Here is a 67,636-nt window from a genome sequence, read left to right as displayed (position 1 = left end):
CCACCCTGCAGAGGCCGAGGTGCTCAAAGGTCTGGCAGTTTTTCACTGAGAGTGCAGACGACCGACGAACAGTGGTGTGCAACCTTTGTCGCGCCAAGATCAGCCGGGGAGCCACCACCACCAGCATGCGCAGACATATGATGGCCAAGCACCCCACAAGGTGCGACGAAGGCCGTTCACCGCCTCCGGTTTGCACCGCTGCCTCTCCCCCTGTGCCCCAACCTGCCACTGAGATCCAACCCCCCTCTCAGGACACAGGCACTACCGTCTCCTGGCCTGCACCCCACACCCTCACCTCCGCTGTGCTCGGCCCCATCCACCAATGTCTCTCAGCGCACCGTCCAGCCGTCGCTAGCGCAAGTGTTGGAGCGCAAGCGCAAGTACGCCGCCACGCACCCGCACGCTCAAGCGTTAAACGTGCACATAGCCAAATTTATCAGCCTGGAGATGCTGCCATATAGGCTTGTGGAAACGGAGGCTTTCAAAAGTATGATGGCGGCGGCGGCCCTGCGCTACTCAGTTCCCAGTCGCCACTACTTTTCCCGATGTGCCGTCCCAGCCCTGCACGACCACGTCTCCCGCAACATTGTACGCGCCCTCACCAACGCGGTTACTGCCAAGGTCCACTTAACAACGGACACGTGGACAAGCACAGGCAGGCAGGGCCACTATATCTCCCTGACGGCACATTGGGTGAATTTAGTGGAGGCTGGGACAGAGTCAGAGCCTGGGACCGCTCACGTCCTACCCACCCCCAGAATTGCGGGCCCCAGCTCGGTGGTGGTATCTGCAGCGGTGTATGCTTCCTCCACTAAACCACCCTCCTCCTACGCAACCTTTGTCTCGCAATCAAGATGTGTCAGCAGCAGCACGTCGCCAGCAGTCGGTGTCGCGCGTCGTGGCAGCACAGCGGTGGGCAAGCGTCAGCAGGCCATGCTGAAACTACTCAGCTTAGGAGATAAGAGGCACATGGCCCACGAACTGCTGCAGGGTCTGACAGAACAGACCAACTGCTGGCTTGCGCCGCTGAGCCTCCAACCGGGCATGGTCGTGTGTGACAACGGCCGTAACCTGGTGGCGGCTATGCAGCTCGGCAGCCTCACGCACGTGCCATGCCTGGCCCACGTCTTTAATTTGGTGGTTCAGCGCTTTCTGAAAAGCTACCCACGCTTGTCAGACCTGCTCGGAAAGGTGCGCCGGCTCTGCGCACATTTCCGCAAGTCCCACATGGACGCTGCCACCCTGCGCACCCTGCAACATCGGTTTCATCTGCCAGTGCACCGACTGCTGTGCGACGTGCCCACACGGTGGAACTCTACGCTCCACATGTTGGCCAGGCTCTATGAGCAGCGTAGAGCTATTGTGGAATACCAACTCCAACATGGGCGGCGCAGTGGGAGTCAGCCTCCACAATTCTTTACAGAAGAGTGGGCCTGGTTGGCAGCCATCTGCCAGGTCCTTGGAAACTTTGAGGAGTCTACCCAGATGGTGAGCGGCGATGCTGCAATCATTAGCGTCACCATTCCTCTGCTATGCCTCTTGAGAAGTTCCCTGCAAAGCATAAAGGCAGACGCTTTGCGCTCGGAAACAGAGCCGGGGGAAGACAGTATGTCGCTGGATAGTCAGAGCACCCTCCTGTCTATATCTCAGCGCGTTGAGGAGGAGGAGGAGGAGGAGCATGAGGAGGATGAGGAGGAGGGGGAAGAGACAGCTTGGCCCACTGCTGAGGGTACACATGCTGCTTGCCTGTCATCCTTTCAGTGTGTATGGCCTGAGGAGGAGGAGGAGGATCCTGAAAGTGATCTTCCTAGTGAGGACACCCATGTGTTGCGTACAGGTACCCTGGCACACATGGCTGACTTCATGTTAGGATGCTTTTCTCGTGACCCTCGCGTTACACGCATTCTGGCCACTACGGATTACTGGGTGTACACACTGCTCGACCCACGGTATAAGGAGAACCTTTCCACTCTCATACCCGAAGAGGAAAGGGGTTCGAGAGTGATGCTATACCACAGGACCCTGGCGGACAAACTGATGGTAAAATTCCCATCCAACAGCGCTAGTGGCCGAAGGCGCAGTTCCGAGGGCCAGGTAGCAGGGGAGGCGCGGAGATCAGGCAGCATGTACAGCACAGGCAGGGGAACACTCTCTAAGGCCCTTGACAGCTTTATGGCTCCCCAGCAAGACTGTGTCACCGCTCCCCAGTCAAGGCTGAGTCGGCGGGAGCACTGTAAAAGGATGGTGAGGGAGTACGTAGCCAATCGCACGACCGTCCTCGGTGACGCCTCTGCCCCCTACAACTACTGGGTGTCAAAGCTGGACACGTGGCCTGAACTCGGGCTGTATGCCCTGGAGGTGCTTGCTTGTCCTGCGGCTAGCGTCTTGTCAGAGAGGGTGTTTAGTGCGGCTGGGGGAATCATCACAGATAAGCGTACCCGCCTGTCAACCGACAGTGCCGACAGGCTTACACTCATCAAGATGAAGAAAGCCTGGATTTCCCCAGACTTCTCTTCTCCACCAGTGGACAGCAGCGATACCTAAACAATACGTAGGCTGCACCCGTGGATGGAAGCATCGTTCTCTATCACCATCAAAAATGTGGACCTTTTAGCTTCATCAATCTGTGTATAATATTCCTCCTCCTCCTCCTGCTCCTCCTCCTGAAACCTCACATAATCACGCCGAACGGGCAATTTTTCTTAGGCCCACAAGGCTCAGTCATATAATTTTTGTAAACAATTTTTATACATTTCAATGCTCATTAAAGCGTTGAAACTTTCACCTCAACCAATTTTTATTTTAACTGGGCTGCCTCCAGGCCTAGTTACCAATTAAGCCACATTAACCAAAGCGATTAATGGGTTTCACCTGCCTTCTTGGTTGGGCATGGCCAATTTTTCTGAGGTACATTAGTACTGTTGGTAGACCAATTTTTGGGGGCCCTCGCCTACAGTGTAATCAAATTAATTTTTAGCCCACCTGCATTACAGCTGACGTTACATCAGCTGTGTTGGGCACTGCAATGGGATATATTTATGTACCGCCGGTGGCTTCCTGGCACCCACCCATGATGTGGGTCCACAGGGAGTTGTAACTGCATGTGTCCACTTCTAAAGAACCCCAGTCTGACTGGGGCATGCAGTGTGGGCCGAAGCCCACCTGCATTAAGCACGACATTACCTCAGCTGTGTTGGGCACTGCAATGGGATATATTAATGTACCGCCGGTGGGTTCCAGGGAGCCACCCATGCCGTGGGTCCACAGGGAGTTGTAACTGCATGTGTCCACTTCTAAAGAACCCCAGTCTGACTGGGGCATGCAGTGTGGGCTGAAGCCCACCTGCATTAAGCACGACATTACCTCAGCTGTGTTGGACACTGCAATGGGATATATTTATGTACCGCCGGTGGCTTCCTGGCACCCACCCATGCTGTGGGTCCACAGGGAGTTGTAACTGCATGTGTCCACTTCTAAAGAACCCCAGTCTGACTGGGGCATGCAGTATGGGCCGAAGCCCACCTGCATTAAGCACGACATTACCTCAGCTGTGATGGGCAATGCAATGGGATACATTTATGTACTGCCGGTGGGTTCCAGGGAGCCACCCATGCTGTGGGTGCACACGGAATTCCCATTGCGGAGTTGTACCTGCCTGTGACTATTTATAAAAAAACGCGGTCTGACTGGGGCATGCAGACACCTTGACAGAATGAATAGTGTGTGGCACATAGGTTCCCCATTGCTATGCCCACGTGTGCAGCTCCAGATGGAGGTGGCACAGGATTGGATTTCTCATTGCTTCTGTACAGCATTGTGGGCTATCGCCCCGCCCCTTTTAAAGAGGGTCGCTGCCTAGCCGTGCCAACCCTCTGCAGTGTGTGCCTGCGGTTCCTCCTCATGGCAGACGCACTTATAAATAGACATGAGTGTGGCGTGGCATGAGGGCAGCTGAAGGCTGGGCAGGGACAGTTTGGTGTGCGCTGTGGACACTGGGTCGTGCAGGGGGGGGGGGTCTTGGTCAGCATGTATCCCAGGAGAAGTGGCAGCGGAGTGTCATGCAGGCAGTGATTGTGCTTTGTTGGAGGTAGTGTGGTGCTTAGCTAAGGTATGCATTGCTAATGAGGGCTTTTCAGAAGTAAAAATTGTTGGGAGGGGGGGGGGGCCCACTCTTGCCGCTATTGTGGCTTAATAGTGGGACCTGGGAACTTGAGATGTAGCCCAACATGTAGCCCCTCGCCTGCCCTATCCGTTGCTGTGTCGTTCCCATCACTTTCTTGAATTGCCCCGATTTTCACAAATGAAAACCTTAGCGAGCATCGGCGATATACAAAAATGCTCGGGTCGCCCATTGACTTCAATGGGGTTCGTTACTCGAAACGAACCCTCGAGCATCGCGATAATTTCGTCCCGAGTAACGAGCACCCGAGCATTTTGGTGCTCGCTCATCTCTAATGTTAATGAGTAGATGCAGAGCATCAAAACTCTATCTGCGGGTATTCGTGCTTCTAGATAGTTCTAGAGCTTGTCAGATATGTTACTCGCATAGATCGGGCTACCGACCAATTAGATTGCATCAACTGCTTAAGATAGTGAGCAGTGTATGTCCCTTTATTGTGAGGGGCTTCACTAGACACACAATCTATAATCAGTTGCAGGGGCGTAACTAAAGGCTCAGGGGCCCAGATGCAAAAGGTGAGCTGGGGCCCCCCTCTATCTGTATCTCTACCCGTACCCATACCTAAACCATGCTGGACAGAGGCATAACCTGAAGCTTCTGGGCCCCAAGGCAAAACCTATAACAGGGCCCCCAACTATAATGCTTTATTCATAGTACTGGGCTCCCTATATGGAGAAGAGAGGCCTTATGGGCCCCCTAAGGCTCCTGGGCCCGGGTGCAACTGCATCCCCTGCATCCTCTATAGTTACGCCCCTGATCAGTTGTCTAGTTTCAAAAGGATGTTCCGTTTAGTTATAAAGGAACCCGGCAGATATATAGCCCGCCGTGCATATTCCCTCTTACTAAGAGGTATCACCAGACTATGTATCACCAGTTAAATGTCTGATAGCTGATAGAGAAAGAGCTTTTCTGATACTAATTCTAGTGCTCCTAAATGAGTCACTCTACAGCGTAGGCAGAGTGACCCCTTACTATCTTACTAAGTCTAGAGATAAGGGAGCCAAACCATAGAGGATGCCTAGCAAAAATAACAAAGGGTAGCGCCTGTGGCTCTGATGGTGAGCAACAGGTATATCATACCGCAGAGCCACAGGCGCTACCCTGCCTCCGCTGTAGAGTGACTCATTTAGGAGCACTAGAATTAGTATCAGTAAAGCTCTTTCTCTCTATATATTGCAATTTACCAAAAAGCATCCTGTATGTGAAACTCTGGGTGACAACTGTGAACTATAGAATACGGGGATACTAAGACAGCAGTTCCAGACAGTAACTATCGAAGAAGACACCGTCATCTGACTCTCATATATTTTTCATAGGATTGTCAGCTTTGTCGGTGCCATGATACCATCGAGCGGCGATAGCCCTTGATCTATCCCCTGTAGTATACACAAAAAAATCCATAATTTTGCACAGTTCCAGAATCTTTGTCTTGTCGATGTTAATACGTCTTTTTTGTGTTAGCCCAGGCTTTTCATAATTAAGTCTATATCTGTGAAGGGCCTGATTAGTAACATATAGATTATACATACCACTGTGAATTCTCCCTACGACGGGCTATCTTGTTAAGATCACTCCAAGAGGATAACTGGCAATCCTGAAAAAGGTGAGAAAGGAGCCGATGGCAGCAGTCCATGACATTAAACTGAACAGACGCTGCGCGGTCTGACAAGTAGATGAAGCACGTAAGTAAATCTATGTTTGTAAAAGAAGATTTGTGTGTTGTCATGGCCAAGTCAGTGTCCTGACCTTAGAAGGGTTGTCTGGTTGTGGAACAACATCCTTTGATTTTACCCCACTAACCAATATGAGTAATTTTGCAGTTCAATTTCTGTTAATAATTTGCAGGCTTTTCAGATTTGAGGGCTGGTCACATGACCTGCATCAAAATTAACTAGTTTCAGTGACGCACCATTCTTTCCAGAGTACATGGCTTCTGGCCATGTATCGGAATAGCATGTCACTGATGGAGGTGGACTGGATACTCTCTGCACTTGTTCCTTGAGAGGTGAATGTGCAGAGCATTCTTGCTACTGCACATGGGCCTGCGGAACTGGGGCAGGACCACCAACGCAAAAAAAGGCTGAGGACATTGCAGACAGTGCATGGCTAGAACTGGGGAAGTCTGCCCAGATGATTAGAGAAGGGGTGTCTGTATTGGAGAGTGAAGAAAGAGGAGTGCTTGTATAAGAAGGAGGGAGAGTGTCTGTATAAGAGAAGGAAGGGTGCCTGTATGGAGGAGGGTGAATGCCTGTATGGGGGTTAAAGAGGAGGGGGGGTGCAGTACCCCACGGGAGTACTCCGGACACCTGACTTATGTCGGGAGCTGGGAGGGATAAGTGTTGGCTTGTCATGGCAGCACTTACCAGGGTCCTTTCCCAGAGGGATGACATGCAGCCAAGGCCAGAGTGTATCTGTAGATCAACAAAGACACCCCTAGGATAGGGAATGCCAATAAACAGGAGGATGGGGGTTGTAGTTGTCACAGGTGATGCCACTGTTTCTACACACTGGTATTCTACACGGCGGAGAATAATCACAGACACAGATTTTGAGTACCTCAGGTCCCCAGGAACTGTTAGGGCCCGGTATAAACTTTACTTAAAGGGGTTGTCCCGCGAAACAAAGTGGGGTTATACACTTCTGTATGGCCATATTAATGCACTTTGTAATGTACATTGTGCATTAATTATGAGCCATACAGAAGTTATTCACTTACCTGTTCCGTTGCTGGCGTCCCCGTCTCCATGGTGCCGTCTAATTTCAGCGTCTAATCGCCCGATTAGACGCGCTTGCGCAGTCCGGTCTTCTCCCTTCTGAATGGGGCCGCTCGTGCCGGAGAGCGGCTCCTCGTAGCTCCGCCCCGTAACGTGTGCCGATTCCAGCCAATCAGGAGGCTGGAATCGGCAATGGACCGCACAGAAGACCTGCGGTCCACCGAGGGTGAAGATCCCGGCGGCCATCTTCACAAGGTAAGTAAGAAGTCACCGGAGCGCGAGGATTCGGGTAAGTACTACCCGTTTTTTTTTTTTTATCCCTGCATCGGGTTTGTCTCGCGCCGAACGGGGGGGCTATTGAAAAAAAAAAAAACCTGTTTCGGCGCGGGACAACCCCTTTAAATAAAATTGTTGATAACAATTTTACAGGACACGTAACTCAAAAGATCAGAGGTCAGGGAGGAAACACAGGATGAAACCATTCCTGCAGTCCACATTATCTGTATGGCACCGCTCCTGGACAGGGAGCACTCCGGAGGAGGAAGGAGGTAGGGGTCACTCTACTGACACTCTGGCAGTATTTAATTGACTTTTAGGATTGGCACCCTGGACTGGAGATGCGTGGGTGACACTTAGTAGCATACGTCTACGCGGGGATCCTAGACTTGGACAGCCGCGTAGGAAACTTGGAAACTTAAATTAGTACCTCTGCACTGGGCCTCTCACAGAATTACTTACGAGTGCTCTCTCTCTTAGGCTTAGGACTCACTCCACTCACATCCAGATTTCATCTGCTATGGGATATCTCTCCTCTTCCTCCATCTTCACCACAAGGAAGCTGAAGGTGCTTCCATGTGGCTCTGTGTTTGGTGGCACTCAGGTAGCAGACAAGATGGAACTCCCTTTTCCCGCTCTCATGCACTCCTATTTATACCCTCACTCATACCACATGACATGACTGATAGATATATTTACATCGAGGCAATGATTTTATTAGTGTTAACCTCTCAAAAGCCGCAGCAGTACAACACACACAGTGGAAATAACAAGACAGGCTTGCACACTGCATCTACATGAGACAAACATGTATGGCATTTATGGAGGTGATCAGGATGATGTACTGGGCCACTACATGTGCCTGTATGGGGGGGGGGGGCTGTACGGGACAATGGAGCAGTGCCTTCATTGGGGAGTAGGAGAGGGGGTGCCTATAGGGGAGAGTAGAGGAGGAGGGGCACCTATATGGGAGGACAGGAGTGATCAGATGGGTGTGCACTGATGGATGTGAAAGGGGGGGATTTGATTAGGTGTTCACTAACATAGCAGTCAATCATAGTCTATAGGGCGTATAGGATATGTGGTCTATAGGGGTTTCTCCTATAGCTACTGGTTCACTGCACCTGCGCTTATTTCCCCCAGCCAATTGTAAAACTGCATTTTAATTAGGGGGAAGGCCTTTTTTATTCTAAGGAATCTTGTAACCCATATATTCCTGTAGAATAAAGTTTCCTGTGGATTCACTGAATGCCTTGTCTGTATCTAGTCATAACTCACCAATATCAATTTCATCGCAAGTTTCTTTACAATTCATCCAGGGTTACTTACCAAATCCTAAAGTGAATATTTTTATTTTCCACATTACATACCATATTATTATTGCCTCATGCAGTCTGAAAACTCCAAGGTTATAGCTACATGGAGTTGCAGGGCGAGTCACTGGCTACTGCTACATTATGACGACTCGCACTACAAGTCCATTGAGGTCAATAGAAGTGTGATGTAGCTGCGCTACACAGTGGTTTTGGTTAGGGAATACATGTCACATTCAAAAATCACTGTGTAGCCCTAGCCTTAGAAATGACATATTTTATGACGTAGTTTAGCAGAAATTTATTTTTGTATTACAATATACATATGTATAATCTGTTAGTGTTATATATGTTAAGGCAATGTGTAAAAACAGTCAATGTATAGAATGTCTAAGCAATCCATAGAATGCCAAAAATGGGACGTTAAAATAGGAAATGTTGAGTATTTCACACATTTCCTAGACATTCTATGTAATGATGAACCAGCAAAGTCTAAAATACCCTCCTCCCCGGACACTTCCTTTTCCCTACACCAAAAGATTTTATTCCAGCCTTCACACCATCAACCCCCCTCCTCCAGGAAGTGCTGGCTGTGATTGGTTCTCAAGCGCCGCAGCTCAGCCAATCACTGTAGTACTTGATGAACCAATCATAGCCATTGCATTGAATAGTTCCACCAACGTAAAAAGGGGGTTCTTTACTGTAAGAGCAGTGAGACTTTGTAACTCTCTGCTTAAGGATGTGGTGATGGCAAAATTGATAGAGTTTAAGAGAGGTGACCAGCAGGGTTATTAATCCAGGTCTTGGAGTCAGGTAGGAACTTTCAAAATGTTGATCCGGGGATTATTCTGACTGCCACTATCGAGTCGTTAAATAATTATTTCCCCCAATGGGCTAAATTGGCTTCTGCCTCATTGTTTTTTTTGCCTTCCTCTGGATCAACAAGGGGGAAGGGATGGGGGGGGGGGACAAGCTGAACTAGATGGACATCATCTCCCTTCAGCCTAACATACTATGGTACCTTCCCATCGTTTGAGGTACATGCCCTACGACTTTTCCGTCTGCTGTCCATGCGAGTAGCAGTTATGTACCATCCCCCAGGTCTTCCCCACCTGCTTATGGATCACTTTGCGGCCTGGCTCCCCCACTTCCTATCCTGCATAATTCCAACCCTCATCTTGGGCAACTGTAACATCCCCACCAACGAACCCATCTGCCTCTCAGCTTCTAACGCTCACTTCCTCCCTTGGTCTCTCACAACTCACAGCCTCTGTCTCACAGACATGGCAAAACTCTTGATCTAGTCTTCCTCTGTCACTGCTCTGTTTCCCACTTCACAAGCTCCCTAGCATCTCTCCAGACCCACCTACCATACAGGAACCTTCAGGCCGTTCACACCCAAAACTTTACTGAGTCCCTACAGTCTTCTCTGTCCCCTATCTCTCTTCTCTCCTGCCCCAGCCTGGCTGCCAAACATTACAACACTACTCTCAAATATGCCCTGGATGAAGCAGCCCCCCCTGTGACCCAAGCCATCGGATGCAGACCTCGGCAACCCTGGCTCACGCATCTGGTGCGCTTCATCTGGCGGTGCTTTAAGTGTGCTGAATGGCTGTGGAGAAGGTCACAAATGTCCGCAGACTTTCTCCACTAGTCTAGCCCTTTACCATGCCAAATAAGTCTACTTCACCTTTCTGTCTCCTCACTATCTCACAACCCTAAACGACTCTTTGAGACTTTTCACTCCTATCTCAGCCCTAAACTGCAGCCCCCTGTAACGGATCTAAGTGCTGAAGAACTGGCTGCTTACGACGACATCTGGCAAGAAACAACCTCCCAATCCCAGACTAGCCCCGACCCTAGTCTCTTCAGCACTGCATCTAGCTCCTGCTCACTCTCTGTACTCAGACCAACAACAGAGGAAGAAGTCTCCAGATTGCTTTCCTCTGCTCGCCCCCCCCACCTGCGTTAGCGACCCTTTCCCCTCACACCTCCTCCGGTCCCTCTCCTCGGTGGTTATCTCCCATCTCACCACTATATTCAACCTCTCTGACCTCTGGCATCTTCCCCTGCTCATTCAAACATGCTATCATATCCCCACTGCTAAAGGAACCCACCTCATCCTCACATTTCCATCTCAGTGTGTGGCACCACCATAACATCCTAGCACGCCTGCTGCCTTGGGGTTATATCGACTCCTTCACGCCCTATATCCAATCTCTAGCCTGAACGTGTCACCTGCACCTCGAGAACATTGTAAGAATCCACCCCTTTCTCACCGTGGACACGCTAAAAATGCTCACTGTTGCCCTCATCCACTCTTAGCTACTGATCGGCCTCTCCTGCACTAGACTCACACCCCGCCAATCCATCCTGAATGCGGCAGCCAGGCTCATCTTCCTGTCCAGACGCTACTTGGATGCCTCTGCCCTGTGCCAGCCACTGCACTGACTGCCCATCAAATATAGAATTAAATTTAAGCTTGCCACCCTCATCCACAAAGCTCTCCATAGCACTGCACCACCCTACATTGCTTCCCTCATCTCAATTCACCACCCAGCACGCGCCTCCACTCCGCTATTGAAATCAGATTAAGTGCCCTTTTAATTCGAACTGGTCATTCCCTCCTTTAAGACTTCTCCAGAACAGAACCAGTCCTCTGGAACGTGCTACCCAAAACTATCCGAGCAATCCCGACCCACAAAAGTTCAAGCGTGTGCTAAAAATGCACCTCTTCAGGGAGGCAATGCCATATCCCCTAAACCAAACTCCTCTGTACTCCTGCTGATAACATGCTCCCTGTCCTACTGACTGCAATTCCTGCTAGCCGCAATCAACCACCCCCTGTAGTCGTACCAATTCAGCCACTATGCGGCTCAACCTGACCATTGTCTATGAGTATAGCATCCCTCACTCTACACCTCACCATACGGTGCACATCTCCAGCCCCTTTACCTTCTGTATCACCCCACTATTCATAGTATGTAAGCTCGTTGGAGCAGGACCCGCACCCCTACTGTTTACATCAATCAATTACTACATGTAACACTGGTTCTGTATCTGTTCCCCACCTGTGTTAGTAAGTGCTGCAGAATATGTTAGTGCTATATAAAGATTAGTATTAGTAATAATAAATTCAAGGGTTCACTTACTTTTTCTCCCCGCTCTCTGGACGTTTGTGCAATGTACTCAATACAAACATGAATGGTACAACTGTTTGTTATTATTAGTTTAGTTATACTGTGTTTGTCTACAATTAAGACTATCACTGAAAAATAATAGATTGGCCACAGTCCAACAAAACAATCTCACTGAAAATAACCTTAATGTAATACTTTATTTGATTTATTAAAATCACAACTAACACACAAAAATAAACAGGCTTAAAACATTACCCGCCTAAGAAAATAATAGTGTTACTATAATCCATGAGTAAGATATGCCCTGAAAGGAACGGCCCCGTGCTAGAACCTGTCCATAATGGGCCATGTTACACCCTAGGGAAAAGGGCAGTAGTAACGCATTGGAAATTCAGATATTTACAACACAAATACTGTATATACTGATAGTGTCGCAACAATGCATAAATGCAACAGAACTATTCAAGTCTGACTAATATATTATTTATCAGAATCCATATATAATCCCCATAAACACCTATCCAGCACAACAGGAGACATAGACTATACTCATAACATCTCTACACAAACTACACGTGTATGAAATAAAGTGTATGTCTAGATAACATCCAACTAAAAAAGTGCATGTCCAAAAGATAAAATGCTAATATTGGAATGAGATATCAAAATATGTCATAAACTGTATCCTAACAACATGTTTAGTTGACATCTCATGTAAATTGGTCACTTACAAAGTCAAAGTCCAGATGATAATGGACCCATTACCTAAACAATATAAACAGTAATATACATCCAAAACTCCAAAATAAATCTTAACCGTTTTCAATCCAATTTGTATCCTGGTTTTCCTAGGGTGGCTTACTCTTTTTTGCCGTTATACAACAGCGCTATCAGCTGGCTAAAGCCAGTACTGCATGAGGTGACACGTTGCATAGGCTCCAACAGCAGAGAGGCTGGCAATATATAGTAAGAGAACCCCCGACAGATGTCTTCCAACATCGGAGCTGTACAGCCTTAAATCATAATGTCTTCAGGCATCAGACAGGGGATTGGAAAGGGTTAAGTACATATCAGATGCAATTCATAAATAAATATTTAACTAAATAAGGTTGCTCATCTGCATTGGAACCTCCGGCTGGAAGTATTGCAACAGATCCGGCTGGAGGTTCCATCACAGATTCGGCAGAAAATACCGGAAGAAAAGGCGCTGCATGTAGCGCTATTTCTTCTATCCAGAAGTGGAGCAGCTGAGTGGAAAGCGAGAAGATTCTACTATAGTCAATGGGGTCCGCCCGATCCTGTTTGGTGCCGTCCAAAGACGAAGCTGTTCGGTTGCGGGGATTCCCCTTTCCTGCTTCTCGAATGGAGCAGGAATGCGGAATCCCCAATGCACATGTGAAACCACCCTAATCAGATGGAAGTCAGAGCACCACAACTATATTTTCTCAATAAGAAAAAAGAGAAGCTTTAGGGCTGTCCTACCAGCGCAGTCACCTCAAATACACTGCTGGATATAATAGATACAGGGATCTGAGAAAACAGATACAACTACAGCGGTCCTAAGGCCGCCTGCAGATGGCCGGTTCAGATCCACTGTGAGGATTCTCGCAGCAGGATCCGACCCACGTCTCTGCAGGGACCAGTGCAGCCCTCACCTGCTCGCGCGGCTCCGGCTCTCTGATGTGCCAGCGCATGCACAGAGTGGAGCCTGTGGCCTGGGAGTGACATTTCTGTGTGGGCCTCTGCGAGACCCGCACAGAAGTAGAACATGCCGCGATTTGTTTTCACGTGTGTCTTCACGCAGACAAATCATGGCTGTGTGCATAGGATTGCGTTTTTCAATGCGATCCTATGCAGGCGGGCACAGGAGGAAATTCTGTGGGAAATCTTGCCATGGAATTTCCGCCCATGTGCAGGTGGCCTAAGAATCTCATAGCGACCTACAAATACACGTCACCTATCCTGTCCTAACATGTTTCCATGCTGCAGTTCATCATGGACCCATAAAGCACTTATGTGACCAATATGTGAAGTGCTTACCCGTCCCCTGAACTGTAGCACGGGGAAATGTTTCGGGTCAAGATGGATGATGTGTATTTGTAGTTCGTCTAAATATGTATTTATGACTTGCATCTGATATGTACTGTATTGATATTTACTAATAAGTATATTACTGTTTATATTGTTTAGTTAATGAGTCCATTATCATCTGGACCATGAGATGTCAAGCATGTTGTTAGGAAGCAGTTTATGACATATTTTGATATCTAGTTTCAATATTTGCACTTTATCTTTTGGACATGTGCTTTTTTGGTCGAATGTTATCTAGACATACACTTTATTTAATACGTGCAGTATGTGTAGAGATGCTATGAGTATAGTGTATGTCTCTGGTTGTGATGGCTAGGTATGGGGATTATAAATGGATGATAGAACAATCTTGGTCAGGCTTAAATACTTCTATTAGGTATAGAAGAGCGCCCCAAGAGGGGGAAAGATACAGGACCAATAAAGAAAAAAATAATAATGATGGACTCACCTGGTGTGAACAGTCTTATCACCTGGGCAAGCCGTCACACCTCCTCAGATGCCAAATAGCAGAGTCCCCAGCATACACCTCGTCACGAAGAACATCCACGTGGAGAGCATCAGGGGAGGAATCTAACAGTACAAAATACCTCGGTCATGGAGACATGTAACCAGAAATAAGAAAATTGATCCCTGTACTCGAGGTGTAGGTAAAACTCAAAATGAAAATATAAATTGTGTGAAGCAGTTACTTCATTGCTGGGTCCGAATCACCATGGAGCCTCTAATCATCTAGGATCACTTGTAAACAGTCTGGTTTATCTCAGAGGAGGTATGTACTATACAACTGTACCTGCTTTAACCCCTTAATGACATGGCCTATTTTGGCATTGAGGACCAAGCGATTTTTGGCATTTTTCCATCTCCATTTTTCAAAAGCCATAACTTTTTTATTTTTCCGTCGACGCGGCCGTATAAGGGCTTGTTTTTTGTGTGGCGAGCTGTAGTTTTTATCGGTGCCACTTTTGGGTACATAGGCTATATCGTAAAACTTTTATTATTTTTTTATGATAACAGGGAGAGAAAACGCATCAATTCTGACATATATATTTTTTTTTTTACAGCGTTAATTATGCAGCATACATGACACACTAAATTTTTTCTGCGGGTCGGTACGGTTACAACGATACCAAGATTGTTATATTTTTTTTAGGTTTTTACACTTTTTTGCAATAAAACCCCTTTTTTTTGGAAATCTTTTTTTTTCTCTATAGCTGCATTCAAAGTCCTGTAACTTTTTTATTTTTCTATGTACGGAGCTCTATAAGGGCTTATTTTTTGCGAGACGAGCTGTAGTTTTTACTGGTACCATTTTGGGGAATGTACGGCTTTTTTGATCACTTTTATTGTATTTTTTGTGAGGCAAAATGTTAAAAATTAGCATTTTGCCTCTGTTTTTTAGCGCTTTTTTACGCTTTTTGTTGTACAAAATAAAAAGCATGTTCACCTTTTTGTACACGTCGTTACGGATGCGTCAATACCCAATATGTGGGGTTTTAATTTTTTTTACCTTTTTTTATGCTAATATTAGAAAAAGCATAAAAAAGGGGTTTTTTTACATTTTTTTTTACATTTTTCTTTTTTTTACATTTTTCTTTTCTTTTACACAATTTGAGTCCCTCTGAGGGACTTTCAGCACTGTGCCTATGATCGCTGTCATAAGGCATGGCAGAGCTACTGCTCTGCCATGCCTTATCGCTTATACAGCGATCATAGGCATAGGCAATACAGGACGCCAGTGTCTGGCGTCCTGTAGCCATGGTGACAGGCCGGGCTCTCGCGATAACATCGCGAGAGCCGGCCGGAGACACAGAGGGAGCGTGATCCCTCTGTGAACTCTTTCCCTGCCGCGATCTACTTAGATCGCGTCAGGGAAGGGGTTAACAGCGGGGGGCGCATCTCCGATGCCCCCCGCTGTTGCAGCGGGACGCCGCCTGTGACTGACAGCCGGCTCCCACTGCGGGATAGCGCGAGATCAGTCATGATCTCGCGCTATCCCGATGACGTACCGGTACGTCATTTTGCGCGTAGTACCAGGCTCCCATGACGTACCGATACGTCATGGAGCGGGAAGGGGTTAATAATCTGACCCTGTGTGTAAGTGTGTTCATTGTGTGTAAATGTGCGCCCATCAGCACTTACCATGCACTTTTCGTTCATCGCTGACTTCAGGTCCGCATTAAATCTTCGTCCCTAAGGACGATAAGATAAGACAGACCGCACGCTGAGTTCTCCGTGGGCAGCGCTGATAACAGCTGCTAACAGCCGCTGCCCCGCTAGAGAACAATAGCAATGTATTTAGAGAACAGACCATCCGCTGTTCTCTAAATATATGCAATGACGTACTAAAGGGCTGATTTATCCCATTAGTACCTATTAGAGATGAGCGAGCATACTCGTCCGAGCTTGATGCTCGTTCGAGCATTAGGGTACTCGAAATGCTTGTTACTCAGACGACCACCACGTGGTACTCGAGTCAATTGCATTTCCTTCTCCGCATGTTTAGCGCCATTTTCTAGCCAATAGACATGCGGGGAAGGCATTACCACTTCCTGCTGTGACGTGCCAGCCCTATCCCACCCCACAGTAGTGAGTGGCTGGGCCAATCAGGTGATTGCCGAGTACTTAAACTGGTCCCGCCCGCGGCTCGCCTCAGACGCAGGCTGGCAGAGGTTAGGGAAAGTGCTGCTGATATAGGGAAAGTGGTAGTGTAGGATCCTGTCTTCAAGAATCCCAACGGTCCTTTTTAGGGCTACATCTGACCGTGTGCATTATAGTTGTGGCCTGCTGGGAGTAACAGTGCATCAATTTTTGTATTACGCATCTAGGCCTGTTCCCAGCCTTTCAGTAATAGCGTTCTCAGCCTGCAGTGCCGTACAACCAGCTCTCACCATGAAATTGCTCTCTAATATTTCCTAGCCTACTGCGAACGACTTCATTTATACTGTTCTGTGTCTGCAGTGCATTAGACACAGAGTGTTGGAGCACAGCCACTTCTATAGAGAAAGTTATACACTACTATACAGTCCTGATCCTCTGTGCAAAAACTCCAAAGCTCCTTCTTAGGGCTACATCTGACCGTGTGTATTATAGTTGTGGCTTGCTGGGAATTGTAGTGCATCAATTTTTGTATTACGCATCTAGGGCCTAGGCCAGTTCCCAGCCTTTCAGTAATAGCGTTCTCAGGCTGCAGCGCCGTACAACCAGCTCTCACCGTGAAACTGCTCTCTAACATCTCCTAGCCTACTGCAAGCGACTTCATTTATACCGTTCTGGTCTGCAGTGCATTAGACAGAGTGCTCACCGCTAAACAGTACTGTAATATTTCCTGGGCCACAGCAAAGTATTTCAGCTCTGTCGCTGTGCAGAGCGTCTCACAATACCCTTTCCGGCGTGGGGTTGAGATAGTCGCAGTTACCAGTACTATCCACTGGCTTTAGAGTCTTCTCCCACTCCACACAGCCTATATAATCTACAAGTCTCTGCGAGCGGTAAATAACCCCTAGGTATCAGCGCAAGACAGCGGGTTAATTTTTTCAAGTCACAGCATAGAGCCTCCGCTATCTACAAGTCTCTGTGAGCGGTAAATTACCCCTAGGTATCAGCGCAAGACAGCGGGTTAATTTTTTCAAGTCACAGCATAGAGCCTCCGCTATCTACAAGTCTCTGTGTGCGGTGAATTAAGCCACAGTTGTCAGTGCTGTACAGTGCGGTAATTTATTTGGGCCCTGCTCTATTCTTATTCCGCCATGATGAGCAGTCGGGGTAAGGGTCGTGGACGTAGACGCGGACGTCCAAGTGAGGATGTGGGCACAGGCCGAGTTCCTGGGCGTGGTGAATCACAGCCGGCTGCTGCGGGATTAGGAGAGAGGCAAGTTTCTGGGGTCCCCAGCTTCATATCACAATTTACGGGTCCGCGTGGTAGACCTTTATTGCAAACAGAGCAGTGTGAGCAGGTCCTCTCATGGATGGCAGAAAATGCGTCCAGCAATGTATCGACCACCCAGTCTTCTACGCAGTCCACTACTCCTGGCCTAGGGACTGCAACTCTGAATCCTCTGGCTGCTCCTCCTTCCTCCCAGCCTCCTCACTCCATGAAAATGACATATTCTGATGAACAGGCAGACTCTCAGGAACTGTTCTCGGGTCCCTGCCATGAGTGGGAAAAAATGGTTCCTCTCTCACCTGAGGAGTTTGTTGTGACCGATGCCCAACCTTTGGAAAGTTCCCGGAGTCTGGGTGATGAGGCTGGGGACTTCCGGCAACTGTTTCAAGAGCTTTTTGTGGATGAGGATGATGAGACACCGTTGTCTGTCAGTGAGGTAGTAGTATGAGCAGTAAGCCCGAGGGAGGAGTGCACAGAGCATTCGGAGGAAGAGCAGCTGGATGATGAGCTGACTGACCCCACCTGGTTTGCTAAGCCTACTGAGGACAGGGCTTTAGAGGGGGAGGCAAGTGCAGCAGCAGGACAGGTTGGAAGAGGCAGTGGAGTGGCCAGGGGTAGAGGCAGGGCCAGAGCGAATAATCCCCCAACTGTTTCCCAAAGCACCCCCTCGCGGCAAGCCTCCGTGCAGAGGGCTAGGTGTTCAAAGGTGTGGATGTTTTTTAGTGAGAGCGCGGACGACCGACGAACAGTGGTGTGCAACCTGTGTCGCACCAATATCAGCCGGAGAGCCACCACTACCAGCCTCACCACCACCAGCATGCGCAGGCATATGATGGCCAAGCACCCCACAAGGTGGGACAAAGGACATTCACCGTCTCCAGGTCACAGCACTGCCTCTTCCCCTGTGCCCCAGCCTGCTACACAGATCCAATCCCCCTCCCAGGACACGGGCACGAGCGCCTCCCAGCCTGCACCCACACCCTCACCTCCACCGTGCTCCACTCCATCCAGCAACGTCTCTCAACGCAGCATTCAGCTGTCACTAACACAAGCGTTGGAGCAAAAGCGCAAATACGCCGCCACCCACCCGCACGCAAAAGCTTTAAACGTGCACAGTGCCAAATTAATCAGCCTGGAGATACTGCCGTACAGGCTTGTGGAAATAGAGGCTTTCAAAAACATGATGGCGGCAGCCGTCCCGCGCTACTCGGTCCCCAGTCGCCACTATTTTTCCCGGTGTGCCATCCCAGCCTTATACCAGCATGTCTCCCGCAACATAAATCGTGCCCTCACCAATGCAGTTACTGGGAAGGTCCACTTAAACACGGATATGTGGACAAGTACTGGCGGGCAGGGCCATTATATCTCCCTGACGGCACATTGAGTGAACTTGGTGGAGGCTGGGACCGAGTCAGAGCCTGGGACCGCTCACGTCCTACCCACACCCAGAATAACGGGTCCTACCTCGCTGCTGGTATCTGCGGCGTTTTATGCCACCTCCTCCAAACCCTCCCCCCCTCCTCCTCCGCCACCTCTACCTCTCAATTAAGAAGTGTGAGCACGTCGCCAGCAGTCGGTAGAGCGCGGCGCGGCAGTACAGCGGTGAGCAAGCGTTGGCAAGCCGTGCTGAAACTAATCAGCTTAGGTGACAAGAGGCACACGGCCCCCGAGCGGTTACAGGGTCTGACTGAGCAGACCGACCTCGGGCTTTCGCCGCTGAGCCTCCAACCGGGCATGGTCGTGTGTGACAACGGCCGTAACCTGGTGGCGGCTCTGCAGCTCGTCAGCCTCACACACGTGCCATGCCTGGCCCACGTCTTCAATCTGGTGGTTCAGTGATTTCTGAAAAACTACCCCCACTTGTCTGACCTGCTCGGCAAGGTGCGCCGCGTCTGCGCACATTTCCCCAAGTCCACCATGGACGCTGCCACCCTGAGGACCCTGCAACATCGGTTTCAGCTGCCAGAGCACTGACTGCTGTGCGACGTGTCCACACGCTGGAATTCTATGCTGCACATGTTGGCCAGGCTGTACGAGCAGCGTAGAGCAATAGTGGAATACCAGCGGCAACATAGGCGGCGTAGTGGTAGTCAGCCTTCGCAATTCTTTACTGACGAGTGGGCATGGATGGCAGATATCTGCCAGGTCCTCGGAAACTTTGAGGAGTCTACCCAGATGGTGAGCGGCGATGCAGCAATCATTAGCGTTACCATCCCGCTGCTTTGCCTGCTGAGAACAGGAGACGGGGGATGACAGTATGTCGCTTGATAGCCAGACCACCCTCATGTCTATATCTAAGCACGTTTTGGAGGAGGAGGAGGAGGAGGAGGGGGAGGAGCGGGAGGAGGAGGGGGAAGAGACAGCTGGGCACACTGCAGAGGGTGCACATGCTGCTTGCCTCTCATCTGTTCAGCGTGTATGGGCTGTAGAGGAGGAGAAGGAGGAGGATCCTGAAAGTCATCTTCCTAGTGAGGACAGCGATGTGCTGCATACTGGTACCCTGGCACACATGGCTGACTTCATGTTAGGCTGCCTTTCCCGTAACCCTCTCGTTAGACGCATTCTGGCCAACACAGATTACTGGGTGCACACCCTTTTCGCCCCACGGTATAAGGAGAACCTTTCTACTCTCTTTCCCAAAGAGGAAAGGCGTACGAGAGTGATGCAATACCACAGGGCCATGGTGGAAAAAGTGATGCTAAAGTTCCCATCTGACAGCACTAGTGGCAGAAGACGCAGTTCCAAAAGCCAAGTAGCAGGGGAGGCGCGGGGATCAGGCAGCATGTCCAGCACAGGCAGGGGAACACTCTCCAAGGCCTTTGCCAGCTTTATGGCTCCCCAGCAAGACTGCATCACCACTCCCCAGTCAAGGCTGAGTCGGAGGGAGCACTGTAAAAAGATGGTGAGGGAGTACATAGCCGATCGTACCACTGTCCTCCGTGATGCCTCTGCTCCATACAACTATTGGGTGTCAAAGCTGAACATGTGGCATGAACTTTTGCTGTACGCCCTGGAAGGTCTGGCCTGCCCTGCCGCTAGCATCTTGTCAGAAAGGGTGTTAAGTGCAGCTGGGGTAATCATCACAGATAAGCGTACCCGCCTGTCAACTGCCAGTGCCGACATGCTTACACTCATAAAGATGAACAACGGCTGGATTTCCCCAGACTTCTCTTCTCCACTGGTGGAAAGCAGCTCAACCTAATGATTATTTTCGGTGCAACAGGAGAAATAAGCATTCTCTATCACCGGAAAAAAGGGGGAATTAGCTTTGTCAATCACTCTCGGATATTATTACTCCTCCTACTCCTACTCCTCCTCCTCCTCCTAACACAGCATGTCATCACACTGAACTGCCAATTTTTCTGTGGCCCAAAAGGCTCTGTTTATAATTTTTTTTAACAATTTTTAAAGTATCAATTCTTTTGAAACTTTTAACAGAAACAATTTTTTTTCACAGAGCTGCCTCCAGGCTCTGTTACAAATTAAGCAACAGCGAGCTGTATCTTTAAAAAATGTTTATGGGTTTCACCTGCCCTCGCAGTTGAGCAATTTTTCAGGGGTGCACTTGTACTCTTGGTACACCAATTTTTCTGGCCCTCGCCTATACTGTTATCTAACTAATTTTTCCAGCCTTCGCCTATACTGTTAGCTAACTAATTTTTCCGGCCTTCGCCTACACTCATGGTACACCAATGTTTCAGGGGTTCGCCTATACTCTTGCTACAGAAATGTTACAGGGGTCTGCCTATACTTTTACTACAGGAATGTTACTGGGGTTCTCCTATACTTCAGCTACAGAAATGTTACAGGGGTCCGCCTATACTTTTACTACAGAAATGTTACTGGGGTCCGCCTATACTCTTAGTACACCAATGTTTCAGGGGTTCGCCTATACTCTTGCTACAGAAATGTTACAGGGGTCTGCCTATACCTTTGCTACAGAAATGTCACTGGGGTCTGCCTATACTTCTGCTACAGGAATGTTATTGGGGTCCGCCTATACTTCTGCTACAGGAATGTTACAGGGGTCTGCCTATACTTCAGCTACAGGAATGTTACTGGGGTCTGCCTATACTTTTGGTACATCAATGTTTCAGGGGTTTGCCTATACTTTTGCTACAGAAATGTTTCAGGGGTCCGCCTATACTTTTGGTACACCAATGTTTCAGGGGTTCGCCTACACTCTTGCTACAGAAATGTTTCAGGGGTTCGACTATACTTCTGCTACAGAAATGTTACTGAGGTCCGCCTATACTCTTGGTACACCAATGTTTCAGGGGTTCACCTATACTTTTGCTACAGAAATGTTACTGGGGTCCGCTTATACTTTTGGTACACCAATGTTTCAGGGGTTCGCCTACACTCTAGCTACAGAAATGTTACAGGGTCTGCCTATACTTCTGCTACAGGAATGTTACTGGGGTCCGCCTATACTCTTGGTACACCAATGTTTCAGAGGTTCACCTATACTTTTGCTACAGAAATGTTACTGGGGTTTGCCTATATTTTTGGTACACCAATGTTTCAGGGGTTCACCTATACTTCTGCTACAGGAATGTTACTGGGTCCGCCTATACTTCTACTACAGAAATGTTTCTGGGGTCCGTCTATACTCTTTCTACAGAAATGTTACAGGGGTCTGCCTATACTGTGGGTGCACAAAGACTTCCCATTGCGTTGTTTTACCTGTCTGGCACAGACACACTGACTGACTAGGGGAGAAATGTGGGCCGAGGCTGAGGCCCTAAGCATGTTTGGGCACTCTGATTTCTTCATGTGTAATACTATGCTTGAGTTGCTTGGGCTCGCCTATGCTGTGGGTGCACAAAGAGTTCCCATAGCGGTGTTTTACCTGTCTGACACAAATACACTGACTGACTAGGGCAGAAAAGTAGGCGGAGGCCCTTAGCAGGGTGAAACTCTGCCATGTTTGGGCACTGTGATTTCTTTAGGCGTAATACCATCTTTAAGTTCCTTGGGCTCGCCTATGCTGTGGGTGCACAAAGACTTTCCATTGCGGTGTTTTACCGGTCTGGCACAAATACACTGACCGACTAGGGTAGAAATGTGGGCCGAGGTCCTTGGCGGGGTGAAACTCTGCCATAGGCGAGCCCAAAGAACTCAAAGACTTTCCATTGCGGTGTTGAGCGATCTGACAGCTACACAGAATGAATTGTGTGGGGACACATGGATTTCCCATTGCTATGTAACTCGCAACACCTTAGGTCACACAAGGTGGAGGCTGGGACCGAGCCTGACCCTGGGCCCGCTCACGTACTTCCCACACAGAGTATTGCTGCATTGTGGAGATGTGTAGAAGTGCTGGCACCTGAGTCCCCTTTATGCCCACGTTTGCGGCTCCTGATAATTTTGTGACAGAGGTGGCACGGCATTGGAATGATGATCGTACGTCAATTTATCATCTATTCTCAACAGCATTGTGGGCTATCGCCCACACTTTCAAACAGGGTCGCTGCCTGGCCCTGCCAACCCTCTGCAGTGTGTGCCTCCGGTTCCTCCTCATCCAGTACGCACCTATAAATTGACATGAGGGTGGTGTGGCTATGAAGCGAGCGTGTGGTGCTTAGCTAAGATATGCCAGTGCGTGTGCCTTGCTACTGAGGGTTTGTCCGAGGTAAATTGTTAGGGGGGTGACACCAGACTCTTGCCCCCATTTTGGCTTAATAGTGGGACCTGGGAGCCTCAGATGCAGCCATGCATGCTGCCCCTGCCCTTCTCTATCCGTTTCTGTGGCGTTTCCATGACTTTTTGATGTTTTCTGGTGTTTCACAAGTCATCAGCTATGCGGAGCATCGGTCCCATAGAAAAATGCTCGAGTCGCCCATTGACTTAAATGGGGTTCGTTACTCGAAACGAGCTCTCGAGCAATACGAAAAGTTCGACTCGAGCAAGGAGCACCCGAGCATTTTGGTGCTCGCTCATCTCTAGTACCTATGCAAAATGGTCGCTCAGAACTGTCAGTTTCTGACAAATTTTGAGCGATTATCTGTGTGCGTAAATGCACCTTTAATCGTGGCACATTAATTAATGCAAGATGCCAATAACCCAGTGATTTCTATCGGGTTACTCACAGTTGTGTTTTTTGTTTTAATGCGTATTGTGAGTGTGAAAAATATCAAGGCATGTCATATCTTGGCGCATATTAGTATATGTATACCCACTAAGATAGTGCATGGGGACGGGTGGCATGCAGCAAGTACGTATGTCATGTCATTGCGTACTTGCTGCGTGCCTGCGAGTTTGAGCCTGGCCTAAGTTGATTTGATATATCTTTCATGTTACATGGTGTTTTTCATAATGATTGGTACATTTTAAATATTGTTTAGTTTTTTTTCTTCTACCATCGGATGAGCTGGATTTTTTTCTTTATTGCTATAATGGGTTCATCATTCCGCTCTCACATACTTTATACTAAGGAGCTTTATGCTGATGGCCCTGAAGTTTAGCAGGTCTAAAAACATATTCACCTGAGCAAAATTCTCGCACAAGTTTTGTACAATGCGATGCACACAAAATCATTTTGAATGGATTCATACACAAGAGTGATCCTGCGAGGAAAAAAGAAAATCTCAGCATGTTCTATCTCTGGGCCTCACCCATTGTATTCAATGGGACTTTAAAACCCAGCGCATGGCACTCAGATGCTGTGCGATGTGAATGCGATGCGAGGTTTCCCATTGAAGTCAACTGGAAACACTTGTGATCTTAACGAACGCATGAGGATCGCAATTTCACAGAAGCTGCAATCAGGAAGTGCAGCCGGGGTGACATCAGTCCCAGCCCATGTTACCATAAGCTATCAATGGACTGTATTTCTGTTTCCCTGTGTGGAAAACTTGTATTTAGTTACAAATGACAGACATTTTTGCTGCCTTCTTCCTGTCACTGCAGAAGATCCCTGAGGTGTTTTCTGTCAGAAATCCCTCAGTGGGCTCAGTGTATAATGTGCCCTTTTTCACTACCCTGCTACAACATCTCCTGTGGTGTGTCGCCCGATTGGCCAACAGGGAGGTGCTCCCCCTAGGTGGCCAATCAGCTATAGTAGAAGTGCACTACTCCAGGTCCGCCTCTACATGGGCGCCGGTTATTGTCCTGTCTCAGGTGTTTGGTGAGTCAGCGGACTCCTGCCAGCTAAGTACCTGACTATTTATTCTGTGTGGGGCTTATTCACTTCTACCAAATACTATGTTGTATACATTGCTCTTTCCACCTGCATTTAATATCTTCCCTATCCTCCATCTAAGGACAGACTAAGCCCCCTATGCCCCTGAAATGGTGCCACACCTATTGGAGGGATTGCCCAATTTCTAGATACGGTCTGACACCCAAAAATTGATTAGGGATATCATTTTCATCCCCGTATTTCTATTACTGTTGTTTGTCCTATTTTGTGTTTCCCATGCTTTGGTGATTTAACATGTCTATAATGGTTCATTAATCACGTCTTGGTCTGATGTGTCGGTGACATCCGTGAGAGGCGCTGTACTTGCGTCATGCACAAACGTAACATTACCATTTCGGTCTGGTATCCTCTCCCCCTTTGGCTGCTATTATGCAGTTTCTCCCCTTCAAAACACAGGTAAAGAAACGCTGATTGCAGCTGACACCCAGACCGCTCATTGCCACTGAACTGAGACCTCCAGCTGCAGCTTGCAGGAGAGAAGCACAGATGTGTAATAACAGCCTTTGACTAGAACCTGTTCAGCACTCACTCTTCCCCTCCTCTTTGTCACCTGGTTGCATTTTCTATGTAACCAATGTAGTATAACTGTAAGAATATAGGTCTTCTGACGATGACCTTCTGTGCTGCTCCATTAAATGCAGAAGAAATATACCAGAATTGAACCAGAAGTGACCACAAGGTAATAAATAAATCTTAAACACATCTATACCTCTGCCTGAAAACTTCAACCACATGGCGATAACACAATGTTAAACCTAGCAGTCATTAATGCTAACCTAGCACTGAGACCCCTTCCCTACTCCCAAACCCTTCCTCTCTGTCCAGCTACCGCCACCATCTTGCTGCTCCGTTTTGTCTCAAAACTCCTGGAACAGCACATCCACCTTGAACCGTCCTCCAAAGGGCTCCAACACATTTGTGTCTTTTTAACTCAAAAGTCAATGGGACTTTCTAATGTTAAAAACGTATTGCAGGTTTGTGATTTGTGATTTTTGAGCAATATGTTTTTAACATTAGAATGTTCCATTGACATTTGAGTTTAAAAAAAAAACCACAGCATTACAAAAAAACCCGCAAGGGTGCAGGAGATGTAACTCTTCTCCAACTCACTTCTTGACCAACTCCAATCTGGCTTACGACCTGACCACTCTACCAAAACCGCCCTAACCAAAAGTAGGTAACAATCTGCTAACTGTAAAAGCCTCAAATAATTACTCTGTGCTCCTCCTTGTACATCTGTTCTCTGCCTTTGTAACAGAACGGAGTGGTTGACTGTGTCAAACGCTCTACACCCTCGGCATCACAAATTGGACCTTTTCCAGGATCTTCTCGTACTTCACTGACCGTACATTTAGTGTCTCTCACTCACGCATCACATCCTCCCCTTCTTCAAGACTCTGTCCTAGGACCCCTTACTCGTCTGCATCTATACCTTTGGCCTAGGACAGCTCATAGAATCCCATGGCTTTTAGTACCATTTTTATGTTGATTACACCCAAATCTACCTATCTGACTGAGATGATACCTCTCTACTATCTAGAATCCCAGAGAGTATATCGATAATATCCTCCTTTTCTTCACGCTTTATAACACTCAACATGGAAAAAACTAAACTCCTCATCTTTCCCCATCTAACTTAACATCTGCACCAGACTTATCAATCACAATCAACGGCTCCACACTTTCACCAGTCCAACAAGTCAGCTGTCATGGTGTAACATTTGACTTCACCCTCTCCTGTAAACTACACATACCAGCACTCACCACCTCCAGCTCAAAAACATCTCTCATATATCATCTTTCCTTAACCCAGAGTCAACAAAAATTGCTAATGCGTGCCCTCATCTGCTCCAATCTAAACTACCGCAACATCCAACTCTGTGGCTTCCCATTCAATGCTCTTGTGCCCCTCCAATCCATCCTAAACCCTGCTGCTTTGCTTATCTACCTCTCCCCCTTTACTCAACAGCCTCTCTGTTCTGACAATCCCTTCATTAGGTGCCTATTGCCCAGAGAATCCAATTCATGTTCCTAATAGGACCTCCTCCTCTACTCTCCCCTAGTTTGCTCCTCACACAGTAGTGTCTAGCATTTCTCCCATGCGTCACTTATACGCTGGAACTCGCTGCCTCAACCCATCAGACTTTTCAATACCTGAGAAAGCTTCAAAAGGAACCCGAGAATCCATCTCTACAGACAAGCCTACAATCTACAGTCAGCCTGTTCACCTCATGTCAGGCCACCTGCACAGACACACAGAACATGACACTGTTCACACCTACACAACAACATCCATACCTCCAAACGCCAGGGTATTGGGAAACCAGCATCCTCTAGCCAGAAGGGCTGGTATATATGTGCAGTAGACCGGGGAGGGTTGGCTGGCTGGAGAACACCACACCCAGCCACCTCAATTATCCCACATCTGTGCCAGTGTATTCCTGGAAACCCATATAATAACAGGTTCCAGCAGCACAACCTAACAGTTGGACTAGGGTGCCTAAGGCCTACCAGTAAAATTCATTCTGCGGGCCTACTGTACAGCTAAGTGCAAATATTACCTGATCTCTACTTGCAAATTCCTGGCCACCAAAGACTCCATACACTTCAATGAAAGGTAGCTACATGTGTACTGCCCTATCTTCACCGATGTATGTGCCACTTATGCAGGTGTGGGTGACTAGGGACCCAAACCTGACTCAGAGCCAGTGTTGCCACCCGGCTGGTAAGCCACTGGCTCATTGTTAGTTTATCTTGAAGGCCAATGTTGGCGTTTAGTTTTTACTGGCCAGTAAAACATAATTGCTTCTCTGGTGTACCTCCAGCCGGGCAGCAACTAGACTAACCAGGGCTGTCACTTAACTGAAGTTCCATTCCAAAGCTGCCATTGTTCTCAAAGAGGACCATGGACTCCTCACTGTGGCGCTTGCGTTGCTAAATGTACTGTACGCAGTGCAGAAGCTGGAGGGAGGTGTCCAGGGTCCTCTGTGAGAACAGTGGCTTCTGGAACGGACTTCAGTTAATTGACAGCGCTGGCTGGTCTGGCTTACTAGTTGGGGGCTATTATTAATATTTAGGACATTAAGGGAGACTGGGGCCACTATTACAATTTGGGTCATTAAGGGTGTCCACTATTACTATTGGGGTCATTATTAATAAGTGGGTCTCTAAGCAAAATCATTATTACCACTGAGGTCACTATTACTATTGGACCACTGAGAGGAAACTGCTGGTAGCTGGTGGCACAATAACTTTGTGGGACCACAGAGGGGACACTAGTACAATGAGGTGATTACTGAGAGGTTCACTAGAGGTAACGACAGGATGGGGAGGTGCAAGTCATGGCTGCAAGAAGTCTTCATAGCGGTCTGGGCTAGAAAAGCAAAAGCGTATTTCATCAGTCAAGAGGAAATGTTACAAGTGATTGCTGGAGGTAACTGCACCATAATCACTATCACTGTGTACAGCTGGTATCTACTTAGTGACTGCATTATTTAGCACAATATCGCTTCAACAATAAGGGGCCAACAACAAAGCACATATCACTACAAAAGGATATCACACTTTATAAAATCAACATCTTAATCAAAGATACCTTAAAAGCTACACCCCAATAGACAAACCCATAATACTACAATACATGAATCATTTGTATCCACTTAGGCCTCTCTCACACATGCACTTTTTACTGCGATTACTGTGGTGTTTTGAACGCCATGCTAGAACGATTTCAATGGGGCCTCGTAGACATGTGCTCAATTTTCAAACGCTATTTTGCCACGTTTTCACGCTTTTTAACGCACTTCATCAAATTGCTGCGTTTTGCCGATGTTATGTGTGAGAGTGGCCTCAAAGTCTAAGGCTAAACAACAGGTGTTCATACAGTACTCACGATTTGTAGACTCAAACTTTGATATTCAGAATGCGATGCATATAGGTGACATCCCAAGGAAGATTAACAAGGGCTTCAGGTGATGCACTGATAGACACTATCCCCATCAAAGCCCTTCAATTGCCCTGCCTAGCTGTGGGGTGATCGCCCTGACAAGAACAGCCTTGTCCACCTACAAGACCCTAAGATGTCATGCACTTCACCCTACCCCAACGCATTTCTCCCATGTAAGTAGTCAGCAGGAACATCAGGGAATTCTCAAAAGATGATGTCCACATCAGTGGGGGACAATGGTTATCTGATGTCCCTCCTCCTTTTGAGAATCCCCTGATGATCCCGGCTTAACAGGCATAGCATCACCTGAAGCCCATGTTCCCCTGTTGGCCTATCCTACCCTCGATTTGCCTGTATCCTTTATTTCTCACATGCTTTTGTGATGCTAATATGTATTTGGTCCTGCCAATAAAGCTTAATTCAGTTAGACAGACACTTAATGATCCAGCAGGTTGGTGTGCAACATATAGCGATACATTTTGTATGTAATTGAATGTATTGGGAATGAATGTGTTACCCTGCAGTGCACATGTGTCATCTTACAATGCCCCAAGTCTACGGCAGGGAAGGGGTTAAATGTTCTTTCCTCTATTCCGCTAAGGAACGTGAAGTGCTCCCAGTGATGCTGTTGACACCTGCGCTGCTGTAATTGATTTTCTGCTTTAATGGGGTATAAAGTGGGGAGACCAGGTTGAGGGACCGACAAGCCAAGGGCCCCTTTTGTCTTAAGTGGAAGTAGCATGGGCCAAATGATTATGCTGGTACCATTTTGCATGACGCACACTTCATCCCCTGCTGGGCTTTCATTGGTCTCTTCCCCCTTTCTGTCTCTGTCTCCAAAATCCTTGCAATCACTCCCCTCACCCACCCACCCTGGAATTCTGCGTATAAAATGCCACACCCTTAGGATGGGATGATCCAGTGCATTCAAACAGCATCGCAGCATCCCGAGCACTGCAGAGCAGCACCATGGTATCGGCTGTAGCTGTCCTCTGCCTAGTGGCTGGCTTACTGGAAGGAGGTGAGCGCATCATCTATGTAGCGAGTCTGACAAATGTAGCAGGGCTGAGTTTGTCATTTAACACAACTCATCTGTGGCATGTCACAGGACTGCAGGTGGCCACACTAAGTGCAACAAAATGAGCTCAGCTACATCTGTCCCTGACTGCATGGTAAGGGGCAATTCTTTATGTCTGCAGACATTACTGGGCCTCTTCTGTTGCATTGTCGGTATAGAAGGTGCTTGTGTGTCTTGCAAGTTTGCCTGTGCTAAATCCAGTGTGACTCGGGGTGTCTGGGTAATGTCTGCCTGTGACGCACATCTAAGCAGAATGTGTTTGTGCCTGTGGATGGTAATGGAGAAGGCAGATTTAGGAATGAGACAGGACCCTCATTGAAGACTGATGAGGAAGACAGATTTAGCTCTTGTCATATACAGCATATAGCGGCAACATATTCTGCGGTGCTGTATAGAGTGTAATCACTCCATCGGTCCCCAGGGAGGCTCACAACCATCCTACGGTGGAAACTAATCGGTACGCTTTTGGAAGATCTGGAGGATCATTATGTTAATATGGGGGGGGGGGGGACATACAAACTCCCTGCAGATGTTATCCCTGGTCGGATTAGAACCCAGGACTTGAGTCCTTGCCAGTGAGAGCCAATGAGACATCGTGCGGCCTCTACTTTACATTTATATGTTATGATACACCTTTATTGTTATTGTCCACATTGATGAAAAAGGTCCCCTGACATGTCTGTAAATAATACTTATATAAACGTCGCATTGTGATGTCAGATCTGATGATTATACAGAGATAAGCGGCACTTTTAAGGCGCTGCTTATCTCTTCCTGTAGAAAATGTCTATCACAGATCCCTTTTGAAAGCAGTTTCTTCTCCTGTTGAAACCACTGATTGACTGACATGTACTAGATGTTCCAGAATAGTTGTCAGATGTATTATACAGTACTTTGTTCCTGCTGCTGCAGAACCTCAAAATACACACTACAGCTGCCACAGAAATACATAATACGAACTTTAGCTGTCCCAGAAACCCATAGTACGCACCTCAGCTGCTGCAGAACCTCATAATACGAACCTCAGCTGTCACAGAACCTCATAGTACACACCTCAGCTGTCACAGAACACCATAGTACACACCTCAGCTGTTGTAGAACCTCATGGTACAAACCTCAGCTGCTGCAGAACCTCATGATACGAACCTCAGCTGTCACAGAACCTCATAGTACACACCTCAGCTGTCACAGAACACCATAGTACACGCCTCAGCTGTTGTAGAACCTCATGATACAAACCTCAGCTGCTGCAGAACCTCATGATACGAACCTCAGCTGTCATAGAACCTCATAGTACACACCTCAGCTGCTGCAGAACCTCATGATACAAGCCTCAGTTGCTGCAAAACCTCATAATATACATCTTAGCTGCTGCAGAACTACATAATATACATCTCAGCTGCTGCAGAACTACATAAATATACGCCTCGGCTGCTGCAGAACCTCATAATGCACACCTCAGCTGCTGTTAAAATTCTTTATGAAGAGTATGATGGCTCTTCATATTAGTCAGTAGTGGACAAGCATTTCCCCATTAGTCTCTATAAAGAGGTAATGCAGCAGTTGAGGTATATATTATAAGAAAAGTGCAGCCATTGCTTCCTGAGTAGAAGTCATTGACTTCTAATATTCTTATAATTTACATTATCCCATATATCATTTGCCCCCTTGCAGCACAGAATTTAGTGCTAAGTGGGCAGGTTTTCTCGGGGGGTCTATATTTGTTAGGTGGAAAGCTCTGCAGGTAGAAAACTGAAGTGTAATGGATCCCTTTTCCCAAAAGCCATTGCCGTGACCTCACACCCATTAGCAATTGCAAATGGCAATCTCCCGTTTGGCAGCAACCCCTTGGGAGTCTGACAAAGTAATTGACTCTTGGATCCATTCCAGCTGCACTCAGTAACTTTATATACTGCCTGTATATGGTGGGAATTGTTTAGAATAGGTATCATCCCTGCGTCAACCACTTTGATGTCACGGATAGGCATTAAAGTGCAGTTTAACAGTGCGGTAAAATAAATAATTTCTAGTTATTTCTAAATGTTATGTAGAAGTGGGCTTCAGGGGGCTGTTAAATACTTCCCATCGTACTGGATTATTAGGGCTGTGCCTTCCCATGAAATGAATGGAAACCCTAAGAGGAGAACCATTGTGAGCCGCCGGTACATCTGGGACTCCTAGTGCCCTGTAGAGAGTCCAGGGGGTTACCAGTCATGTACAAGATTCAGGGGTGTGATTATGGAAGGGACAAGGGGGGGAAAGGGCTGTGTATTTTGGTTAAGAGGATGGGTGACCAGAAGACTCAGGACCATAGCCTCCAAAATAGCTGACTAATATGGCTATAACGTCTTGTCCTCAGTTACAATAGAAAGAGCAGCTCTGCAGCACGAACTGCTGCTGGAACAAATGTAAAGCATGCACTTTAAAGAGCCAACCTAATGGCACAAAGAGTGCCCAATGAGCAGGCCGCTGAACCTGGTGGGGCCCATTTCTGTTTACAGTTACCGGTGTGAGGGTAGTCCTCCCTCTTGTCGGCAATGCTGCTTCACAGACTGACCCTCTATTACATTGTGCCACTCAGATGACAAACTCAGCTGGTAAATGGGCACACTGTACAGCCTCCTCTGAACTGTTTTGGGGATCAAAATATTAGCCTCACTCAGTTAGTACCCCTATATAGAGTTCATCTGCCACATAACATACATCTAATGGTCTATTATATAATGTTGAAGTCTATCTGACTTTAAAGAGTTCATCTTTGTCATTAAAAGCTATGCAAACCTATGTACATGAAAAAAATCAATACACAAATATCTTACCAAGTCCCTGCAGAAAAAGATAATGCATTTGTTTGTTTTTTTGCATTGAGTTTTCATTTTCATGCATTAAGAAAGCCGTATACTTGTTTTACATGCTCTCCTACATTCAAGTTTCTTGTTTGGGACATTCCCAGTATTGATCAACTGGTCTCTCATAAATGCACAAAAACTTTGCTCCCCTCACCTCTTTCTGAGGCTGTGTAGCATAACCACGCCCACTCAATACTACACAGCTATCTTTCCATCTATTTCACCCTCTCTGAATAGCTGCTGCTCAGTTCCCCATCACTGCTGATAAGAGGAGAAAATTTACCTGGAGTGAATTACAGACTTCTGTAATAGTACCTTTCTCTGCCCTGCTCCCCTCCTCTATCCCCAGGCACTGTCATACAGTCTTCTGTAATAGTTGTTATCTCTGCTCTGCCCTTATAATCTCCTCCACTATCCCTCAGCACTGTCATGCATCCCTCTATAATAGTAGCCAGCTTTCTCTGCTGTGCTCACCTTCACAATCCCCTCGCACCACCATATAGTCCTCTGTAGCAGTAGTTTTCTCTGCCCTCTGTCATCCTGATCTCCTCCACCATCCCCCAGCACTGTCATATAGTCCTCTGTAGTAGCTCAGTGAATAGACAGTGAATGCACCTTCAGAAGATGGGAGCAGGCTAGGTGAGGAGCCAGTCAGTTTACTCTGACAGAGTTTGCTAGGATTTCAGGCCTGTAGTCTGCAGTGCCTTTAAAAACAATGCAACCATAGAAATCAAACAATCAGAATTTTTTAATGAAAACCAATAACAAAGTCTTCATTTTCAAAAACACAGAATTTCCGTGCAGACTTTCTCCCCAAAACCCGCGGGACTTCAAGCCGTGGAAATCTCGCGGAATTTCCGAGCGGTCCTGGTACGGACAATCCGCGAGGTTTCTGCGGGATTTCTGTCCCGTGTGACTGCAGCCTTAATCTTCATATAATTAAACATTCTGCTGCAACAATTTCTAAAACACTTATTTTTTTAGTTTCTCACAAGATCTCTGCTTGCTGTCAATGAATGGGCACACACTTATTTATAGCCAGAAGCTGAAAATGCAACCACAAGTTTAATACATTTAAAGATGTATTACAATTGTATTTAGACTAGAATATTCTCTGTCCTAATAATTTGGTAAAAAGTATCAGACTGTTTAGTTTACAGCATGATAAACTGAACACATTTGTAGCAAACCTCCGCTAGCAGTATTTGGATTGCACAAATGGTCAGCTTCTGGCTGTAAACAAACACATTCCCATTCACTGACGCCAAGCAGAAATCTTAAAAATGTGTGAAATTGAAGCCCAACGTATATTGGAGAGTTGCAGACTGAGCAGCCCTATAGGATATATATGCTCGTTGCCAGAATTCTGACTCGCCCTGTATAGAAGTAGGAATTATTGCACAGTATAGGAATTTGAGCTGTGATCAGCGAGCTCGTTACAAGAACCAAATGAGTAGAGATAAAAATCCACTCTGTCTGCATTTCTTCGATTAAATATATAGAACGTCATCATTTGCTGTAATTTCTCGGTATTGTGGAAGTATAAGGGAGTAATTGCATCTGAGCCTTCCAAGTTATATAATTAAGGGCTCTCTCACACAAGCGGTTTTTGGCTCCCTGCGTGGGAGCACATAGCAGTCGGCAATGCATTGCGTATCTGCGTGCCGACTGTGTTCGTACACTATCGTGGCGTGTATGCGCGTATAATATGTGGTAAAATATGCGCGTATCAGCGAGCCCTAAGATGTTTCCAGGAGACCACAGCCCTCACCAATGGAGGGCCTAGACTTAGACTTAGGCCCATTGTAGTAATAGGTATCTGTTATTTATTCTATTAAATAATTACATCATTATTAGTATTTAATACCCATGCAATAGATTAAAAGCTATCAAACGCTTTTAATCTATTGTTAATATGGCGCTAACATATTCCATGGAGCTGTACAGAGATACATTGGCGTTAGTCCTTTAAGGGGATGTACCAGAATTACAAGTTTTCCCCTATCTAAAGGATAAGGGATAACCTGCTGATAGTTGGGGGTCTCGCCACAGAGACCCCCACCGATACAGATACAGGCTTACTGCACCCCTACAGTGAGGAGGAGAATAAATGAAATGATGGTCGTGCAAGAGAGCTGCCATTCTATTCATTTTCAACGGACTGTGGAGACAGTCGTGCAGCAAGCGCTTGGGTATTTCCGTCAGCCCCAATGAAATGAATGGCCAGCCTCCAATCACTGTGGTGTCGCTGCAGGTGGGAGAAACATGCCCACAGTGATGAGTAGAGGAGGGACACAACCTCCTGTGGGTAGGGGGTAGCTTGTAACTCTGGTGCAGCCCTTTTTAAGGGGTTGTTTAGTTAGAATTGGAGCCAAAAGGGTTAAAACAATAAAGCAAAGGCTACTTGCTCATCCTGAGCCCTGCCGATCCAGCACTGCAGTAATGCGATTCTTCCAGTCTCTGCTGACAGCAAAAGTCAGGTGACTGTTACCTACCAATCAGAAGCTGCAGCATCACCACCCTTTCTTCTGGCATCAGAACTTACATCCTGGACGCCATGATGCCAGGAGTCTAGAAATGTCACGCTGCGGCCTCTCATTCCCAAGTACGAGACTCAAAATAAAAAAAATGGATAGCGCCCCCAAAACTATAGGCAATGTAAAACAGACTTACCTGGTGGTGCGCGATGGAAACCGTGGCACACCACTACACCCAACAGCATTGGGCTTCATATATAATCCTCAGTAGGCTGGGATGAGTCTCCGTCTATTCAGGACATCCATGTGGAAACCACCAATCTCAACAGCCCAATACCAAGGTCCGGGGTGAGCATGGAATCCGGAAGACAAAAGGATAGCGTTCATAGAATATGTTCTACCGACTGCAATAAAACATATGTGAGAAAAAAACAAGCCACTTATCGTACCAGGGCGGTATGTGGGACCAAGTATGGCCGCCACCAACCCCTTCTAATCCAACATCACTTGTAACCCCATTACAGGTACACAGGAGCACAAAAAGATACCCCATCCAGGTTTTATTGACCAGAACCCAAAAAAGGTGCAGCATCAGTTCTGCAGTGCGCTTCAGGATGCCCCCCTACAGCCGGAGCTCATGCCAGCGCCCGGCCACCGGCGGCTTGTTTGTTGTCTCATACATTTTATTGCAGTAGGTAGAGGATATTCTATGAGCGCCATCTATCCTCATTGCCAGGCAGCGGTCACCTGACTTCTGCTGCCAATAGATATTGGAGGAATCGTGGGGCTGCAGGACGGGTAAGTGCCCTTTGTTTTAACCCTTTTGGCTCTGTTTTTAAAAAGTTAATTCTAACTGGCCAACCCCTTAAATGACTGCTCACAAGCCAACTTTTTTGAAATATGGAGAAAATCTGGAATATCCATATGAAACCTATGGAAGCACAAGGGTATTGGTGCAGCTAGTGGGCAACCGGCATAATAGCATGGCTGTTCCCACATTTTGCTAAGAGCCTTATAGCTTACACTGTATTTACACCCACAAGGAGAACATACAAACCTGCAGAAGACACAAGATTATACAGCTATAAGCTGTCACGATTCTGCTAGTTGCTATTGGAAACAGTCAACAAGCTTGTTGACAGACATGCCCCTAACAGTTTAGCTAGGCTTCTTTAGTGCAGCAGATGATTGTACAGGGCCTGGTGTACTGGATAAACTTCCCAGAGTACAAACCACCAGAGCAGACACCGAATCAGCAAGGGATTCCAGCTCTGAAGCCTTGCAGACCTGTTAATGCAACTCTGGAGTATAATACAGGCTGTAACAGGAATTAAAAGATCAACATTAACTTCAAATTAAAGGCCATTTTTAAAACGGTTTGCTTTACTTATATTGTATGTAGTGACATGATGTATCCTTCTTCATTCCTATCAGAAGCACTGGTGTAACTATAGGGGACGCGGTTGCACCCGGGCCCAGGAGCCTTAGGGGCCCATAAGGCCTCTCTTCTCCATATAGGGAGCCAAGTACTATGAATAAAGCATTATAGTTGGGGGCCCTCTTACAGGTTTTGCATTGGGGCCCAGAAGCTTCAAGTTACGCCTCTGCGTTAGGGCTCATGTCCACGGGCAAAATGAGATTTAAAATCCGCAGCGGATCTCCCGCGCGCGGATCCGCACCCCATAGGGATGCATTGACCACCCGCGGGTAGATAAATACCCGTGGATCGTCAATAAAAGGGATTTTAAAAAAAATGGAGCATGAAAAAATCTGGACCATGCTCCATTTTCGTGCGGGTCTCCCGCGGGCTTCTATTGAAGCCTATGGAAGCCGTCCGGATCCGCGGGAGACCTAAAATAGGAATTTCAAGGATTTACTCACCCGCAGCGGGCCGCGAAGCTCTTCTCTTCCTCACGGCCGCATCTCTCTTGCTTCGGCTCGGCGGATGTGCCCGGCGCATGCGCGCGGCACGTCGCCGACGTGTCGGCGACGTGCCGCCGGCGTAAGGAATTCATCCGCCGGCCGAAAAAGAAGATCCGGCCGTGAGGAAGAGCAGAGCTTCGCCGCCCGCTACGGATAGGTAAATTCCTTTTTATTTGTATTTTCAGCGCTCACGTCCGCGGGGCAGGAGGGACCCGCTGCAGATTCTACATGTAGAATCCGTAGCGGGCCCGATTTTCCCCGTGGACATGAGGCCTAAGGGGTTAATAGAAGTTGGGAGCTCCAAGATAAACTTTTGCATCCGGCCCCATGAGCCTTTAGCTACGCCCCTGATCTGAAGCATCATTCGGAATTAGGCTGGTTTCCGGTTACCAGAGTGTAATGCATTGTCCGGGGTCATATAACAGTTGCAGTTACGGTGGCTTTACACGGGACAAGAAGCGGCCAAAAGATCGCTCAAATGAGTGATTTTCAGCTATTTTTGTTTTGTGCAAACCCGGGACCAGACAGTAACATAACATAGTAACATAGTATGTAAGGCCGAATGAAGACATTGTCCATCTAGTGCAGCCTGTCTATCCTACTGTGTTGATCCAGAGGAAGGCAAAAAACCCCAAGGCCAGAAGTCAATTAGCCCTTTTGGGGAAAAAATTCCTTCCCGACTCCCTAATGGCAATCAGACTGTTCCCTGGATCAACCCCTAATAGGGTACTACGTAAAAAGAAATCACTCAGTGAATGAAGGCGAGCAGCCAGAAGAAATCTCCCACACACTCCACCTCCATTCACTGTATGACTATTGCGCCTGCGTCAGAGTACAGGAGTGGTAAGTCTTGGAACGATTGTTCCATGTAAAACCACCCTTAGGCTTTATTGACATGAGCGTTTTTACGTGGCCCCATTTTCTTGCCTGTCTGAATATCGCGACCACCTGAGGCATTGGATTCCTATGCATGTTTACACCACAAGCAATTGGCCGGCGGAAAGAAATAGCGCATACGCTGCTGATTCCGGTGGGCGCTCTTATGCATGGCCAGAAAGGATAGTTCTGGTTCTATTTTGCAGCCGGAATACGCCGGCGGCTCCCATAGACTCCTACGGGAGCTGGGAAAAAAGGGATGGGGAGGCAATTTAGCAACGTGCAACACAGGGGAAAACTTACAGGTGCCTCTATTTAGACCTTTAAAGTCATTCAGAGGATTTATGCCGAGCGAGGGATTTCCGGGCTGCGGCGCATTTTTTTTCCCCGCTAATACGTCGCACCCAGCCGTGTGAATAGGCAAGAAAATTCTAATTAAGCTCAAGACTTGATTGCGTCGTTTTTTTCATTCACGCAATTTAACGGCACGTGTAGGCGATCATTAAAACGCATACACTCGTGTGAAGGAGCCCTTAGGCCAATTTCACATCTGCACTGGAACCTCCGGTCGGGGGTTCCGCTGCAGATGTGGCTCAAAATACTGGAAGAAAAAAAAAAAACAGCCAACTGAACGGAAATTAAACGGACCCCATTATAGTCAATGGGGTTTGTTTGGCACTGTTTGGTTCTGTTCTGAGACGGAGTAGGAAAGTGGAATCCACGGGCAAGTGTGAAACCACCAGTAGGCCCTTTATATCGTGTTAGCATCGAAAGCTTCCAGTGTATATGTAAAGCATATCCAGTCAGTCTCCAATCACCCGACAAGGTACAAACGACCGCTACATGGTAGTATACCGCAAAAAGAAAAACAACATATGGAATAGTGTAGTAGACTATGTTGTTGTGTACTACGTTACGCAGCAATAACTATTATACCGGCTTGTATCTGTGTATATTTGCCAATGGGAGCCTATGGGCATTGTATCCCGCTGTCGGCCTTTACAGTGCATCTTTTCATTGGAGGGATGCATTGGAAATCCTCTGATGTAGGCTAAAGCTGGTGTGAACCGAGCTGTTGGATCACATGACTGCCTACATAGGGCAGACATCACCATAGTGAATGCTGGCCTGAGTACGGACACATAAAGCGATATAACTTGGGTATCTGTGAGTCATTCCATATGTTATGTACAGTTATACTGGAAGGATCTTAAGAGCAGAGACCTACTTTAAACCAGTGATCAGTAGATCACCACGAGGCTCGGACCATTAGTGCTGGATGTACTTTTGCCCAATGCCCAAGGGATCATGAATGCATCTTGGTCTATTTTTGACCAGTCAGATGCTTGGAAAAAGTACAATTAGTACGGAGAATGATTAATCATCATTCTGCAGATCGCGGTGACTAAAAGGAAAGCAGCATCCTCTTCTGCCAAAGACTATTCAGCAGTTTCCGGTAAAATTCCATGGCTGACCTTCCAACCACCACAGGGGTGATACCCAGCTTTTCTACAGTACAGAATGGAAAGGCGGCTTAGCTACAGATAACGGGCAAAAGTGAACAATAATCGCGCAATTGTATATTTACTGTGTTTTTTTACGCACCCCATTCATCTCAATGGCGATTTTTGTCCGTTAAACGCTGAAAATAGGACACGCATGCTGCCTGTCCTGTGAGAAAGGAGCAGAGCAGGAGGGACAGAAGCTGCAAGCAGAGCTCATTCCCATGGGCATGAGCATATTATGGCTCGTGAATAGGCAGCATATTCGCAGACAAAAACATGCCTATTCCCTGCATATTTCAGCCCTTCTGTGTATTATTCGCAGTGTATTTATGCGTGCAAAAAAATACACAGAAAGGCCCATTGCTTTAATACCCAAATAGGCAGTGAATACATGTCTCATCCAAAAATGATCAGTCAGCACGTAAAGCTTTCATAAAAAAAAGCTTTAATATTTTGTTCATTACAATTAAAAAGATGTTACAATACAACAGAGAGGAGTCTCCAATGTGCAGCAGACAGGCAGAAGGAAGGCATACAACATATCAAGTTCATAGAATTAAATATATGCTCAAAAAATGCACGTATGCAGAATTACATATCAACAAACATTTAATCGTATAAAATAACACATCAAGCATACAAAGCATTGAATCTATACATATAACCAGAAGTAGGTAATGTATAAAGCCCACCTTACCACCCGCACACAGCACATGTTTCGCCTCCAGCTTCCTCAGGGGGTACCATTCACTGCGTATTTGTCCCAGACCGTTCACTTCCATGGCCTATTTTGGTACGTGATACACAAAACTTGCACGAAAAATAAGCAGATGAATGAACCTACTGAAATCAATGGGTTCTATTTACTGCATATTACGCCCGTGTGAATAAGGCCTATGAACAGATTCATTACCAAGGGGGCAGCAAGTGGGTGGGCTGGCAAAGAAACTGACTGACTACCAGGGGGCAGGTGAGCGGATGGGTTGGCAAATGACATGGCGGTGGCTACTGCTTGCCGGTTGGGAAAGAGGAATGTTAGCCCTGAACACGGCTGCTGCAGAGGTGCTGGTAAGATGAAAGCAAGTCCTGTGAATGGCTGCAGCTGGGGGGAGAGGGGCAGCAAAGAAAATGGTACGAGGGAAGAGTGAACATAGTTCTAAATGGGATTATATTGCGATGGAGTTGGATACTGCTGTTCTGAATGTGATTGTATGTTGGAAATTACTTGTTTTTAGCAGTTTTTGAATTTTGTAAAACAAAATTTTGCAGGGGTGCCCCAAGGCTAAATAGGTCAAGAAATACTGGCTGATAGGTTAATAGCGTGTTAGACAACTTAGAAGGTAAATATCCGACCCCCAACCAGATATGGAAGAAGCTATGTATAGATACACCTGGCTACTAGACCGTCCACATTCATCTACATGTGTCAGGGAAGCAAAACGCAGGACGGCTGCTTCACTCAGCCTAAAAGTTCCAACCTGGTCACCCCTGTTCGGTCCTGCTTCTCTCCGCTCCACTAGGTATGAGGAAGGATTCCTGAAGTGGTGGCCGACTGCTACTGAAGCTACTACGTCTTCTCTGCTTGTCAGAGGAGATACTGAGGAATTCCAACAGCAGTATTCCCTATTCAGGAATCACAATCACTTGCTTAGGATTTCTTCTGACATAAGAGAAGACCCAGCAACTTCAGAAGCAGCCGCTCATCACACCAGGGATCCCTCCATATGCCCAGTAAAGCAGAGAGAGAAGCAAGACTGAGCATGTGAGACCACTTTGGAACAATTACCAAGGTGGACACAGAATAGAAACAGCAGGTGGCGCTATTCTGAAATATTTGGGGATAGAAAGATTTTTTTAATAAGTGTAAATACAAAAATTCTTGAAAATTATGGGCTGGATGTAACTATAAACCATTATTTTCATAGCACAACCTCTTTAACCCATCCTACTGTGGATCTGTCACAGGATATTCTATGCCACAGCTCACTCTAGGTTGCACCAGTCACATTTACCTGAAACCTCCATTGTCCTTGTAGCCATGATACCACTATATTTCACAGAAATCCAACTATTCTCAGCTGCCAACATGTACCTTGCATTTATTCTACATAACACAAAAGTAGTCTCTAGGCCACAGTCTGACTTTGACAGTCCCAATCCAAGACCCTTTTCAAAAGAGGTACCATCTCTTTAATGAACCCTTCAATTTAACTTGGACAGTAATAGAATATGTAACTTACAGGTTATCCTTGCTGCAGAACTTGAACCTTCACTTTATATGTTGAAGGAAAGAAAACTCACTTGTACCTGTGTCTTCCAATAGCCCACTTGGCTTGTTACGGTCCCTCTCAGCCCCACTACTTCTACTCACTATATCATTAAGTGAGAATGGCCTGTGCACCCATGACAACACTTCTTGCTTCTTAGCTCTGACATCTTTGTTAGGACTCCTTCACACTGGCGATCACAATATTGCTGCGAGAAAATTACAACACTTTTACCGCGATTTTTGAGCATCTGCGCTGTTTTCTCTCACAAAAACATCGCTGCCACTTGCGATTTTTGAGCCATTTTTTCTACCCGCGATTTTGCCGTGATTTTTCAGCGCGAAAGTCAGCAGGACTTTTTAATGTTAAAAACATTTTGTACTTTGTGATGCGATAAAAAGGAAGCTCTATAGGGAAACATAGGGGATAAAAAAAACACAAAATGCAGAAAGATAGAGCATACCGCGGTTTTTATTTCTCACAACATCCCATAAGTAAAAACATCGCAAATGTGAAGGAAACCACTGAAAATCATTGGCTTCATAATTCTACGTTCTCACCCACTCTCGCATTGCGCGAAAAACGCATGATTTTCTCGCAAGTGTGAAGGCGCCCTAAAAGAGACACTGTGACTCATAGCAATAAGTCTTAATCCAGCATCTATATTTCTGGTCCGAGTAAGGCACCTAAGGAAGAGCTCTGATTGGTTGCTATGGGGCGCACTATCCTTACAGCAAATCATTGCACATGAAGATCATTATAATTATGTCCTAATTACAGTCTTCTCAAAGATCTCAGCATCAAAAAACATTATTTTTGTGATTTCCCTCTGGCCTGACTAATTTCGCTGCGCTGAGTAGTATTGACCTATTCCGAAGAACTAAAATAGTCACCAAGGTGAAAGACTCACCTGCAAATAGGTCAGCATGTGGTTGGATTCCTCATCACATGGTGAGGAAGAATGTTCACAGGATATACAGTTCCTTTATGGAAGGGGCATCTGGTGCAGAGACAGTAAATACTGCGCTGCGGTGACAGTCATGTCACAATATACAGCAACTCGAGGACATAAAGGCAGCATGGCTGCAAGGTGCATTATGAGAATTGATGAGATTTTGTGACTTACAGCGGCTCTTAGTGAGGGCAGCATATTACAGCTGCAGGTCCGTACTACTAAATGAAACTAAAATAAATCTTGTTATTTGTATAGCACCAACTTATTCCGCAGCGCTTTCAGGTAATTTTTATTTATTAACCCCCGCAAAGCTGGGTACTCATTTTACGGACCTTGGAAGGCTGATTCAACCTTGAACTGGCTACCTGAACGATTTGGGGATTGAACTCACAACCTTCAGGGCATGAGTGAGAGCTTAGGACTGCCTTTCTACTGCCTAACACTCTGCGCCAGACAGAGACTCTGTCACCTACTTTTAGCCTTATAAACTAATCTTATGGGCTGAAAGTAGGTGACCTGATGAGTCCAGGGGTGTAAGTTTTATACTTGACTCACCTGTCTCTCCCCCGGTGTCGGTGCTGGAAGCCAACGCTCAATGCATTGAACGGTGCTGCTACGTAATCCGTCCGTTCGAATTTTTAATGGGCGAACTACTTGGCTGTGCTGCTCAATGCAATACGGCAACGGCTTCCTGCGCTGACACTGGTTGAACAAAGGGGAAGGTAAGTATAACACTTATATTCCCGAACTCAGCAAGTCACCTACTTTCAGCTCATAAGCTTAGTATATTGGGCTAAAAGTAGGTGATAGATTCCCTTAAAGGGCTCAGTCAGACGAGCGTTTGTTTTTTTTGCGCACCTATGTGCGCATTCAAAAGCACTCCATGCATTAGGAAAATGCGCATGACCAAAGCTCCGTGGCCATTGCTTTCAATGGGGCCAGCGCTGCTGCCGCCAGCCCCATTGAAAGCAAACCCCGCAGTGATTTTTGGGGAAGGACTTAAAATATATGCCATTCTCTGAAAATCATCCCTAGGTCTAGAAAAAAAAACCCAAAAAACATTACTCACCTAGCAGCGCTCAGGTGTGTCTTCTCTCTGCAATTCTGACAATGATCTAAAACACTTTCAAGAAGTGGAGATTTTAAAAATACCTGCTTCTTGAAAGTGCTGGTCTGATTGGTTGAGCGCTCAGCCCATCACAGGCAGCGCTCAGCCATTGATTGAATGACAGCTGAGCGCTGCCTGTGATTGGTCACAGCGCTCAGCCAATCAAAGGCAGCGCTCAGCCATTCATTGAATTCTATAGGTTTGTGTCCATTTTTACACTAAAAATGTATAAGGTTTTTATTTTTCCTTTTAATGTATTTGATGACCAAATCGTTTACCTTAAATGTATGGTAAAAGCACAGCCTTATGTTTCCATTGACTGTAGTGTTAAAAAAAAAAAAAGTATGTTTTCATTTGTTTTTTGACTCAAAAGAAGTACTAGGTTATGCTTTTTCATCCCACAAAAAAACTGTTCACAAGTGTATAGAAGGCCAAACGTAGTCAAAAACGTATGCATTGTTGAACTATTGTTGACTATAGCCTATGGCTATGTGAAGCTAAACGTTTCTATACATTTTTTGTATAAAAACGTATATGATTCACAGATGGTTAAATCTTAGTGTGAACAGCCCATTATTACATACAGGTAAGTTAGAATGGTCAGTAGAACGCTCCCCGAGTAGAATATACAATATACACAAGAATGCAGCTGGTGTTATATATGGGCATCTAGAACCCTAATGTTGTACAAAGGTAAGTAACATTCAGAATTGTATACTGGTTATCTGTGGGGGGAAATATAGTTTCTGTGGGGACCCACCTAGTATTGTACACAATATGGGTTGTCACGGTATTAGTGTATCTTGACGCCACCAGCCTGAGGGGTGGAGATGGGCTGAGGAGAAGGGAACGCCCAAATATTTCCATTGGCAGATGCATACACACCCTCAGCGATATGCCCCTAGGTTGAGGGAAGATTCTAACTGGCTGCATAGACGCAGCTTCAGCTTTACAGACAAATACACATACCCTGGGACTTCAGAGGTCCTGCCGCGCAGTCAGCGGCAGGGGTTACATCGGGAGGTGGCGGCGGCGTGCGGCAGGAGCAGGGGAGCCGGCGGCAGCGATTATCAGCGGCAGGAAGGGGGGGAGGTTTACATCGGGAGCCGGCAGCGTGCGGCAGGAGTAGGGGAGCCAGCGGCTTCAGAGGTCCGGTCGCAGCAGGAGCAGGGGAGCCGGCGGCCGTGGTCATCAGCGCCAGGAAGGAATGGGGGGTGAGGGGATTACATTGGGAACCGGCGGCGTGTGGCTATTAGCGCAGGTGGGGGGTTACAGCGGGAGCAGGGTTGACACTGGGAGCCGGCAGGCGGCTATCAGCTGGAGACCAGCTGCGTTGATCAGCGGCAGGGCAGGGTGGGAAGACAGCGGGAGCATGTCTGCGTCTGCCAATGAGAATCTTTGGGTGTTCCCTTCTCCTCAGCCTATCTCCACCCCCTCAGGCTGGTGGCGTCAAGATACACTAATACCGGTTGTTACATCTAAAACTGATATAGCCTGCGTACCAGATAAATTCTCCTTGTGCAGGATAGTCATCACAAAGATATACCTAACATTAGCTACCTACAACCTATGCTAGAGCACACATATATATCAACTAGAGTGTATTTTATTCGTAGGTGTCTAATATCGTATACAGGCAACGTAGGGGCACTAAAATACTGCATGTGCATATTCATTGTGACAAGGATGTACAGAATATTAAATAGATTTAAAGGGGTTGTCAAGTTGTAAACTATTGATCGCCTATCCTTGGGATAGGTCATCAATAGTAGATCAGCTGGGGTCTGTAGCCTGAGATTCCCACAGATCACCTGTTTTCTGGGCCAGTAAGCTTGTGCATGGGGCTAATGTTTGCAGGAAGCAGACAGTTCTGATCGCACTGCAGTGAACTTGGCCTGCAGTACCGAGCCTTGCCACATTTATTTCAATGACAACTTTGCCTGTAATACCGAGCTTTCCCTTTGCAACGGGGACAGAGTTGCTTGCTTCCTGCAGAAATCAGCTCGGTGTCTGAGCACACCACCCAGAAAACAGAGGATATTGCAGAGTATCCTGAGGTTGGCCCTCACCAATATACTACTGATGACAGATCTTGAGGATAGGCCATCGATGGTTTAAAACAGGACAACCCCTTTAACTCATGGGTCACTAGAATGCTGACGAAGCAGAATAATGGTCACAAACATGTAACTAGTATTATATAGATGTAACATATAGGTGCTAGAGTGCCCCCTGTGCCTACCAAAGGATGTGGCTAGTGTTATAAGAGGGTCTAGGAAAGTTCAGGCTATTTTGTATGAGTTTCTTAAATGCTCAGTGTATGGTACTGCATGTAAACCAATCTTTTCTTTCCTCAGCCTTTTCATTGAGCTGTTATCACTGTACCACCAATGGGAGTGATTGTATGAAAGATGAGAAGACATGTGTAAAAACAACCGATATATGTATATCCACCATCACCGAAATTATCACACGTAAGTCTTGGTAATGTGTTGAACGAATGGACGTAAAATATCCCTTAATTCAGCATTGTGCTGCTCAAAGGGACATCCTGCCTATGAGGCATTTCAGAAGAAGATGTTGGCGCTAGTCTACGGGCTGGTACCCCCCCCCCCCCTCCCCCAAATTAAAGGGATCCTGTTACATTGGACATGCAGTCCAATCGGTAGCTGGCAGGTTATATACTTGGAGAAGCTGTATAAAACGCTATACAGTATAGGTTTGTGGGGAGCGATCGCTTGTAACTTGTATCTTCTTCATTTTCACTTCTGCTCATTCTTGGCTGAGGTGTGCATAAAAGCCCATTTTAATAGACATTCCAGTAAAGACAAGAGATACACTACAGTATATAGTAAGGAATGTATTGTAGTATATCTCTAGATATGCCATCACTTGGATCATGGAGGTCCGATTGCTAAGACCACCATTTATTGCTAGAATGAAGCTATACTACAGTTTAGGAGTGCAATATCAGGCTGATATCACACTCACCTGTTTAAATACAGCCTGCGATGTAGTCGGGTTTTTAATGAGATTCTTTTTATTAAAATTATATTTTTGAATGTAATTACCCCTTAATTCTAAGAAATTTATACATGCATACATGGAACATTATCATTAATCCACCCAAACAATGCAATCATAACTAATACAAAAAAGGAAAATTAAAATGATAGTTCAAACGACAGTTTGAGTGACAGTTTTGAGCGATCATCTTTGCATAACTCTAAGTAGCTAGCAGGACACTGCAGTGATAGCTCCGAGAACAATGCAGCTGTTTTGTATATGCAAACAACTGCTTTGCTCTCAGCGCTTTCAGCTGGTGTCCCGCTGAGAAGTGCCAGCAGGATACCAGCTGAAAGAATACTATCAGCATCGCCCGCTGGGATATCAGCATGCAGCACTGATAAGGCTCATCGCTCATTTCTAGCTTGCTAGAAATGAGCGATGAACGAACAAGGCATGATGCCTGCACCTTTAGACGCAACGATTATCACTCAAAAGATGGCTCTTGAGCGAATTTTGAGTGATAATCATTATGTCTTAATGGGCCTTAACCCTCCTCCATCTTTCTACCTCTCTCCCCACCTCCTCCTAAACCCATCACCTTTTCTATGGTATGTCAATGCAACCAGCACTTGATGTGAACTACCCATTATAGATATCAGACCATCTTCCTAAAATTATCTCAAACTTAGTCAAACAGGCTGTTTTTTTGATATATATGCCTTTCTAATAATATAATCTCTCTTAAAATCTACTGTCAGGGGAAAAAGGGTGGAAGGGAAGTTAAGTTAAGCAGGCTGCAACCAACGTGCAGTAATCGGCTTCCGCACCTGATACAATGCTCTCTGAATTCCCAAAAGAGTATGCCCATCAACAATACCCAGGATACAAGTTCTGGGATTAAGACCAATCTTGACAAGACATCCATTTTTAATTATTTCTAATACCCCATTCCAAAATTCACGCCATTGTACATAATCCCAGACCATATGCATTAAATCTGCACCATCCATGTATCATTTTAGACAGTCTGAGTTTAATCTAATACTCATGTTAAGCGACTTAATGGAGTACGATAAACTCTACGCAATTAAATACATAGAGTGCTACAATATTACATGTTGTAGTCACTGCTTACTTCAGAACGGTTGTTGATCCGGGGATTATTTTTAATTGCCAGACTTGGAATTGGGAAGGAATTTTTTACCTTAAATGAAGTAAATTGGCTTCTACCTACATTTTTTGTGCCATCCTCTAGGTAAAAACTCATTGACTTTCACCTAGGGTTATCATAGGAATCATACGCAACTCTGCAGCCCATTTATCCTAAATCTTTTTTCCATGTTTTATCTCTATTGGGAATTGCTGTAAATAGTAAGAAAGCATCAGTCTATGTAAATGAGATGTTACACTCTTCGTAGCTCCAGAACACCCAAGAAAATTCCCCAAAGGGTGTTGAACTGTAAGCACAGACACTGCCTGGGCCTGAGCAGCGAACACATTGTAACTGAAGGATCTGGGAAAATAACTATGGGGAACATCATAAAGCTCTCGAAATTGTTCAAAACCATAAAAAAGACCCACAGAATATACCTGTTCCAACTAGATTAACCGGCTCTTCTCCCATGGTGGGAATACCACCAGCCTAAAAAAATGTAGGATTCCTTTAGAGGGGGGTGTATATGTAGTAAATCCATCTCATTTCAAAATCTGCTTAAATTTATTCCATAATTACATTTTTAACCCAATACCGTCATTGGATATAGTGCCTTGTTTCCTCTTTTCATCCCTCTCACATATACTGTTACAGTGGAAATACATCCCGTCATTTTAGAAGCTGCTGGTAGTGTCAACTGAAAAAACAGCGCCGCTCCCACAAACTCGATGATCGACCTGGAGATTCAGATATAAACTCCTTAAATTAATAGCAGCTGATCTGTTTGGCATGAAACCAGACTGATCCTTGTCTACTAATGAGTCATTACTAAAAGTAATCTATTCGCAAGCACCTTCATGAAGTTTTAACATCAGTGGACAGAGATATTGGACAATAAGTATAACAATGAGATCTTAGACAATTAGTCAGGAGGAGACACATCCTTTCCTGGTTTAGCAATAAAGATAATCATAGCATCTCTCATTGATGGTGGAAGTAGGTCTTCATGCAACGATACAGTAAACACTTCAACAAATGTGGCAGAAGAATATCCTGGTAGCACTTAAAAAGTTCATTTGGAAGACCACCCAACCCAGGCAACTTTCATTAGGAAGTGTTGCTGCTGCATCCCTTAACTCATTTGGTGCCGAAGGACCCTATAACATCGCTCTCTGGCCATCAAAGTTGGCCATCGCATCCGAGCCAAATATTCGGAAAGGACTTCACAATCCACACTTAGGCCTCATGTCCACGGGCAAAAGAAGAATTAAAATGCGCAGCGGATTTTAACTCTTTTCCTGCCCGCGGATCCGCATCCCATAGGGATGCATTGACCACCCGCGGGTAGATAAATACCCGCGGATGGTTAATAAAGGGGATTTTAAAAAAAATGGAGCATGAAAAAATCTGGACCATGCTCCATTTTCGTGCGGGTCTCCCGTGGGCTTCTATTGCAGCCTATGGAAGCCGCCCGGATCCGCGGGAGACCTAAAATAGGAATTTACTCACCCGCTCCGGTTCTTCCCTTCGCTGAGGCTCCATCTTCTCTCCGTCGCGGCCGGATCTTTTTTCTTCGGGCTGGCACATGCGCGGGTCACATCACCAACGTCATCCTGCGCATCCGCCGGGCCGAAGAAAGAAGATACGGCCGCGACGCAGAGAAGATGACGCCGCGGCGAAGGAAGGATCCAGAGCGGGCAAGAGGTAAATTTATTCTTATTTATTCTTATTTTCAGCCCTCATGTCCGCAGGGCAGGAGGGACCCGCTACGGATTCTCCATGGAGAATCCGGAGCGGGCCTGATTTTCCCCGTGGACATGAGGCCTTGGGCCTCATGTCCGAGGGGCGGATTTCTTGCTGCGGAATCTGGAGCGGGCGTCCACATCTGGAATTAAGCAGCAATAACCCTCCATAGCATGCTATGGAAAAATGATTCTTCATGCACTCGAGCGGAAACAAAAACCATGGTGCAACACAACCACAGGCCCGGGACCAGCAAGACAGCCGGCACAGCAGAAACCCCTCCGCAGGAAGAAGACCAAGTTGGCAAGCTAGTATAAGCTCTGCCAGTGTGTCCAGTGCTCGCTTGTAGGCAACACTCCAAGTCATCGGACACGACCAGATCATCAACTGATGGCATATATAATAGCAATCTGTCCTCACTGGGATAACTGAAGGGCCCTTTTCCATGGAACGATTCTTGCTAGATTGTGTACATCTGAATGATCATTCAGTATAAATGCTGCTAGCAAGTAATGATGAACGATAATTTGTTCGCTTATCGCTCATCATTCAGTTTCAGCAGGCATAAAAGTGAAATGCTGATCATCTATGAATGACTGCCTGTTTACTGTGAATGGAGGCGGGCAGCCGAAGTGATCTCCATCCAGCTCCACCTCCATTCACTGAGCGATCACTGCTCCTGTGTGAAAGAACAGGAGCGAGATGACTGTTGGGTGCTTTAGCGCCCGACTAGTGTAAAAGTGCTCTAACACTTTAACCCCTTAAGGAGCAGGCTGTTTTGTACCTTAAGAGCCAGATACTTTTAGGGATTTTACTCATGTGGTGGTCTTACTGTCCTATTTTTTTTTTCTTTAGCTACCAAAATTGTTTGTGCTCCTTTTTTCCCCCATGATATGTAGGGCTGTTTTTTTAATATCTTTTTCACTGACTTTTTTCCCCCCGTTTTATTGGGGATAAAAAGCTTTAAAAAAAAAATGTTGTTTTTTTTAACATTTATTGTTTGTTTGTTTTTTAAAATTAGTATAATTCCGCTAAAATAAAGTATGGGAATGGGTTCCTTTTTGTTTTGGACATTTTGATATATAATATGTATGGTTTCGGATTACAGGGCGTATACAGCGACTGTTTTGGTTATTATCGGCTTTGGGTCATTTTCTTTTTCATGTATACATTTTTTATTTTATTCTGTAACTTTTTTTTTACTCATTCCTGTAACTATTTTTTTTACCACCTATGTCCCCCATGACATCATATAATACCCCTGGGGGTCATTCTCATTGCCTGTTTGTTTTTTTTAATACACACTTTTCCACTGTAGCTGGGGCATCCATAGAAGCCCCAGTTACAGGGAAAACATCCTCATGTAGTGACAATAGTCACTGGCAGAACTCATCAGGGTCTGCTTGGACCCTGCAGCTCTGCTGTAACAGGGGGCTTCCGGCGGTCATGTGAACACCGGGTCATATAGTGTAGGAAACACTTCCATTTTCACTTCTTAGTACATAGCGCTCTTTGAGTGCTATGTACCCTGGAAAGAAGAGGGTTAAAGCGGTTAAAAACTACTTCCCTCTTCTCCAGGTTCTGAGCTGTTACTAACAGCTGACAACCTGACCTGCTCTTACTTGACTACAGGAGCAGAGACTTTAATTCCGTCGTACTTCTGCTGTCAGGCCGGATTAAAGCCCAGGACCAAGCATCGCAAATTTACAGTGCTTGTTCCTTAAGGAGTTAACCTCTTGTTTCTATAATCTTTAAAATGCACACCTAGAACTACCCAGCAAAGAACATGTTATTGGTATATTTGGGGGTATCTTCTGCAAGTTTTTCACAGATCTGCCCACTATCTTCTTAAAATAACATTTGCATTTCTTTCAAAACAAACAGAAGGTAAACCATCCACAAAATCACTTGTGAGAGCATGTGGAAGCAAGGATGAGTGCAACACAACGTACAGCGTGGCCACGAACACCACCAACCTGTATGCCGCAACCAAGTGCTGTGATAAAGAAAAATGCCCCATACCGGTGTTTGACGGTAAGTTTTATTGCACCAGTAACCTGTACGTAAAATCGAACTGTTGGAATTAAAATCTAGGCAGACCTAGAAGGGTAAACTGAAGTTTCTCGACCCCAATGCAAACTCAATGACTCCAACACAATGGCTCCAAGAATGATGTGTCACTACTACTGATTTTGTCATATGGGTCAGAGGGACCTCAGGCTCCAGGACCTGTCTGTGGCCACAACCTCTACACCCTTTATAGCTATGCCCTTGGGTTAGCCTATTAATCCTTCAACAGCATGCATACTGCAAGTGCTTATATTCAATGGCTGCCCTTTTGTCAGTGCTCATCTTTGCCAGTGTGGTCCAATCAAATGAAACATCAGGTGAATGATAGACTATGGAAGCACACATGACAAACAGACACTGCGAACATTGTGTGAATGCAGCCAGTTGTTGTAGCTATACATGTAATAAAAGGATACCCCCCTTACCGTACTTCCTAATCTGAGGCTTCCCTGGGTTCCCCTTTGATCTCTCTACTTCCCTTCCTGGTGACCAATCACTGGCCTTCCTAGTCCTTGTAGACACAGACATGTGACCACTGCAGCCAATCAATGGATGTAGCAGGTCAGTGCGATCATTGATTGGCTACAACAGTCACATGTCTGGTCACCCTGAGAAGCATCACATTGGGAGCGGTGAGGGATTGTTGCGTTGAGTATTACGACTTTTAAGCATTCTAAGTGTTCAGTGAACAAATATTGGTGTTGTGAGCAGATAGTGCCCAAATATTGCTGCAAGGCCAAAGTTGGTGTTCGTGGGTTGCAATCAAGGACACATTGCCTGTGTTAGATGAAAACAGCTCCTCTTCATCATGTTTCTCTAAACATGGAACGTTCTAGCATCTCTCTTCCTCTGTATACTTTACCAGTACTAAAAAACACAAAGCAAAATGAACTGGAGTGCCCTTCATGCGACGAAGCCAACGAAAAGTGCAAGAAGCCACTCAAAGTCAAGTGCACCGGAGAAGAGAAACAGTGTGTGAGCTACAATTCCAAGGACCGTAAGTACATGATCCCTACGATCTCCTTGTACCCATGCCTACTGTGCCAACCCCATTGCCATCTCATATGTCCTTAAGTTGACCTTCTCTGTCACATTATTAGAAATCCTATATATGTACCCTCTTACTAATGTCTTTCTGAAAAATGTTGGTGGGTAACCAATATGGCCACCAAGGCGTAACCCCCAAGCTGGGGTTGTCCTACAGCTTTCCCAAACTTGACATGAAGCTTAACCCTTCTTAGTTAGGCAATGCTATGGTGTAGGGCTGTGATGGCAAACCTTTTAGAGACTAAGTGCCCAAACTGCCACCCAAAACCCACTGATGTATCGCAAAGTGCCAACACATCGGGGAGCGGGGCTTATCACGACGTATGATTTTCCGAAAATGGACAGGGCTGTTTCAAAATAGACAGTATGCAGATTTTGACAGCTTTTTGGATGCGGAAATGCTGTAGAATTTGCCACAGAAATTTCCGCGGAGGACTTTCTGCAGCATTTCCACCATGTGTAAACATACCCCAGCGGTAATAGTGACCCACCACAGCGGCCCCAGCGGTAACAGTGACCCCCCACAGCAGCCCCAGTGATAACAGTGACCCCGCCACAGCGACCGCAGCGGTAATAGTGACATCCCACAGCGGCCCCAAGTAGAAATAGAGACATCCCACAGCGGCCTCCAGTAGTAATAGTGACATCCCACAGTAGCCCCAAAGTAGTAATAGTGACACCCCACAGCGGCCCCCCAAGTAGTAATAGTGACACCCCACAGCGGCCCCCCAGTAGTAATAGTGACACCCCACAGCGGCCCCCCAGTAGTAATAGTGACACCCCACAGCGGCCCCCCAGGAGTAATAGTGACACCCCACAGCAGCCCCCCCAGTAGGAATAGTGACACCCCACAGCGGCCCCTCAATAGTAATACTGACATCCCACAGCGGCCCCTCAGTAATAATAGCGCCCCCCCAAGACCCATATACTTACTCCCTTCTCCTCGTCAATGCACCGCTGCTCCTCTACTCAGCGCTGCTGCTTGCACTGATCCCAGGTGCAGTGTACTGCCGGACACCTCCTCCCCCTGCTCTCGTGGAACCTAAGAGGAGACGTCAGGGGAGGGGGAAGGAGGATCCCAGCTGCACACTGAAGTCACAGTGTGCGCCGGGATCAGTGCCACTGAGTGAATACCAGCAGGGGAGCCGCGGCCTCTGCCAGTATTCAATGAGATTATGAGCAGCCGATAGCGGCGCCTGCCAGCAGGGAGGGCTCTGCGTGCCACCTCTGGCACACGTGCCATAGGTTTGCCACCACTGGTTTAGGGGATATAACAGACAGCATAAGAGCCTCCAGAAATCCGTGTTCTGGCAGTACAGAAGTTGAGTCAAACACATATTTACTAGTGATTTTAAGAAATCCTGTAAAAATGGCGATTAAAAATGCTGTGACAAATGTGTTTTTGTACTTTACCACCATTATAACTTTTCATCTTTCCAACAGCAAAGACAAAGGAAACGTATCTAACTCAAGGCTGTGCCACCGAAAACGTCTGTAAAATGCAGAACATGAGCACCCTCCTCAACGACCGGATCCTAATAAACAAATTTGAATGCACCAACCATGCGCCGTCTCTGCTCCCCGGTCTGTTCTTTCCTCTAGCCATTGTCATTGCCATGCTGAAGCTGCTATCATAATCCTCATCAATCCCTCCCCGATTCCTACGGAGACTTCATTGGGACCCTTCCCGGGCAAGAATGCATTGCAGAGATGTCCCCACAGTATACAAGCAGGGCAATGCATGTTTAACCGCTGTGTATTTGCAGAGCCAGGTATATCTATATAACAGCTCCGATTCATTTATACACGTATGTTACACGTATGTGCAGAACACTGTTGACCTCTATACTCCAAAGCAAACTTGTATATGGGAAATCATATTACTAAATGGTTCGTGTGCAATAGCAACTGCATGGCTACGTTAGTGACAAAAAAAAGCTAAACGGACGCAATATTATTCCGCCCTCCTGAGGTGCCCACTTCACAAATTGGGTCCGGCCACCGTATTAAATAGCAAGCGATATAATCCAAACAGCCTCATTTTTGGGATGCCCTCGCCAATACCCCTTTAGGTTATCAAAGTAACCATGACTCTTTAGAGAACAATGGAATAAATGTAGATTTTGGTTGCCAAGGACTCTGTTGTAGGACTACAAGCCTCAGCATTTCAAGAATACAACAGTCCTATTAAGCTGGTCTGGCTGGCCGAGCAGGATGGGACTTGTAGTTCCCTAAATGACAAGACACCCCCTCCCTCCACCATGCTGACCGATGGGTTGTGTCTTGTGTATGGCGTACGTTGTGTACAGGCGCTGTCACCATGATCCTCTGTGACTTTGGAAATCTTGCTGTAATTGCATTTCGCTGTTTGTTTTCTCTTCCTTATTGAAACAATAAATTAACTTCCTAATTAAATACATTTTTAAATAAAGTTGGCTGACTCTTCGTTAGACCTGCCTGTGTACACTGTCTAATAAAGCAGTTTATAGATGACTTTATTACAAATGTGGAGAAGGAAATCTGCAGAGTCTGTAAGAAGATGAAAATAGGATCTGCTTTATTAGGTTAAAATTAGGTTCCAAGAGTCTGCTGCCAACTAGAGCGTATAGTCGGTACTGCAAGCAACAAGTGTGGCTCCACAACAATTCTAGTACTAGTTTCTCATACAGTAAAGTTTAGGCCCCATTCAATACAGTATATATTCTGTCTGTATTCAGTCCTCTGACTGAATATGGAACCATTGATCTAACTTGAGCTGCATGCACGCGGGTGGATTTGGAGTGTGGAATCCGGATCGGACATCCGCCTCCGGGTTCTGCAGCAAATGCCACACATAGCATGCAACGGAAAAACGCGATTTCCTCTACATGAGCGGAAATCGATTGCGATTTTCTGCTTGCGGAGGAGAAATGGCAGCATGCTGCGATTCTCTGCGGCTTTCGTGTGACATCAGCTGGGCCTTGTTGCTTTTTTTTTTCTGAGCACATGAGAAACACAGAGAATACGCACCAAATTCACACATACAAACGCACTAAAAATGGTGCATTTTTCACGGACCAAAATTGCATACGCCCGTGAGAATAAGTCTGCGCATTGCACAATAAGCACCAACTTATGATACGGATCTGGAAGTACAAATTGCAGTTCCGAGTGGAAGTCCCCTCTACGGGATGAAATAGGCTGTACAACACACCCCAAGCCGCAGTAAATTCCACCCGAAAATCCATAGGCTACCATTCAATGTGATGGCTGTGATTGGTTCATCGAGCGCTGCAGTGATTGGTTCTTGAGCATTGTGGCTCAGCCAATCGGAGCCAGCGCTTCCAGGAGGCGGGGTTCTTGAACCCCTGACCAGGAAGCGCTGGCTGAAGACTAAAAAAAAACGAGTGCTGGAGCTGCGGAGGAGAAGTGCGGCGGTGCTGACCGTGCTTCTTAGGTAATATATTGTTTGGGGTTTTTTGTAATGCAGCTAGGGCTTATTTTAGGGGCAAACAGTAGGACTTCCTTCTGTAAAAGCTGCATCACATCGCACGAAAACCGCGATTTTGTGCAATGCAACACAAAGGAAAGCTCCATAGGAAAACATGGGCTGCAAAACATCGCAAATCGAGGTATGCTGAATATTTTCTAGTAATGTAGCCCCTGAACAGGAAGCGCTGGCTGAAGACTACAGACAAGTGCTGGAGCTGCGGAGAAGTGCAGCGGAGCAGACAGCGACTGTTAGCTGATGCATTTTGGTTTGTTGTTTTTTTTTTTAATGCAGTTAAGGCCTCGTTCACACGGGCGACAAAGTCGCGCGATTTTGTAGCGTGGCTACAATACTACAAATCACATGTATGTGAAGCCGATGCTTTCCTACAGGTTACTTCACACATGCAATGTTTTGTAGCATGTGACAACCAAACACAAAAACCTCGCAGGTCCCCTTCCTTGTTGATCCAGAGGAAGGCAAAAAAAACCCAAGAGGCAGAAGCCAATTAGCCCTTTCGGGGAAAACATTTCTTCCCTCTGATAGTTCCTACCTGTCTGTAAGACCCAGATGAACAACTCGCTGGTCACCTAAAATTTATATCCTGTAATATTCTTCCGCTCTAGAAAGACATATAGTCTCCTCTTAAACTCCTCTATGGATTTTGCCATCACCAGGTCCTCAGGCAGAGAGTTCCACAGTCTCACTCCTCTTACAGTAAAGAACCCCCTTCTGTGTTGGTGATGAAATCTGCTTTCTTCTAGACGTAGAGGATGTCCTCTCGTTCTGGCTGGGGATTGAAAAATCCTCGCCTCCTAGAAGCGCTGGCTGTGATTGGCTCACACTTAGCCAACCACAGCCAGCGCTTGATGAATGGCTGTGATTGAACAAGTTGTGAAGACACGAAGATCAGTGACGGGACCGTGGAGAAGATGCGGCCAGGCTGACAGTATGCCTAGGTTGATGTATGTGTATTTTTTTTTTTATTCCTTCTTCAGATACGGCTTATTTTCGGGGAATGGCTAATATTTTAAGCCTTCCCCCCGTGTCGCCTGTGTGAATGAGGTCTTAAGCTTATTATCGGGGTAGGGCTCTGGCAAAAGAGCACTACAAAATAACGCAACTTTGTAGCGTAAAAAAAGCCCTGGATGTCACCGCGAGAAAACGCAGCGATATCGCAAAGAACACAGCTGCAATATTGCTGCGATTTACTCGCGGCAATGTCGCTGTCACCTGCGTGAAAGAGGTCTAAAAGCGACCCTCCGGTCCTGGAGAAAATAAGGATGGCCGAACGGCTGCTCTGACCGCTAGATGTACACTGTGTAATAGTATGCATCATTAGTCTAAGGGCGTCTGCACACTGGCGATAAAATTGCGTGATTTTCATGCAATGCTAGAGTGAGTAAAACCGCAGCATTATGAAGCCAATGATTTTCAGTGGTTTCCTTCCCATTTGCGATGTTTTCACTCATGCAATGTTGCGATTAAAAAAAAAAGAAATTGCTGCATCCTTCTTGTGACGTGTTTTTAACATTAGAAAGTCCTATTGACTTTCGCGCTAAGAAACAGCGGCAAAATCGTGCAATAAAAACGCATGATAAAGTCCCGAACGGCTATGTTTCTGCAAGAAAAAGCAGCGCTGGCGCTCAAAAATCGGAGGGGAAAAGTTGCGATTTTCTCGTGGCGATATCGTGATCGCCAATGTATAGGAGCTGCTCTGACTGGCCAGTAGGGCTCATGTGGGCATAACTAGCCAATCAGAGCAGGTCTAGTGTCTTACAAGTCTCTCCGCGACCTCATTGACTTCAATGAGAGTGTGAAGTCTACAATACCACAATCCTTGGTCATGTGACCCATGTCGCGGTCCAAGTCACTTGTGGTCCTTTGTTTATTATGAACTTATATCAATGCCGGTAGTACAGAAATGATGACCACAGGTATTGTGATCTACTCCAGCTGTATAGGCTGCCGCAGTTCCTCCCCAGCAGTAGCGACCGTTGACTACTTCCATGTGTGAAGGATCTGCCTCCTGTATTTGAGTGCATTCACACGAAGTGGGTAAAAACCGCACCTTAAGGTGGCATAAGATTTTCCAAAAACAGCAGCGCTCGTCTGCGCCGTCAGCAGATATGCCAGAGGAACGGCGCCTGACCGCTGCGGCTTCAGGTGGTAAGCAGTCCCAAATAAAGACCAAAAGGACTGCGGGGCGGCAGCGCTAGATCCCTGGGCCAAGGACGGGTTAAGTACTAGCTTTAGTATCTCAGCATCGCTTGGGATCCAAGTGGTCGGACCCCCATAGATCATAAAGTTACCCCCTATTCTATAGATAGAGATTAGAGATGAGCGAGCACCAAAATGCTCGGGTGCTCGTTACTCGGGACAAACTTTTCGCGATGCTCGAGGGTTCGTTTCGAGTAATGAACCCCATTGAAGTCAATGGGCGACCCGAGTATTATTGTATTTCGCCGATGCTCGCTAAGGTTTCCTTGTGTGAAAATCTGGGCAATTCAAGAAAGTGATGGGAACGACACAGCAACGGATAGGGCAGGCGAGGGGCTACATGTTGGGCTGCATCTCAAGTTCCCAGGTCCCACTATTAAGCCACAATAGCGGCAAGAGTGGGCCCCCCCCCTCCCAAAAACTTTTACTTCTGAAAAGCCCTCATTAGCATGGCATACCTTAGCTAAGCACCACACTACCTCCAACAAAGCACAATCACTGCCTGCATGACACTCCACTGCCACTTCTCCTGGGTTACATGCTGCCCAACCGCCCCCCCTCCCCCCCACAGAAATAGAAATCGTGTGCCACCGCCATCAGGAGCTGCACACGTGGGCATAGCAATGGGGAACCTATGTGCCACACACTATTCATTCTGTCAAGGTGTCTCTGCATGCCCCAGTCAGACCGGGCTTGTTAATTCATAGACACAGGCAGGTACAACTCCCTATTGTGAAGTCCCTGTCGACCGACAGCATGGGTGGCTCCCTGGAACCCACCGGCGATACACAAAAATATCCCATTGCATTGCCCAACACAGCTGAGGTAGTAATGTCGTGCTTAATGCAGGTGGGCTTCGGCCCACACTGCATGCCCCAGTCAGACTGGGGTTCTTTACAAGTGGAAACAGATGCATTTATAATTCCCTGTGGACCCACAGCATGGGTGGGTGCCAGGAAGCCACCGGCGGTACATAGAAATATCCCATTGCATTGCCCAACACAGCTGAGGTAGTAATGTCATGCTTAATGCAGGTGGGCTCCGGCCAACACTGCATGCCCCAGTCAGACTGGTAATATGTACCTTAACAGTAACCGCGTTGGTGGTAATGTGGTGGTGACTGCGGACCTAGTAGCGTGGTTTAATGTAGTTGGTTTTCGGAATGTGGCCAGGATTAAGTGGGCCGTGGCGGGGGATGTTTTGGAGGCACTACGTGTCCTCTCCACGTGTCCGTGGTTATATGCACCTTAACAGTAACAGCGTTGGTGGGAAATGGCCTCGCCGCCATCATGTCTTTGGGAAGCCTCTGTTTCCACACCCCAGAGACATACCATTAGCAGCGGTATAGGCAGAGCCCAGAATTAGTAACATTTCAGCCGTAGCATTAGCGACAGGCCCCACTAACATATCACTAGCAGCAATATAGGGGGAGCACAGTCTTAGTTCCATTTCAGTAATACTAGCAGCCTACACAGGCCCCAGTAACAATTCCGAAGCAGCAGTATAGTGGGAGCGCAGTCTTCGTTCCATTTCAGTAATAGTAGCAGCTTACACAGGCCCCAGGAACAATTCCGAAGCAGCAGTATAGGAGGAGCATAGTCTTAGTTCCATTTAAGTCATTGTAGCAGCCTACACAGGCCCCAGGAACAATTCCGAAGCAGCAGTATAGGAGGAGCATAGTCTTAGTTCCATTTAAGTCATTGTAGCAGCCTACACAGGCCCCAGGAACAATTCCGAAGCAGCAGTATAGTGGGAGCGCAGTCTTAGTTCCATTTCAGTAGCTGCAGTATAGCCAAGGCCCAAGTTACATTTATGTAGCTAAAGTGTAGGCCAACCCCACACACACTTCTGTACCATGAGTGCAGGCGAAGAACATACAAATTGCTATGATTACACTGTAGGTGAGGGCCCCAAAACATTGGTGTACCAACAGTACTAATGTACCTCAGTAAAAATTGGCCATGCCCAACCAAGATGGCAGGTGAAACCCATTAATCGCTTTGGTTAATGTGGCTTAAGTGGTAACTAGGCCTGGAGGCAGCCCAGTTTAACTAAAAATTGGTTCAAGTTAAAGGGGTTGTCCCGCGGCAGCAAGTGGGTCTATACACTTCTGTATGGCCATATTAATGCACTTTGTAACGTACATTGTGCATTAATTATGAGCCATACAGAAGTTATCAAAAGTTATTCACTTACCTGTTCCGTTGCTGGCGTCCTCGTCTCCATGGTTGCCGTCTAATTTTCGCCGTCTAATGGCCAAATTAGACGCACTTGCGCAGTCCGGGTCTTCTTATCTTCTCAATGGGGCTCCGTGTAGCTCCGCCCCGTCACGTGCCGATTCCAGCCAATCAGGAGGCTGGAATCGGCAATGCACCGCACAGAAGCCCTGCGGTCCACCGAGGGAGAAGATGCCGGCGGCCATCTTCAGCCGGTAAGTAAGAAGTCACCGGAGCGCGGGGATTCAGGTAAGCGCTGTGCGGATTTTTCTTTAGGTCCCTGCATCGGGGTTGTCTCGCGCCGAACGGGGGGGGGGGGGGGGGTTGAAAAAAAAAAACACGTTTCGGCGCGGGACAACCCCTTTAAAGTTTCAACGCTTTTAAGAGCATTGAAACATATAAAAATTGTTTAGAAAAATTAGATGAGTGAACCTTGTGGCCCTAAGAAAAATTGCCCGTTCAGCGTGATTACGTGAGGTTTCAGGAGGAGGAGCAGGAGGAGGAGGAGGAATATTAGACACAGATTGATGAAGCAGAAATGTCCCCGTTTTGGATGGTGAGAGAGAACGTAGCTTCCATCCGCGGGTGCATAATACGTATTGCTTACGTATCGCTGCTGTCCGCTGGTGGAGAAGAGAAGTCTGGGGAAATCCAGGCTTTGTTCATCTTGATGAGTGTTAGCCTGTCGGCACTGTCGGTTGACAGGTGGGTACGCTTATCTGTGATGATTCCCCCAGCCGCACTAAACACCCTTTCCGACAAGACGCTAGCCGCAGGACAAGCAAGCACCTCCAGGGCATACAGCACGAGTTCAGGCCACGTGTCCAGCTTCGACACCCAGTAGTTGTAGGTGGCAGAGGCGTCACGGAGGACGGTCGTGCGATCGGCTACGTACTCCCTCACCATCCTTTTACAGTGCTCCCGCCGACTCAGCCTTGACTGGGGAGCGGTGACACAGTCTTGCTGGGGAGCCATAAAGCTGTCCAGGCCCTTAAAGACTGTTGCACTGCCTGGGCTGTACATGCTGCTCGATCTCCGCACCTCCCCTGCTACCTGGCCCTCAGAACTGCGCCTTCTGCCACTAGCGCTGTCGGATGGGAATTTTACCATCAGCTTGTCCGCCAGGGTCCTGTGGTATAGCAACACTCTCGAACCCCTTTCCTCTTCGGGAATGAGAGTGGGAAGGTTCTCCTTACAGCGTGGGTCGAGCAGTGTGTACACCCAGTAATCCGTAGTGGCCAGAATGCGTGTAACGCGAGGGTCACGAGAAAGGCATCCTAACATGAAGTCAGGCATCCTAACATGAAGTCAGCCATGTGTGCCAGGGTACCTGTACGCAACACATGGCTGTCCGCACTAGGAAGATCACTTTCAGGATCCTCCTCCTCCTCCTCCTCAGGCCATACACGCTGAAATGATGACAGGCAAGCAGCATGGGTACCGTCAGCAGTGGGCCAAGCTGTCTCTTCCCCCTCCTCCTCCTGCTCCTCCTCCTCCTCCTGAACGCGCTGAGATATAGACAGGAGGGTGCTCTGACTATCCAGCGACATACTGTCTTCCCCCGGCTCTGTTTCCGAGCGCAAAGCGGCTGCCTTTATGGTTTGCAGGGAACTTCTCAAGATGCATAGCAGAGGAATGGTGACGCTAATGATTGCAGCATCGCCGCTCACCACCTGGGTAGACTGCTCAAAGTTTCGAAGGACCTGGCAGATGTCTGCCAACCAGGCCCACTCTTCTGAAAATAATTGAGGAGGCTGACTCCCACTGCGCCGCCCATGTTGGAGTTGGTATTCCACTATAGCTCTACGCTGCTCATAGAGCCTAGCCAACATGTGGAGCGTAGAGTTCCACCGTGTGGGCACGTCGCACAGCAGTCGGTGCACTGGCAGATTAAACCGATGTTGCAGGGTGCGCAGGGTGGCAGCGTCCGTGTGGGACTTGCGGAAATGTGCGCAGAGCCGGCGCACCTTTACGAGCAGGTCTGACAAGCGTGGGTAGCTTTTCAGAAAGCGCTGAACCACCAAATTAAAGACGTGGGCCAGGCATGGCACGTGCGTGAGGCTGCCGAGCTGCAGAGCCGCCACCAGGTTACGGCCGTTGTCACGGTTGGAGGCTCAGCGGCGCAAGCCAACGGTCGGTCTGCTCTGTCAGACCCTGCAGCAGTTCGTGGGCCGTGTGCCTCCTATCTCCTAAGCTGAGTAGTTTCAGCACGGCCTGCTGACGCTTGCCCACCGCTGTGCTGCCACGCCGCGCGACACCGACTGCTGGCGACGTCCTGCTGCTGCTGACACATCTAGATTGCGAGACAGAGGTTGAGGAGGAGGAGGAGGAGGAGGAGGAGGAGGGTGCTTTAGTGGAGGAAGCATACACCGCCGAACATACCACCACCGAGCTGGGGCCCGCAATTCTGGGGGTGGGTAGGACGTGAGCGGTCCCAGGCTCTGACTCTGTCCCAGCCTCCACTAAATTCACCCAATGTGCCGTCAGGGAGATGTAGTGGCCCTGCCCGCCTGTGCTTGTCCACGTGTCCGTAGTTAAGTGGACCTTGCCACTAACCGCATTGGTGAGGGCGCGTACAATGTTGCGGGAGACGTGGTCGTGCAGGGCTGGGACGGCACATCGGGAAAAGTAGTGGCGACTGGGAACTGAGTAGCGCGGGGCCGCCACCGCCATCATAGCTTTGAAAGCCTCCGTTTCCACAACCCTATACGGCAGCATCTCAAGGCTGATAAATTTGGCTATGTGGACGGTTAACGATTGAGCGTGCGGGTGCGTGGCGGCGTACTTGCGCTTGCACTCCAACACTTGCGCTAGCGACGGCTGGACTGTGCGGTGCGAGACATTGGTGGATGGGGCCGAGGACAGCGGAGGTGAGGGTGTGGGTGCAGGCCAGGAGACGGTAGTGCCTGTGTCCTGAGAGGGGGGTTGGATCTCAGTGGCAGGTTGGGGCACAGGGGGAGAGGCAGCGGTGCAAACCAGAGGCGGTGAACGGCCTTCGTCCCACCTTGTGGGGTGCTTGGCCATCATATGTCTGCGCATGCTGGTGGTGATGAGGCTGTTGGTGGTGGCTCCCCGGCTGATCTTGGCGCGACAAAGGTTGCACACCACTGTTCGTCGGTCGTCAGGCGTCTCTGTGAAAAACTGCCAGACCTTAGAGCACCTCGGCCTCTGCAGGGTGGCATGGCGTGAGGGTGTGCTTTGGGAAACAGTTGGTGGATTATTCGGTCTGGCCCTGCCTCCACCCCTGGCCACCGCACTGCCTCTTGCAACCTGCCCTGCTGCTGCCCTTGCCTGCCCCTCTGAAGACCTGTCCTGAGTAGGCGTTGCACACCAGGTGGGGTCAGTCACCTCATCGTCCTGCTGCTCTTCCTCCGAATCCTCTGTGCGCTCCTCCTTCGGACTTACTGCCCTTACTACTATCTCACTGCAAGACAACTGTGTCTCATCGTCATCGTCCTCCTCACCCACTGAAAGGACTTGAGACAGTTGCCGGAAGTCCCCAGCCTCATCCCCCAGACCCCGGGAACTTTCGAATGGTTGGGCATCAGTGACGATAAACTCCTCTGGTGGAAGAGGAACCACTGCTGCCCAATCTGAGCAGGGGCCCGAGAACAGTTCCTGGGAGTCTTCCCGCTCCTGAGCATGTGTCATTGTAGTGGAGTGAGGAGGCTGAGAGGAAGGAGGAGCAGCAGACAGAGGATTCGGATTTGCAGCACTGGACGGCGCAGAACTCTGGGTGGATGATAGCTTGCTCGAAGCACTTTCTGCCATCCACGACAGGACCTGCTCACACTGCTCATTTTCTAATAAAGGTCTCCCGCGTGGACCCATTAATTGGGCGATGAATGTGGGGACGCCAGAAACGTGCCTCTCTCCTAATCGCGCAGCAGTCGGCTGCGACACACCTGGATCAGGAGCTCGGCCTGTGCCCACACCCTCACTTGGGCCTACGCGTCCTCGGCTGCGTCCACGTCCTCTAGGCCTACCCCTACCCCTCAGCATGCTGTATTACCAGTGATTTCCAAGCCAGGAAAGAAATTGGCGCAAGCCTGCAGCCAAAATAGAATTTTTTCCCTTGTTTTTCAAAGGACAAGCCACACTGCGTGTATTCAATGAATACTACTAAGTTTAATAACTGTGTTGTGGCCCTGCAAATGTGTCAGAGAACTGCAGTGATGCAAAGTTATTCGCTACAGCAGATCAGGGATTTCCCATGCAGGAAAAAAATTGGCGCAAGCCTGCAGTAAAACGTAGCTGGCTGCGTCTGATTTTTTTTAACGTTCTGCACGCAGCACACACGTACCCAGAGCCCTGAGGACTGTCAGAGGCAGGCGAAATAGAATTTTTTCCCTTGTTTTTCAAAGGGAAAGCCACACTGCGTCTATTCAATGAATAATGTATGTCTTCTGGCCCTGCCTACACAATTCTATCCCTGTAGTATTAATGCCGGGTGCAATGGTCTGCACAGCCGGTTTTGAGAAAAAAAAAAATATATGCAACACTGCTAACAGCAGCCTGGACAGTACTGCACACGGATAGATGTGGCCCTAGAAAGGACCGTTGGGGTTCTTGAAGCCTACACTCACTGCTAACACTCTCCCTGCCTAACCACCACTTCTGTCCCTATTGCAGGGCGCAATGCTCTGCAGATCCAATTTTGAAAAAAAAAATAAAAATACAGTGCTAACACAGTACTGCACACTATTAGATGTGGCCCTGAGAAGGACCGTTGGGGTTCTTGAAGCCTACACTAACTCCTAACGCTCTCCCTACAGCAGCTCCAGCACGATACAACTGTCCCTCAGCTAACTCACAAGGCATCTGAGGCGAGCCGCGGGAGGGGCCGACTTTTATACTCGGGTGACACCTGATCTCGCCAGCCACTCACAGCAGGGGGGTGGTATAGGGCTTGAACGTCACAGGGGGAAGTTGTAATGCCTTCCCTGTCTTTCAATTGGCCAGAAAAGCGCGCTAACGTCTCAGAGAGGAAACTGAAAGTAACCGGAACACCGCGTGGTACTCGTTACGAGTAACGAGCATCCCGAACACCCTAATATTCGCACGAATATCAAGCTCGGACGAGTACGTTCGCTCATCTCTAATAGAGATACTTTTAACTGTACCCCCTCTGTGATCTCTGGAATTACTTATAATAAGCACTGTGCCATCTGAAATTAAAGCAAGCCTCCAGTTTCAGGACAAGATTCCTCCGGCCAGGAGGGGGATATATTACCTGCAGTTGTTCTTCTGTATCGCCCTTCGATCCACCAGTTTCGGGCTCCATTTTCAGCCATCCAAGATAGTTGCAGCAATTTTCTAGCTACCTAATACACACTGCTCTCTGACTGGCCACTGACGATCACGTGAGCAGCTCTGGCCAATCAGAGAGCAGGTATAGTGCTTTAGTAGTCTAACACTACCTCTGCACTGTGGGGATGAGGTAGTCAGAAGATTGCTTCGGCCATCTTGGATGTTCGAAAATGGGACCTGGAAACAGCAGATAGAAGCGATGGCAGCGAAGAACAACTGTAAGTAGTATACCCCCTCCAGTTTTGGGATGGAAGTTGTGCTAAAACTGGAGGGTCACTATAATTATAATATGCACTGTGCCCCTTGAAATTAATTATCTTCTTCTCTTCCATGCCCAGGTCCAGACTGCCATGACGACTTCTTCCAGCTACGTCTCTTCATACTCTTCCTATCTGCTGGCTACCCACAATGCCCCTCTAAGTAGCTCCTACACAGTAACAGTTCCCACACAATGCTCACCACAAACTAATAACGCCCTCTTTGTGGCCCACAGTTATTAGCCCCCCTTTGTGGCCCCAGTTATTAGCCCCCCTTTGTGGCCTCAGTTATTAGCTCCCCTGGAATCTTGTATCCACCAGAACTAGGGGTGGAGACAGGAGTTGGCCGGCCAGTGACAGGGAACACCCACGTTACGGCCCCCTAGCTTACAGTAACCACGCTACAGAGCTGTTCTGTCGGCCTTTTCCAGTTGCTGTTCGGCTGCAGCACAGGCCAGCTAGCGGTGACAGAAAGCAGGGAGACTGACAGTGAGTGAAAGAACAGTAACCCGAAACAGCAGTGGAGATTATAGGTCAGCGGCGCCGATTGCAGGGCAGGAGGCAGGAATTACATCAGCAGCGCACTTGGGATGGGACAACTGACAGCAGCAGTAACACTAACAGGAGCCGGAGGGCACCTGAGCAGCAAGCTAAGTGTCAGCAAGGTGAGACTATTAAAGTGCTGCAGCTGGGATCAGAGAAGGGAGAGCGCAGGAGACAGTTAAGGAAGCGGGGAGGGTAGCTTACTAGCGGCCAAAGTGACATCAGGGTTCCGAAGGCAAATATATTGCACTGCGGTGCACCAACACCGCTGAGCGGAGGGCAGCAGCCGATAGAAGCAGGGACAACGGAGCTGACATGTCACTTAGTGCAGTGGCAGGGGAATACGGAACAGCCTATCAACACCTGGGGGTGTGTACTGCCTCCACCCATTCTCCTGCTTAGCCAATGAAGTTGTGGGTGTTGTTTATTGGCGTACTGCTTGACTCCACCCATTCTTCTGGTGGAAACAAGATACAACAGTACCAGCCCCCTTTTGTGGCTCCAGTTATTAGTTCCCCTTTGTGGTCCCATTTATAAGTTTCCCTTTGCAGCCCTCCAATAACATCGCTAGATGATGAGGGCGGAGGGGGCACTTAATAACTGACTGATGCACCCTCATCCGCCCCTAATAACTGCACTAAGCTTCACGCCTACAGGTGCTGCTGGCGGCGCAGCTCATACTACATAATGACCGAGTACAGCAGAAGGAGGGAAACAACCTTTCTTCTGCTCGTTGTGGGCACAGGCAGTGGTATGTCTGCTAGATGCCAAGGCAGTTTAAGGCTAGTTTCACACGGGCGATCGCAATTTTACT

The 67,636-nt window shown here is 47.3% G+C and overlaps 1 protein-coding gene across 1 annotated transcript; it reads left to right on the top strand.

The window, feature by feature from the left end:
* The first annotated feature begins 29,674 nt into the window (after nucleotides 1-29,674).
* LOC136631382 (phospholipase A2 inhibitor and Ly6/PLAUR domain-containing protein-like) lies at nucleotides 29,675-55,238 on the top strand. Its single transcript, XM_066605660.1, has 5 exons — nucleotides 29,675-29,768; nucleotides 46,143-46,259; nucleotides 51,575-51,724; nucleotides 52,626-52,757; nucleotides 54,251-55,238. Exons 1-5 carry the CDS (start codon nucleotides 29,717-29,719, stop codon nucleotides 54,442-54,444), a joined length of 645 nt encoding a protein of 214 aa, XP_066461757.1. The 5' UTR covers nucleotides 29,675-29,716; the 3' UTR covers nucleotides 54,445-55,238.
* Nucleotides 55,239-67,636: the final 12,398 nt, after the last annotated feature.

Source organism: Eleutherodactylus coqui, chromosome 6 (assembly GCF_035609145.1).
Source record: "Eleutherodactylus coqui strain aEleCoq1 chromosome 6, aEleCoq1.hap1, whole genome shotgun sequence".
Taxonomy (NCBI): domain Eukaryota; kingdom Metazoa; phylum Chordata; class Amphibia; order Anura; family Eleutherodactylidae; genus Eleutherodactylus; species Eleutherodactylus coqui.
Note: the sequence above shows the minus strand (reverse complement) of the source record. Positions and strands in the feature narration are given on the sequence as shown.

Excerpts from the sequence above, each read along its gene's own strand:
- LOC136631382 (XM_066605660.1), top strand. The coding sequence starts at position 29,717 with ATGGTATCGGCTGTAGCTGTCCTCTGCCTAGTGGCTGGCTTACTGGAA. Across the intron at positions 29,769-46,142 it reads GGCTGGCTTACTGGAAGGAG|CCTTTTCATTGAGCTGTTAT; the intron begins GTGAGCGCATCA and ends TTCTTTCCTCAG. Across the intron at positions 51,725-52,625 it reads CCCCATACCGGTGTTTGACG|TACTAAAAAACACAAAGCAA; the intron begins GTAAGTTTTATT and ends ATACTTTACCAG.